The sequence below is a fragment of the Cottoperca gobio genome, chromosome 8, assembly GCF_900634415.1.
Source record: "Cottoperca gobio chromosome 8, fCotGob3.1, whole genome shotgun sequence".
Classification (NCBI taxonomy): domain Eukaryota; kingdom Metazoa; phylum Chordata; class Actinopteri; order Perciformes; family Bovichtidae; genus Cottoperca; species Cottoperca gobio.
This window is the reverse complement of record NC_041362.1, coordinates 19,860,551-19,932,639: the sequence shown is the minus strand read 5'-3', so window position 1 is coordinate 19,932,639 and position 72,089 is coordinate 19,860,551. Positions and strand designations below refer to the sequence as shown.

Below are 72,089 nucleotides of genomic sequence, written 5' to 3'. Positions count from 1 at the left end.
ACTTCTATCACTATGAGTCAACTCCTTCACAGTACACACAGTCATTAGGCCCATTGTTAAGATAAACATATTGATAAGGGAAGCTTTAAAAATATGCATATTACTTGAACCAGATGTTGTCAAAGTCTGGTCTAACACAACTAACACAACAGACAGCATCCACTGTGGATGACCTACAGTCTGCCAGCCCATAATACTTCTGACCCACCCAGTCTCTATAGCAACGCTACACATGTGACTCCTCTCTCTATAAGCTTCTAATTTGTCTAAAGGACACACCACCATTATACTATTTTTACCTCTCTCTCTCTCTCTCTCTCTCTCTCTCTCTCTCTCTCTCTCTCCTGGCTTTTTTTAGAGTGTTTTGCAGGGCTGATGTCATAGTGCCTATTTTCTTTTAGCAGCGCAGAATGAACACGACAAGGGGAGAGAGAGAGAGAGAGAGAGAAGAGAAAAGAGGAATATTGGTTTCCAGAAATACCTCCCAGCCGCCGCAGCAGGAGCAGCTATGTGAAATGGGAGCGACAGAAACTGAGAAATAGGGAGACAAAGAGTGAAAAGTCGTCCAAACTAGACATCTCTGTCTTCATTCTATCTTTATGAACCATGCCTTTTTCTATAATCAGCACTTAGTGTAGCATCTTTGTTTCTTTATTAGCTGATGGTTATAGATGGTAAATGTCATCAGAGGAAACAGACAGGATCAAAGTAAAGACTTAAGTTAAAGTCAGGCTCTAGGAGGCACGACTAACCTCTGCGAAAAACATCAGGCGTTAGACCAATTTTTGTTAGACATTGTAAAAGGTACAGTTCAACCAAAAAAAAAAAAGATTACCCTCTTACGCTATTTATCAATCTACATTGTTTTGGTGTGAGTTGCAGAGTGTGAGCTCAGCTGGTTGATGAGGTCATTGGAGAGAAGGCCGACATCTCTTGGATTGAAGTACAGAATTTGTGCATTCCAGTGGTTCAGTTATTTTATTTTTTATTAAGTGTCTCGCCACTGGAAGATGCACACGTAACTGAAACTGGACATCAGAGCTGCAACGATGAGTCAACCGTTTAGTTGTTCTTGGGAAAATTAGTATTTGACTATTTTGATGATCGACTTATCGTTTTTCAAGCAAATATTTCTGGTTCTCAAATGTGAGAATTAGCTTTTCTTGGTCTTAGACAATAGTAAATTGAATAGTTTGTGGTTTTGGACTGTACGTCTGATACAACAATGTAGTTGTTGCAGTCACCGTGGGCTTTAGGACAATGTTATGAGCATCCTGCGATTTACGATCTTCATTATCAGTTATTCTGGTTATTATTTTTGTAGATTAATTTGAGAGTTTGTTGTATTAAATGTAAGAATATATCGAAAAATGCCTGTCACAATATGTCAGGGTTTTGATTTGATAGATTTGATTTGCTTGTTTGGTCCTTCTAGCAGAGATTCAGTGTCCTATGATAGACAAACATTCAATATTCACGTTTGAGATGTTGGAACCAGAGAGTTTTATGGCATTTTTGCTTGAAGAATTACTTGAACCATAATTCAAATTATTGACAATCATTTATCTGACAATAAACTCATCGATATTGTTCATTATTTGATTAGATATTTTGTAATATAAAAGGGTTAGACTGTATTTTATTTAGTTCTTGTTTGGCTGCTGGTGTTTAAATGAAATGAAATGACGTTAAAAATGAATACTGGTACATTTGAATTGAGTTAGGCTTGTTTTGGTGTCCCAGACTGAAATATAATAAATCTAAACTTTTTTTTTAAAAAGCTTTTTTAGTTGAATAAATTAACTAAATATTTCCCTTATTAAACAGTTCCCACTCACTCTTTGGAGGCAGACTATTAAATAGGCAAAACAAAATGACAAAAAACGCTCAGAAATCTGCCAAAAAAAACCCACCAGCGATGTAATTAATATATTCTTCCAGTCACCGCACCCTACAATCCACCTAGATCTGCCCAGTACAAACATGGAACCTAAATCTGTGATTCATTCATCATCTTTAAATAATCAGTTTTAGCCAACTATGTGAAAAGCTTTATGATTTGAAGTTCTTGATGTGTGATGCTTGCAGTCAAATTAGCACCAAGGAATAATCACCCGTCTGTGTTCGTTTCTACCGGGATTCACTGTCTGCACAAACTGGATGCACAGTCTGTCTTTCATTCTTTTTACTGCATCCGTCCTGGTGCTTAAATTACTGTGTGTAACTGCAGCAAGCTGTAGACAGTTAGAGACTGACATGATTAACTGAAACGTTGCTTCTTTGTCAGACTGTACGTTTGTGTGAGTGTGTGTGTTTCTGTCCGTGTGTGTGTGTTTCTGTGTGTGTGTGTGTGTGTGTGTGTGTGTGTGTGTGTGTGTGTGTGTGTGTGTGTGTGTGTGTGTGTTTGTGTGTGTTTACCAGACTATAAATGTCTTCAGTTTGACGTCAGAAGCTGGCTGCTGTGGAATGCTGCTCTCTTGCCAAACGGACTGTTGTACACATACTCACAGACCAGTCTCTCACACACACACACACACACACACACACACACACACACACACACACACACACACACACACACACACACACACACACACACAGGGACAGTGTGTGTGTTCTAGTGGAAGGGGAGACACGTGCGTCACACTGAAATGCCAGAATATTTGTTTAGGTAATTTAGATGTGAGTAGCTACACACACAGACACACACACACAGACACAACACACACACACACACACACACACACACACACACACACACACACACACACACACACACACACACACACACACAGCCTTATTTATCCCCAGCTCTCAGTTTTAGGCTTTTTTTTAAGCGTCCACAGTGACTGACAAACCTGGAACTCCTTCTTTGCATGTGTGTGTGTAAGGGAAACACAGTCTGTTCATTCTACAAGATTTAGCCAGAAATAAGATTGGAACTTGCACTGAGCTATAACAACGGATTTCAATGAGAAAGGCAATCAATTCAAAAGTGAAGATTAAAATAAATATTTCGTGCTCCAGTCTCAATCCTGCCGAACAGGGCTAATAAGTCTTGCTAATTGTGGATGTTGGAGTTTGATTAGCTTAGAACCCATGTGGGACGCAAAAGCAGAAAGGGTGTGCCAAAGAAAAGGAGGTGACCAATCAGAACACCTTTGTATAGAAAGGTCAGAGGTCAGACTACACCGTTGGTAATTCCTAATTGAATTTCCTCCTAGGCCAGTAGACAGGTAATATCCTGACATCACAACACTGATCCAATAACAAGGGTCAGCTGAGGCCAGGGCAGCGTCGTCACTACAAGCTTCTGGCAGGTCAAGGTCACTGCCCTGCTCAAGGGCACATCAATAAGTGCTGAAAGTCACGGGATGCTGAGACCTCCACCCCCACTCACACACACAATTCCCCCTCTCCCTACCCCATCCGTCTATCAGTGTGTTCACCTGTTGCAGATAGTCTGAATGGGAGTGCTGCTGAGTCTTAGCGTTGCAGCTTATACATGAATACTGTACAAACCCAAATAACCTCACACAGAAAGTGTGTTTCTATCCACCTGTATTTATATGTATCTTTTATTTTGCATAAAAAGAAGAATAAATTAGAAAAGAAGTTGCAAATGTTTAAGCTAAATCATGATGTACATATAGCATGTGATTTTAAATGTGCATTGAAGATACAAAAACATGTGTGTGTGGAGCGATGTGGAGACTGTTGTCTCTATAAACAGATATCTGCATATGAATGCAGAATCTCAACGAGACAATGTTCTGGTTGCCGTTTGTAGTGTGAGTAGTATTAACCAATCACGATTGAGCCGGCTGCTGGTGAACAGTCAGTGTGGAGATTATTAGCCAAAATGCAATCTCAGAAGCCATGAGCTATCGTCTGACAAAGTATTAGCATTTTATTAGCTAACTGTTAGCTGTAAACTGGCTACTTGTGAAATAATCCAGTCGTAGTACACTAAGTACAGGGACAGTCTCCCTGGAGCAACTCAGGGTTAAGTACCTTGCTCAGGAGTACAATGGTGGCAAACCTGGTGTTGAACTTCCGACCTTCTAGTGTTTTGTTTGAAAGGCGTACCACTAGACCAAGTAGGCCATCACCACCCCAACTCCAACTCCAACTCTATTCTCACACCTCAAGTTGCGAATTGTTGAAACAATGAGTGGAAGTCTTTGGCGACACCAGAACCCCTGAAATATTGTTCCGAGATTTTAATTCCGTAGACATGTTGCGCCCTCCTCTTCTGCAATTGTTTAATGGGACTGGAGAATTAGCGACTCCAACTGTGTGCTATACGCCCAACTCCTAATATTCGCAATATTTTGTATACATGCAACAACGGTGCATGTATACAAATGAAGACAACTGTCCTGAGAATCCAGTAAAGTACATGACACAAAGTGTAGTGAAAGATGCAAACATTCTTCAACAATAGTTACTATTCAAGTTCCAAAACATAATGTATTCTTAGGTCACCATCTACCAAACATACACACTTTACCTCCAGGTGACCTCACAAAACCAGCCAATTACAGCAGAAGCTTCCCCAAACGCTGCACTTTATAGGTTGACGCTTTAAAGTGACAGAAATGATCATGATATATTGCCTCGAAAAGTTCCCATATATATTATATCATAAGCTCAAAAGTCAGCTAATGGCACTCTGGTGCCTGAAGCAGGATATCAGTATTAATCTGTCAAACTGATTATTATACCAAGTGGCAGCCACAAATCCAGATCAGTACAAGGTGGTGCATTTGTCAATGATTGACATGTTTACAGTATAACGCTTCTTATTTCACTCATTTCTGTAATGCAACACTGCCTCCTCATGCAATCCTCTCTTTCCTTTTTTTTTTCTTTCTTTCCGCCATACTGCCGTAACTTCCATCAGGCTTCTCTGATCAATTGTAATATGTATGACACATATGTTAACATATTCTGCAGTGTCCTTTAGCCTAGCCACGCTGAATATAGACTAGGCTAAGGCCTAGTGTTGCTAATGGTAACACTAGGGTCATTCTAAGTCACTGCTGTCCAATGCTAGGTTAATGCTAGGCTTACGGGTATTTTTAGGTGGCAGGACGCTGTGTTCTTACGACACCATCACAACCCCTCGGAATGAAATGTGAATTTTCTCTGTGTGTGTATGCGTGTAATGATGTACAACATTTTTCAGATAAATCAATGGCTCTTCTCTCTATTTGTCTGTCCTGCAGTAGTGGAGGTGAAGAGCAGCCTGCCGTCAGGCATGCAGAGCCCAGTAGGAACAGCAAGTGAGCAGAGAGGAGGAGTTGGAGAAGGTGGTGAGTAGGGCGTCCTTGAAGAGTACTTGGGGGGGGGTTCCATGTCTATTAAGGGGGTTTGATTTAGTGGGTCGATTGCTTCCTAAAAGTGGATAAGTAGTCTAAGAGGTTTTAGCAGATTTTAAGGGTCTGCCTAGGTACAAGATAATTACATATAGGGATACTCCACCAATACAACAATGCAATGTACAGTTATAAAAGTAAAACAAATAGATTAAAAAGATTCAGATACTTTTCATTTGTTCGATCATTTTGGCTGTGTTAATGCGTATGGCGTAAATGTTGGCAACGGTGAGTTTATTTTTACCCTTAAGGACAAAAATGTCTCCATTGAAACTCATAAAAACCAACATTTTTGATTTAACATAAAACCATGCATTCCATTATATCAGGCTTTACATGTAGAGCCCTGGCTTCAAATGTACTATTTTCCACCTGACTGAGCTATTTTCTCATGTTTGCCCTTTGGAGCAAATACATGCTTTCTTTCCTGAGTTACACTGCCAGCATTGCAGCTGTATTATGTGTTTGAGCCAATGCAACAAAATCATGTAGTTGCTAATTAAAAATGTATGCTTTTTTCCCCATAAAACACAACAGTGGCATTATGTAAACACACTTCTGTTTAAAGGGTTAACTTTCTGAAAAGGACTTAATATTTGGTAGTGATGATCAGGACTGAAGTTGATTGAAAGATTTAACTCAGTGAAAGTTGAAAATAATATCAATATATTATTTTATAGCATTTTTGTCCTGTCCAACTTTTTAAAGAAAAAACTAACAGAACACAATCAGCAATGTAATCAGGATGAGTAAAGTCGACCTCTTGTTCATTGCTGCTTTTCCAGGTGGGGTTCCAGGAGAAGGCCCAGGAGGAGGAGGAGGAGGAGGAGGAGGCCCGGTGGATCTGCGGACAGAGCCCAGGGTGGGGTCTCTGTCTGGGGGAGCAGTGGGGGTGGACACAGCCATGAGAGAGCAGCAGCTCCAGCAGGAACTTGTGCTACTCAAACAGCAGCAGGAACTCCAGAAACAACTGCTGTTTGCAGAGTTCCAGAAAAAACATGAAGTGCTCACAAGACAACATGAGGTCCAGCTGCAGGAACACCTAAAGGTATGTAGTCAGGTCAGATATTCACGCATGAACCTGGCTGTAAACTGGCTAATCCAACTGACAGAAACCTCCTATACAGTTTACCGATACATCTCAGTAAAACGAGTGTGTGTGTGTCTGTGTATGTGTGTGTGTGTAAGCAACAACAGGAGCTGTTGGCAGCAAAGCGACAGCAGGAGTTGGAGCAGAAGAGGAAACTGGAGCAACAGAGACACGAAGAGCAGGAGAAACATCGACTTGAGCAACAACTGCTGCTGCTGAGGAACAAGGAGAAGGGCAAAGAGAGTAGGTTATAATGCTACTACTGCCATCACTACCGTGCTATGCACACATTGCCTCTGCGTCTACAAGACATCAGTATAAAGAAGTGATGTGTCCTGATTGCTGTCCTCACTCTTTTACGTGTTCTGGAAGGTGCCATTGCCAGTACAGAGGTGAAGCTCAAGCTGCAGGAGTTCCTTCTCAATAAGAAAGAGCCTGGCATCGGTGGACTGAACCATTCCTTCTCCTCAAAGTGCTGGTGAGTGGTTAACTCAGGACTAAAAACACTCCACATTAGATTATTCATGTGTCCTACACTGCCTTTAGCAAGCAGGAGAGAGGGTGTCGCTGTTTTATGACCTGTTGTAGTCTTTTACAGTTGTAGTTCTCTGACCGTTGTGGTTTAAAATATAACACAGTAGCACTTAGCACTTTGACTTTGTAACTTTTATCACACATTTACATATCAGACTCTTATGTTTAAATGACAAAGATCCATCCCTTTAACAGACGAATGTTCGGGCTTTAGATGACATGATGACATGTCCAGTTCATTCCAACAGTCCCAACAGACACTGGAAATGTTTCACTGATCTAAAACATCACAAGAAAGTGTCAGGTTTCAGTGTCAGTCCTTGCAAAGCTCTTTCCTAAATAATTTTTGCACCAACGTTCAGCTATAATATATCAATCAAATAAGAGGCACAGAGAAACTATTTCCACAGGAAATGGCAGAAAAAGGCATCCGAGGAAATGCAGGGAAATGACTTAGACTAGCAGGTTGTCAGAAAATGACTTCACTTAGTATTCTGAAACTGTTTTGACAACTCGCTTTCTCTTTGTGTGTGTGTGTGTGTGTGTGTGTTTCTGTGTGTGTGTGTGTGTGTGTGTGTGTGCATGTCTGCAGGGGAGCTCAGCACATCTCCCTGGAGCAGGGCTCTCTGCAGAGTAACACCCCAGGAACTCCTCACTCCTACAAACTGCCCCCACTGCTGGGCAACTACGAGGGCAGAGACGACTTCCCGCTCCGCAAGACAGGTAGGAGAGACGAAAGCAGACAGAAGGAGGATGTTTGTGTGCGTGATTTGTCACTTGCCATGTAAAAGTAGTTTGACGAAGGATTATGCGGAGGTGGAGTGTGGTGTTTGTATATGTGTGAGGACTTGTGAGTCTGACTCACCAGGGAAGAGGTAGCCCAAGAGATGAGACACACACACACACACACACACACACACACATAGCATGTGAAAGCATTTTCTCTGATGTCCCTGTAAGGTCAGGGTGTGAAACTGTTTCTGTCCCTACAGGAACATTAACTGACTGTTCAGTAAGTGCGATCCTCCTGAGTTACAATTGCTGTCTGACAAGCGTTCTGTACCCACATTGGCACATTACAATGTGAACCGTGGCAAATTTCTCATTGAAATGCAATCCATCTACCTGCTTTTATCACAGGAAATATGGAAGGAGTTTGTCCAATTCACAATTACACGCATTACAGTAGTTCAAGTTTGTTGTCATATATATTTTGTTCTCATTCCTATTTCTTTTCTTTTTTTACGTCTCAAGTAAACAGATTGTTGCATCATTGAAGGAGCCTGGGACTTAAAAATGACACTGTAGCTGTTGTGCATATGACAATAAAGCCTTTGAATCTCGAATCTTTAAATATACAAAAGTACCATTGTACATTCAAATGCAATGAAATGCCTCTGCCTTGGTTCTCTAATCCTTTAAAACTTTGTATAAGAATAAATAAGAGGCACTAATAGGAAATTCTATAATGCCAAAATATTACAAAGTATATTACCAATATAAAACCAAATTATTTAAAGTGCTTGAGCGTTATTTTGAAGAGCACAGTAGTGCATTCATTCGCATTTTTGGATAAAATGTGTTCTAAACTTAGATGGAAACTTGACTTTCCTTGATATCCTACAGAATTAGAAAAAAGTGGGCTTCTCTTTACTAGCATTTTAGTGGAAATGACAACTGTTGCTGGCAGACTTTATTAGCTGTAGCTAGCGAGCATATTAAGCTAATGTTAGCTCCACGAGTTGTTTAAAATATTGTTTCCAGCTGACTTTTTAATCTGTTAACCCTTCTTCCATGTGAAAGGGTCTTAAATTAGCAATTGATGGCTACATACAATATGTTGTGCTAAAAGACCGTTAGCTGCACTCATGTTAATCACTACAGGCTTGTTTACATCAGTAGTTTGGTAGTTTTAGCAATTTCGGCTAAAATTGAAAGATTGAGGTGTAATGCTAATTAAATATCCTCCAATGTGTCCTGGGATACTGTGTCCACACCCCTGCAGCTCTACACATGGTAATGAAAATGGATTTATACTATAGAATTGATTTAAACCACTTGTGCAAAATCCCTTCATGCCCATGATCAAGTCTCACTCGGTCAGATCTGTCATTGGCTGCCGTGATCCCACATAGTCAAAGGGCCAACAATGACAAAACATCCAGGTTTAGGCAGCTTGAACCAATACAACCTGGATCTTTTTTTCTCTTCATCTTCCTGCTCCTTGTCCTTAATCTTGACTTTTAGGCCAAAGCTACCCTAAAATACACCTGCTGTGGTTGCTCATCCAGCAAGCAAACTAGCCAGCCAAAATGGGCAGCCGTCCAAAATGTAATGTAGGATTACCAGACAGCCTGTGTTGCTGTAGCCGACCTGATAGTCTCCTGTTGGCAAAACACCAGGCACCTTAAAATACCTTCATGAAATACTCTTACTAACAAAACACTGCCCTTCAACATGAAGCAAATAACACAAAAAAAACTACATTGACATAACATGTATTTTCCTCTTTCGCCTATATTCCAAGCAGACTGTGATACAACACAGCAGTTGCTGTGGATCAGTGTTAGTGATCATTGATTTTTTTTGGCACCAAGCTGAGCCGTTTTCCTTCTCTCTCTCTCTCTCCCCGTCCGCAGTCTCAGAGCCCAACCTGAAGGTGCGCTCGCGATTGAAGCAGAAGGTGGCAGAGAGGCGGAGCTCTCCACTCCTTCGCAGGAAGGATGGAACCGTTATCAGCACCTTTAAGAAGAGAGCCATAGAGATATCAGGTGATCTCTCTCTCTCTCACACACACACACACACACAAACACACACACACACACACACACACACACACACACACACACACACACACACACACACACACACACACACACACACGCTGTACATGACATGACAATATTTGTCCTTTTTTGAAAGAAGCGCAAGGTTGAAAATAGACAGGAAAGTCAGCGTACATAAATCATTCTAATAATATATTAGACATTTTATGAATGAACTTGAAGGTTAATTCCTCTCTTTATTGCTCTGTGTGTCTGTGTCTCTCCACCAGTCTCCTCTCTCTGTAACAGCGCTCCAGGTTCAGGTCCCAGCAGTCCCAACAGTTCCAACTCGGCTATCGCCAATGGCAACACGGGGTCCGTCCCCAACATACAGACTGAGGTACACACACGTGAACACTTCATCTTATCATTTAAAGTTACACCCACCGACTCATGTGGTACACGGGTTGGTTTAATTTTCACCATTGATTTCTTCATACTTGACACAAAGCTCGAGCTCGCCACCTACAGTTCACTGCGGTTCAAGGAAATTCAAGTTGTATGTGCACTTCTACAAAACAAGTGTTGACCAAAGAGTTTTACAGAGAAATTAAAAATACATCAAAACAGAACATAAATAAGTAAATAGCTGCAACAGACTAAATGAAAGCAAGTTATATTAATATTAAAGGGGACCATTTTAAAAAGGTGGGTCTTAAGATGGAATTTAAAGGTGGTGATAAATGTGACCGTCCTGACAGTAAGGAGGAAACTGTTCCACAGTCTGCAACGTGCATGTGTCAGCATAGCAATCAGTATTCATTTAATTAAAACAACTATGAATAAATATGTTTTCACAACCTTTCCATGACTAAGATGAGACGATGACCATACAGCACCGACGTCATTAAACACTGACTGTGACGATATGAACATGCCATTATGTTGACGAACATCGAAAGTCGAGACTAAAATGTAGTTTATAAAATAAACGCGTAACCAAAATCTCTCTTCGCTGCACGTGTCATATCAGCAGGACTACACCGGCCGCTCACAATGTTAACTTTCACTTACCGTACTTAAATTAACAGCACGGCAAGAAACAAGGTGATATTTTGTCTAGACTAGATTGACTAAAATATTTAATATAATCTGATGACTAAAAACAGTGTTCATGAATTTAAACAATACTAAAATATTTAATATAATCTGATGACTAAAAACAGTGTTCATGAATTTAAACAATACTAAAATATTTCCTTTTTTCTTGTGACTAACATAAGAATGAAAAGCCCATTTTATTCAACTAAAACTCAAATGATACCACAAGAGACAACAGAAAATAAAAAAATACATAACTATGTACTTGTGACGTGTTTATTATGAACTGTATCAAATACTTCCTAAGAACATTTCAATTCCAGATTATTTCAAGTGAGCAAGTAGTGGCTTCACAGCTCGTCGTAGTGTCGCTGCACAGACATATCAATATTTTTGGAGATCTGCCTGTATTAACAGGGATAATGAGGCGTGTAAATGCCGGCTCACAAGCCTATTCACCCCAATATGTGCAGGTTAGATATGTGCATTGAAGTCGTGGATTATAAAAATGCTGGAAAATTCAGATCAGTGGCAGATGTGATATTAGCTAGTTATTGAATATGTATGTAAGCAGCCACTCCCCAAGGATTACAGCTCTAGAAAGAGGATTCATAGAGTGAAATGACTTGATTTAAAAGAGATACTGTTAGTCGATGCTTACAGTATATGTTAAAAACAATGGTTACCATGGCAACTTGGATGAATCTACAGCATATGACCACCATCTGAACTTCCGCCCATGTGTCTGTCTGCAGCTGAGATCTCTCCATCAGACGCTGGGGGCTGATGGGACATTGAGTCCTCTGAATCTCTACACATCGCCCTCCTTGCCAAATATCTCCTTGGGCCTTCCTGCCAACGCGCATATCACGGTGGGTGAACACAACACACATACACACATTTACCTACACAAAAACATATAGGCGCACACAAACGCATACTGTACATATCCAACATTAGGTTGAATAGAAAACAATAGGACGATTAGTAATGTTTTCTTAACAGTAGATAAAGTGGAGTTACTGTTTTTCTTTTTTCCTGGGGCTTAGTGGGCAGGACTAAGCCTTGCACCTCTTCTCACTGTTGCATATTCAGTTTACAGGGACAAAGGGGGCAGATTTACCACTCAAAATGTGCAAAACGTTTAACCTCTCCTGGAATTGATATAACCTCCTGTTCATCAAAATACATATTTGGAAGTATTTCCCCTTAAAAGAACCCTTAATACCGTACCGTTTGACCAACATGTGGTCTCATACTCGCTGTATCACCACGATTAATTAATCTTTGTTGCAAAACCAATCTGTTTTTGGGTACATTTCATAAAACGCTGCTCTGGAAAACATCTACTGCAAACCTGGGCTTTCCTTGGAAGTTTGGCTGGGATGATTTTTCTGCTCCTTTGATACTCATCATTTTGCCGTAGCGTTACGCTAATGATATGGAAACCTGAAATGCTCAGCCATGTCGCTAATTGCTTATATTTCTCATGATATGTCTTGTAGAATTTAAAAGACACCATATGGACAAGTTAACAATGATAAAAAGTTTAAGTTTAAGTTCTCATTCTCATTTTCTATTTGTCGGCTGAAATGATCACTGACCCCCACCCCTCCTACAGCCCTCCCAGGCGTTGTCTGCCCAACAAGAGGCAGAGCGTCAAGCCATCCAATCACTGCGAGGGGGCGGAGCTCTTACAGGGAAGTTTCTCTCCACGTCCTCCCTACCTGCAGGTAAGTTTTACCTTATGAGCTCTTACCTTAATAGCTTATAATTTAATTATTTATGCTTTAATTATTATAATAAAGTAGTATGTATACATTATGTGTGCTGTATATAAATATGGAAATAGTAGTGCGATATATATATATATATCAATATAATTTATGTATATAGATCGTGTGCATGTGACGTTACACTTATTTCCCAACCCGTAAGTCAGCCATGTTGGTTGGAATACACAACCAAGACGCCGCCCGTTCACGTGGGAGTTGCTGCAACGCTTCGTAATTTTCTTTGTATTTAAACGTCTAAGATTGAAAGAAAATGCCAATCGTGTGCGCAGTGTATAATTGTGGTCATAACGCTACTCGTGACCCAGAGAAACGATTCTTTAGATTTCCTACAATCATCACAAACAACGATCCACAAAAGAGGGATGAACTGCTGTCTACCGAACGCCGTAAGCTGGTTTAGCAACATAACTCGTGAGGATTTAACAGAAGAAAAAGCACAATTCACCCGTGTGTGTGGCGTCCACTTTATATCTGGTAAGAGCTCATGCTAAAGCTATGTTTACAATGTTTACGTTAAACATTTGTGTTTATGATATACCCGAACACTGTAAGACCTTACTTCTCCATATCGCTAACTGGTAAATAAGGCACTATCTTTACATGTGATGGCAGCCATTTGCTCTTTTCTTCTGTGCATGTTTTTGTTTGGCTTATTCTTGAGACTACTTCACTTGCGAAAAGCAAAGCACCAATGTGAGAACATGCTTCGCTTAATCCAGCCATACAATCACAGTGTGCGAGGATAACATCGCCGCTCTTCTCACTCACAAACCACGGCTTGAGCGATGTATCTCGAGCCCTTTGAGAGTGATTTACACGGGCATGGACGAGCACCCTGTCATCTTTCAGTGGTTTGGTAAGAAGACTACCAACCCAGCCAGAAACAAAGACATTATAAGCATCTAAGCTCTTGTATGCCTTCATTTGTGCGTTGGTTGCCAACGACGTTTGTAGCACAAGGTAGTTCACAATATCCGGATATTCAATCGGCGGTAATGAATCTAAATCCTCAATATAATCCGACGGCTTTAGCGTGTACGGGTCACGGCTGCAAATTTGGACTTTTCCTCTGAATCTTGCCTTTGCAGAGGACTCCAGAGAGTCGGAATACTTTGAAGAAGTCGGAGTTGTTGTTGTTGTTCGCTTTAGACGCCATTGTTGATTTGTTTTCCAACCAACATGGCGTCGCACGCATACGTCACACAGTTTTGTCACGTGTTTGCACACTACCTATATGGAAAATATTGAATTAGTTTTGAAATTGTTGAATTGATTGTATTATTTGGAACTAGTAACGATTTGATAATGTTTCTTTTCAGGGGTGGTGCATGAGATAGAGACACCGCCCCCCAGCTCTCATTCTGCCCATTCCTCGTTACTGCAACATGTACTGCTGCTGGAGCAGGCCAGACAACAGACTGCTATGCTAGCTGGTACCTACACGCACACGCACACACACACACACACACACACACACACACACACACACACACACACACACACACACACACACATTATTATTATTATAGACAGCTTTTTTAAATAAATAAATTCAGAGCAGGATTAGAATTTATTTACATGTTAAATATAACTAAATATTGTTTCTATAGCAGCAACAGTAATGTTTACAACAGCAAAGTCACTATATAAAGTACCTAATAATATCTCACTGGAAACAAATCTAAAATGTAAATGACATTAGTCAGTCCCAGTCCTTCTTCCTGTCCTCTGTCTTCCTCCCTCTAGTGACGGGATTCACCGCTGCTTTGTCTCAGCCTGCAGCTAAGTGCGTGTTAAGGAGCTCAGCTCGGACACAGATAGCAGGAGAGAGGCTGCCGCGGGATAATAACTTACACCAAATGTTAAAAAGTAACAATAAAATAAAATGTAACGTCGGAGCTTATCAATGCTTTTGTTTAAAAAATAAATGTAGCCCCGGGGCATGTTTAATACCAGGTATTGGTACCCATCCCTATACTATGCACAATCACTCAAACCAGCAACTTTCTCCATCGCGTGTTGGAAATAAAAATAAATTCTACCAGCCAAAGTGGAGGTGGTCTCCATAAATTACAAAGACCAAATTTACTCTCATTTGGCAACTGGCGAGTGGCCCTGACAAGTACATGCTAACATCCACGGTACACCCAAAGTATTCAACTCATTATTGTTCTTCTCTGTCCCTCTACCCACTTAGTGCCCATGTATAGCCAGTCGCCGCTGGTTACGGCAGAGAGGGGCGTGTCCAGCGGCATGCGGGCAGTCAACAAGTTGCCTCGCCATCGACCATTGGCTCGGACCCAGAGTGCACCTTTGCCCCAGTCCCCCCAGGCCCTGCAGCAGCTGGTGGTCCAGCAGCAACACCAACACTTCCTGGAGAAACACTACAAGGTACACACGTTCACACGCACACACACAGCATACATGCACACGGTCACACACTAACATTATCCTGTGTGTGTAGATGTTATCAAAGGGGGCGGAGCTTCCCAGGCCGCCGCCCACCCACCCAGAGGAGACAGAAGAGGAGCTAACAGAGACCAATGACATGCAGGAGGACGATGAAGGGGCAAGCTTTCACAGGTGGGTCTTTTCTGATATCAATGACTGTGATTAATGTTGTTGATCTATCCTGTATGTTATTGTCTTACATGTTATTCTGACCGATCAGGCTTCAGAAGGAGGGGTCAGACGACAGCACACCCTCTTCTGAGCGACTCGGTGTGTACGTGAAGGGCGAGGAGGAGCATGGGATCATGCACATGAAAGGGGAGAGTACAGAGAGCGAGCTGGATGAAGAGGAAGAGGAGGAAGACATCATCCAGCTGAGAGAGGGCGACGAAGAGGAGAGGGGGAGCTACACGCAGGTTTGTGTGTGTGCTTCTCTCTGTAGACACTGACTGTGCTGCTATCTGTCGTTTTAAACGTCACCTTAGCTGCTCCACACTCTCCCCACATCCTCTGATATTCTAACATAGGTATTCCCAACTAGGGTGTACGTGATTGTAGCTCAACTTATAAAAACAGAAATAGCATCAAGTGAAAAGTAATTTAATAACAACTTCAGTTCATTTAATGACTGACATTTAATGAGCAGGAAAGAATTGTAAATAAATGATGTATATTATGTACTGTCTGTGCGCTGTGGCGTCAGCTGGTTGCTGTAGTCTTTGCAGTGTGTTTAAATACAGCATTTAACATTAAGTTACCTTTAGTGATGTCACTTGAGTCAGCGTTGGTTGGGGATACAGACTAAAAGTTTGAAAATGAAAAGCATCTGGAGGTGTAGCGTTAGACAGTAGTGAGCTTACCAGACCTCTGTAGACCCGCTCCTCATCATTAGCTACTAACATAACACACTCGAATCTGTATAGCCAAGTGAATCGGGTTTAGTTGCATTGTGGGTAATGTAAGCAATAAGGAAGAAGAATGCACCGAATATAAAAGACAATATCTCAGAGTTCTGCTGCATGGAATTTTATCCTTTTTCTTTTTTCTTTAAGCTGTCCATCATGAGATGAACAATGTTATTGGAGTGCACTGCTATGAGGAGAACTCTTTTAAACATCAGCAGGGGGGGTCACATGATGTTTTCCAAACCTAAGCTGCACACTTCAATGCTTTTGATCCTATTTCTCCTGCCTCTTCACAACCAAATAGACACCTCTGACCCATGTTCACTGTTGGTGGTGGTGTTTGTGCTTGAGGATGAATGGATCATATCAAAATGTATGATCATGCTTAACTGCATACATATTTTTTTTATGAGCACACAAGTACAGGATGAGTCACCAGAAGAAAGCTTTGACATTTTACATTAACAGTAAAGGGTGGGATTGTTATGCCATCCCAGCATGTAAACACCAGAGCCTCGCTGCTGGGTGTCCAGTCAAACATGAGCCGAGACTGACTGTCACACACACACACACACACACATAACTGCTGACGTTGCAGTGACATCACCAGCTGGTGACTCAACCACTGGACTCATTGCTGTGTGTCTTCCTGTACGTCTGTATATCTTGAAGTGTGTATGTGTGTGTGTGTGTTTTAGTGTCCACCCACACATGATGAGTCACCCAGTTCGCAGCAGGGAGCACAGCAACACTCCCTATATATAGACACTACAGAATATGTGTGTGCGTCTGCAGTGCTCAGACAAACCTTAAAATCCCTCGGTGAAGGTTGGTAATCAGTGAACTTTCAAGACGGACAAGTTTCATGAAAACACAAATGTAATAATTGTTCATCATCATAAAAAGTGTTGTAGCAGTCATTTTTATCAATCAAATGACCCGTCCATTAAATCAGTCAGTATGTCAATCCTGAGTTTTAGCATGTTTTTATACACTGATTATGAAATTATAATATATTTAGAATTCTTGTGTGTGTGTGTGTGTGTGTGTGTGTGTGTGTGTGTGTGTGTGTGTGTGTGTGTGTGTGTGTGTGGTGTTGGTGTTAAACATGCTGTCCTGTTTTCTACACACTCTCCTCCAGTATTTCAGTGAATGAACTGATCTCTGATTCATCCTTCTGCTATGAATCATAACTTTCTCTCTTCGCCTTCCCATCAGGCCTTGCAGCATCTGGGTGTGTTCCAGTCCTTGTTGCCCCACAGACCTCTGGGAAGAGCGCAGTCCTCCCCTGCAGCCACTGTCAACCCCATCAAACACCTCTTCACCACCGGTCAGTTTTCTGTGTGCACATCTGGTTTGTTATTGAATGACAGTTTGACATCAGCTGTGTCAGTCCGCCTACTGTAATCCACCATGTTTGTTGCCTAGCAACGGGGAACTAACTCTCTGTTGGCTGACCAAGTGAACTGACTGAAATACAATACATTCTTAAGTAGCGTTTTGTCTATTGTAGCTCATTTATATTTGAGTATATTTGTACACGTTTAAGTGTGAAATGCTTTGCTTCAGTTCTGATGCATTAATTTGCTGTTTGCTGTCAGAACAAATTCATTATTTCTTTCTTTAATTTAACATTAAAAGACATCCAGGAGCTCAGGGGACAAAACCCTTAAAAAAGTTTCATCATTTATGATTATTCATCTTCATTTGTTTTTGGGTTTAAAGTAGTTTGGGGTGGGGGGCAGTTTATGCCTTTATTAGAGAGTCGACAGTAGAGAGCTTACAGGAGACGGACATGAAACAAAGGTCCCTGACCGACTTGAAACTGTGACGCTGCGATAACGTAGACAGCCCCGTAAAAATTGGAGGTCACTTGGGTCGTATTCACAAAACATCCTGAGGCTAAAAGTAGCTTTGTCTTAACTTTAGGACTTTTAAGTCTTTGTTCTTTTTAGTAATTCATAAAGCCTTTAGCGCTAACACTAGCCCCTAAGAGTCAGAGGCAGTCCAGAGGACCTCTGAGTCATTAAGACCTACTCACAGTCAGCTGCAACAGGTAATCGCCTTGTCATTTAGAGAAAAAAAATTACATTTTGATGACGCCGATTTAATAAAGATCCAATCAGCAAACAATCCAACAATACAAGAGATAACGAGTAAGTAACACAGACCCGTCACCTGTCAATCACTGAGTTCATTCAAAAAACAGGATGCCATCTATTGCCATAGAGACAACCACGCCCTTTCTCTTAGCTTCAATCAAAATGTGTGTTTAGCTGCGACAGGTAGCCCAGCATCTCAAATGATGAGTCATGTATACTCGTAATGTAAATAGTGGATCCAGATGAGGCATTTAAAATGTGTCACATATCCCAGGTTCTTACTCGAGCGTCTACTTCGTATTACATTACAGGTCATTTAGCAGACGCTCTTATCCAGAGCGACTTACATTGAACTAAGGACAGTCTCCCTGGAGCAACTCAGGGTTAAGTACCTTGCTCAGGGGTACAATGGTGGCAGCCTGGTATTGAACTCCTGACCTTCTAGTGTTTTGTTTGGAAGGCGTACCACTAGAGCAGTGGTTCCCAAATGGTGTGCCGCGACACACTGGTGTGCCGTGAGACAAATCCCGGTGTGCCATGGGATTTTGAAACAATTAGGCCTATTGCATTTAACTGTACACAAGGTTATGAATGATTATTTATTTACTTCAGTGTTTCCCCTAGGTTTACTGCTCTGCGGGGTGCTGCCTGGGCTGGATCAGGTCCGTGCGTGGCGCAGATTTTTTAAGTTCTCTCCTTACTTTTTCTCTGGTCGGTCTCTGGCTGTAAGTGTTTACGCTCGCGCGCATTTGTGTTTGGGTTTGGAAGCGGAGCTCCGCCCTTCACGAAGCAGAACAGAGGAGAGCAGAGAATGTAAATACGCAAAGCAACTGAAACGTGCACATAAATGAGATAAATGACATAAGCGTTTAGTTATTTAATAAAAGAGCACCTGTTCAATGTGAAAAGTGAGTTGTGAATATATAATAACAAACACAAAAAAACGTCTTGAATTTCAGGGGGGGAGGTGGGGGGCGCAGCGCAGGGAAACACTGTACTTTATCGATACTTTGTCCTTACACACTTATTTCACAATATAGAAACAATAGGTCTTATGTGATTTGGCCTAAATATAAATAAAACAATAATAATAATTAAAAAAAAAAGAATCTGTCAAAGTGAACCCGTTTTAGCCATTTGCGCATGGTGGGAAATATTAGAGTGTGACACATCAAAGGCTCTCTGCTAGTGTGAAGGAGAATAGCTTCTTACAAGGACTAGGCTAAATAAATGTTCACAGAGTGATAACAGTGACACGATGTGTTATAGAGGGGATTTTTCCCGGATATGAACTCAGGTGTGCCTTGAGATTTTGGCTTGGTCTTTGGTGTGCCTTGGCCTCAGAAAGTTTGGGAACCCCTGCAATAGACCACAAGGCCATCACCACCCTGTCTCACACTTAGTTCACTTGTAGCTACTGACATCTTGTGGTGCTTATTTGTTACTACAAAATACATTGTGGACCATTAAACCACATTTGTTGTACTGGGGAAATTGCTTCAATTTTTTACCCAGCATCCATCTTGTCCCAGCTTTTATTGGAGTATTGGCTTTTATCTTTCATTTGACAATATATGATATTGACACATTTACATATATACATATTTACTCTCTCTCCAGGGCTTGTGTATGACAGTCTGATGTTGAAGCATCAGTGTGTGTGCGGCAATGCTCACATCCACCCAGAGCATGCTGGGAGAGTGCAAAGCATCTGGTCCCGACTGCAGGAGACGGGCCTGCTGGGACGCTGTGAGGTAAACACACACACACACACACACACACACACACACACACACACACACACACACACACACACACACAGAGCTACTCCCACAATACTGTAATGTCATGGTCGGTGCCCACACTGCAGGCTCTCCCAGCATGCTCTACAATACACTTCCAACATTCTCCTCCCAGAGAAAGTTAGTGAACCTAAAGCCTTCCTGGCAGTTAGCACCTCGGATCTTGTTTCACATCATCATTTACTGTAAATATCTGTTTCCATCACACTTAAACACATATTCTATGTATCTGTAGACCACAGTTTCATTTCCCAAGTTATTTTAGTTTTACAATAGTAAGTTGATTCTAGCTATTGCCAAATATCCCTTCTATTTGTTTTCCTTATGTGCCAATTAAAAATGTGCAAACTCCTTACGCAGTCTCTCTGTGTGTGTGTGTGTGTGTGTGTGTGTGAGCAGAGGATTCGGGGGCGTAAAGCGTCTCTGGATGAGATCCAGTCTGTCCATTCAGAGTTCCACACTCTGCTGTATGGAACCAGTCCGCTGAATCGACACAAACTGGACCACAAGAAGCTGCTGGGTAACCTATATCCTTATGTAGTATATAGTTGTGATAAATATATACATTATTCATAATACAAATCCTTTCTACGTGGTTTAACCCCCCTAGCCGAAAGAGTCCTGATGTGACCTAATATTTAGCTTGAAATCCTAAATTAAAGGATAAATCTTTAATTCTGCTTCTCGCTAACTGTGAGCTGTACTCTGATTGGTTGTTTCAGGTCCAATCAGCCAGAAGATGTATGCTGTTCTTCCCTGTGGCGGAATAGGGGTGAGGCTAATCTCTACTTGCATCTCTCAATCGATGGCTGCAGTTGGAAAGTAAAACAAAATATGGTGTCTTTTCCTGACCACTTTCAAGGAAAGATCTGAAGGAGGCTGCAACCTGTTGGGTTATTTCTCTGTTAGGAGCCTTCCTAAGCAACTGCAGCCCATTCGGTCTATTTGTCTGTATATCAGTGTTTGATGTCCGTACACCCCATCCCAGGTTGACAGTGACACCGTGTGGAATGAGATGCACTCGTCAGCGGCGGTCCGCATGGCGGTCGGCTCGGTCATCGAGCTGGCCTTCAGAGTGGCAGCAGCGGAGCTGAAGGTAAAACACAGAGAAATACTCACAAGTGTACGGAGTGGAAATAAACGTCACACATTGTCTGACCTCTCCATCACTCTGTGTTTGTACCAGAATGGCTTCGCAGTGGTGCGTCCACCAGGTCACCATGCTGAGGAATCCACTGCCATGTCAGTACACACACAAGATTAATGTTAGCCAGATACACTACATCACATGTTGGTGCTGACTAACAGTTTGTACCACTCTTTGTGTGTGTGTGTGTGTGTGTGTGTGTGTGTGTGTGTGTGTGTGTGTGTGTGTGTGTGTGTGAGAACAGGGGTTTTTGTTTCTTTAATTCAGTAGCCATCACTGCCAAGCTGCTGCAACAGAAACTAGGAGTGGGCAAGATCCTCATTGTAGACTGGGTGAGTGGTACTGACACACACACACACACACACATACGATCCGTCAGCATTGTCACCTGCATTTAAATTTTAATTGACTTCTTTTAAGGCCTAAAAGTGTTAATTATTCATGATAAAAGGTTAATTATTTATATAAAATGACATTTCTTTTTTATTACAATGTTGTTATAAATTGATGATGAATTTTGTGACGTGCTGCTGAGATCCACAATCTTTTAAAAAAAAAATATGTAACTGTAAACTACATTTTAATGTCCATATTAACTTAAAACAGTAACTAATTATTCATATCATAAGAGGCAAAATGCATTAACAGCACCAGAGGCTCCTGCTGTTTTGCTGTAAAGAAATACACCTGCAGATATTTCACTACAACATATAGATACAGTTTCAGTCAAACCTGCCTTAGCTGTACTGTAATGTGTCAATGTAGTGTAAAATGAGCTAATATGCAAAACAGTTTCAGGTGAAATCATGGAGAGAAAAATATCACATTATATTATTTCCAGCTATACACTAACTATGCATGCACACACATACAGAGTAATCAGATTAAGACAATAGGTTGATTTAACTACTGAATGATGTTAAAACAAAACTGCAATCTTCAAATAATATTCCCTCAAAATATTTCACTTTTCACGATTTTCAGAGAAATTAAAGTTAGCATGTGCTCGTTATTATCACTTTAGACAACCTCATTTTCACAAGATGATAAATTATCCTATTAATTATTCTTATATTTGGATTCTTTTTGACTAGATTTCTCTCTCTTTATGTGTAAAAAGAAACTCTGCTGTTGCAATACTGCACTTCATGTTAACAGCCATGATTCTGACAGTGTGTTCAGAGTGTCTGTATCATAACAACTCATTGACCTTTGACCTTCTCTCTGATGCCACTGACCCGTCACTGCAGGACATTCACCATGGCAATGGCACCCAGCAGGCCTTCTACAGTGACCCCAACGTCCTCTACATCTCCCTCCATCGCTACGACGACGGAAACTTCTTTCCTGGCAGTGGAGCTCCCGAGGAGGTACGCACACACACCACACACACCCTTTGGGTATCAATAAACTCTTATCGTAGCAGACATGAGAACATGATCAACTTGGATCTTGTTTCACTTATTTATCTTTTTAAAATGTCGTCTTCTTCCGTGTGCACGTTCACTGACTGTGTGTTAGTACAAGAAGAGATACAAACAACCCGGAGACATCAACACGGCTCCGTGGTGATCAAACACTCGGCTCGGTACAAGTGAGGGCTGGTGAATATTTGCCTTGGTGGGGCTACGAGCACTGAGGGCTTCTGCTAACACTCGACCAGTGTTGTTGTCGAGCTTGGTGCACTAAGTTTGACTCTTTCTGAATCAGAAAAAAGCAAACACACTCCATCCAACAGCTCAGTTTAATACTTACTTACTCTGTTTTACCAAGCAGAAAGATCATCTAGAAAACAAACATTAAACGTTAGACTTAGAATACAACGTGACCTTATTGTCAATACACATAGGCAGGATGTACAGCTCCTGAATGCCCTCAGGCTCTAGTTCATGCCTAACTAATTTATGCCTAACCTTGACGTTGTTGAACATCCTTCCCAACAAGCTAGCATGACATGGTTGGTACCAATGGACAGTAAAGTCGGCCGGCCTGCTGGCTGGCCATTGGAACTTCAAGAGGTTAAACAACCAGTAGAACCAAATGGATTCATTAGTCTATCTATCTAATCTAAAAACATTGGGGGCTCTTTGGTGTTTGTTCCATATTCTTTATATTTCCATGACCAACTTGCACACATACTGTATTATACAATATTAACAACTTTCTCTCTCTCTCCCTCTCTGCAGGTGGGATCAGGTGCAGGTGTTGGTTTTAATGTGAACATAGCGTGGACTGGAGGAGTAGAGCCACCTATGGGTGACGTGGAGTACCTGACTGCATTTAGGTAATCATTATTAAGACAGTCTTGTCTTTTAAATAGATTTTTTTTAAATGGTCTTGAACTGTCACACTCCACTCCCACAGTCTAGGTACTGACTGCTAATGTACGCTGGTTGCATTGGTAATGCTGTCAAATGATGTGAATGCCTTTAGGAAGTAACATCAGAGACGGTTTAGAAAGGAGAGTCAGTTTCCTGTATGTGTGTCACGTATGTTTGGCCCCTGCCCCTCGCCTTTAGGAGACTAGCAGCAGGTCTGAGTCCATTAACTCCAATAGGAGTGAACGTGAGCACCAAAGTAAATACTGGACCCATTTATCACAAGCTAACATCAACTAAAGTTTGTAAACTCCATAGCTAATAAATTTTTTGTAATGCTATACATGTTTGTTAGCTGTGTAAATATTTAATGTTAGTTCAATAAAATATAAATACATTAGGAGACAGGAAGTGTCTATTGGTGCTGCTTCTACTGCGTCATCCTTAATCATAGAGCATCGTGTGTGTGTGTGTGTGTGTGTGTGTGTGTGTGTGTGTGTGCGTGTAGGAGCGTAGTGATGCCCGTCGCCCAGCAGTTCAGTCCAGATGTGGTTCTGGTGTCTGCAGGCTTCGACGCAGTGGAGGGTCATCAGTCTCCTCTGGGAGGATACAACGTCTCTGCCAAGTGTGAGTAACACGCTGGTTTCAGTGGTGACCCAACCATGATTGTCAAATACCTTTAGCTAGCAGCTAGCAGTCCATTTAGTGTTTGTTAACTGTGATTGGTGTGTGTCGGCAGGTTTTGGTCAGCTGACGCAGCTGTTGATGGGTCTGGCGGGTGGGCGCGTTGTTATGGCGCTGGAGGGCGGTCATGACCTCACAGCCATCTGTGACGCATCAGAGGCCTGTGTCTCTGCGCTCCTGGGAGACCCGGTGAGAGACACCGTCAGAATATCATCGATAATTATTCCTGTTTACTTTCAAACAATATGGAAATACGTCTCAGCCTTTAGTATGCTGTGTGTTCAGTACAGAGCTGGAGTCTGCACTTGGTTTGCATATCTTAGCATAAAGACTAGAAACAGCTAGCCTGGTTCTGTCCAAAGTGGAACAATACACCTACCAACACCTCTAACGCTCACTAGTTAACACGATGTGTAACTCGTACATGGATGCATTAGAGGTAGTCACAAGCTGGAATTATTTTGGACATAGAAATACAGAAGTTGATTTCATGCATTTCTGTTAACACACTCTCTTTCTCTCTCAGTGTGACTCTGTGTTTCAGTGGCCTCAGGAGAAGCCATGTCCAAAAGCTTTGGCCTCACTAGAGAGAGTAATAGAGATCCAGAGTAAGAAACACACACACACACACACACACACACACACACACACACACACACACACACACACACACACACACGATGAAAAGCTACCACATGTCCTGACCCTCTTTCTCTCTGTCCAGGTAAACACTGGTCTTGTCTCCAGAGTTTGTCTCAGACTAGTGGCCACTCGCTATTGGATGGACCCTTGGGGGCTCAGGGTCAATCGGAGAAGGACGAGGCAGAAACAGTGAGCGCCATGGCGTCCCTTAGTGTTGATGTTGAGCCAGGCTCGGACCCTGACAACACAGAAACCAGCAGGTCAGCAGTGCACTGGGACAGCTTCACATCGGGAACGTTTATTCTTATTGTGCCATAAAAAGAACACACAGTAACGAGCACAAAGACATAAAGTTTAGCCTGATGCTCTTCAGTTTTTATTCACTGACATACATTGTGTTTAATTAGGGTTAACATAAATGATATGATATAGAAGGGTATTTTTGGCAGAAGGATTTTCATGATGGTTTGCTAAAATAATGAAAAACACTCAAGGTAATTATTAATTGCTACAACTGTAGGGTGGGTGATATGTTAAAATGTTCTTACATGCCATTGCCGATATATTCCCGCAGGTGTGTGTGCGGTGTCCCCCCCCCCCGTAGTTTCAGCTGGGTGACGTGTTCCTGGGAACTCAGTATCAAAAAAATAATTATTATTGCACCTATTCTCCTTATTAAACAGACAAATGCACACTTCATTCAGTGCTTAAGATAAATATTCTAATTTAGCACAATTCATATATACATATGAATATATATATATGTGTATACATAAAATATTTGCTGTATACTGTATAAGTGCTCTTATATGTGACATTGTTTCATTTTGAACTGCCCTCAGGTCCACAGAGGAGCCAATGGAAGAAGAGCCAGTTTTGTAGAAAGAGCTAAAAGAGAACCACACGAAAACTCCAACTTCACCACCTTCTGGCACCTCCTCTTCCTCTTCCTTTTCCTCTTCCTCCGCAGTGTGTGTGTGTGTGTGTGTACGCACACCACCAGAACAGCCATACAATGTATGAATGGCACAGTGGAATTGTGTCATTGTGGCGGATTCCGATTGGCTGAGGAGAACATTATGGAGGCGGGGACTGTGAGAAACATGGACACATCTCTTATCTACCGGTTGTTCAGCCCGAGGAGGAGCAGACGACTTGGCATCTCCATGGAAACCAGAGGAGAGGGTCAGCAAGGAGACACGTCTTGTAACCTGCATACTTTACCACCTGTACACAGCACCACTGAATTTTTCCCTTCCACCCCCCCAATCATTCTTCTGTCTTTCTATTTTGTCCCTACTCCTCTGTTTCCACAGCGGGACGATGACTGTGGAAAACCTGAATTTGAATACCGTCAAAAATGTCAGACACCAAGTGGACGACTTGTCTTCTTGTCTGTCTGTCAGAGAGACATGCCGAGCGAAATGGCTGGCTGGCGGCAGGGGAGTAAACCGTTTAAAAATGAACAGAGGAAGAGGAGGAACTAGGTGCCTTTTAAAACAAGAAAAGAAAAAAAAAAGAAAAAAAAACGTCCAATCAGAAACCACAAAACACCACCGGCCGCAGCACCTCAACAAACCAACCAGCCAATCAGGACTGAAGAAACACACTGATGCACACACTCACACTGTTGTTGTTTCACTCGGTCAGTTCATTTTTCAGTCTTTGTTTCTTCATCTGGATGCCTTAATTTGTTCTTATCTCACTATTTATCAACCTTGAGAGAGAGAATCACAAGAGTTGATATAAATATATATTCAGAAATGTATTGAAACTGCTAAGAATTGTTTTTTCTTTAAAATCTGAAAATATTCATGCCAGGTACTCCAAACAGACTTTCATTTTTCTTTGGGAAGAAAAGCCTCTTAAGCCATCTTTACACACTAGAAATCCCCAGTAAAAGTCTCCAATGAGTATTAAGTAACATTGATGATAATATTCAATCCGACTTTTATGGGATCTGATGTGAGTGTCTCAGGTTCAGACCTGTTTCAGCAGTGTTCATCGGTTGACATATGTAAACATGTCACTCTGTCTCTCTCTCTCTCAGTCATTTTGGTTGAGAGTCATGTGACTTGAGCCCCGTCCCTTCTTCTCTAAAGGGGATGTGGGATGACCACCATGTCCCTCTTTTTCTTTTTTTTATATTTCCTCTTTGATGTAAATACTGTCTCCTGTCCTGTTGCCCACAGTTATGTCACAGCAGACTCAGTGTGGTCACTTTTCTAAATCTGTACATACATATATGTATAAAAACACAAAATACTTTCTCTTTTTGTATAAAAGACAAAATAATATTCTATATCTATATATATCTATATCTATATATCTATATATATCTATATCTATATATATATATATATAATAGAGATATATAATATATATATATATATATATTCAATATATATATATATATATATATAGATAGATATATATATATATATATATATATATATATATATATATACTATATATATATATATGTATATGATATATATATATATATATATGTATATGTATATGTATATATATATGTATATTATATATATATATATGTATATATATATGTATATATATATATATATATATACACACATATATATATATATATGTGTGTGTGTGTAAACAGTGTTTTATCCAATGAGATTGGATTTATCAATATATTCTATTTGGAGATTTGATGTTTTAAAGGTTTGGCTGTTTGACAGAAAGTAAGCACACGGTCTGATGTTATCAGACCGCCACCTGTTTGTTTGTTTGTTGTTTACAGATGTTGAGGATGGCTGGATAATGGTGGTTGTTGTTGGAGGTGAACAGCGAGCTTCAGTTCCTCTGGCAGGACGAGGCAGCAGGGTTTGCCCTCCGCAGGCAAACAGCAGCAACTACAGGAAGGGAGAGATTAAGGTCAAAGGTCATGTTGGTAAATAGGTTGGTCCAGTGATGATGCAGTTTTGTAGTCCAACAGGAAGTGAGTTTGCCCCTTCAAGTCTAGTGATGTTAATAGTTGCAGCAACATTGTTGACAATACAAACTCAACAGATTGCCTGCAAGTTTCACTGTTTGGTGAAAATATAATCACTGACTGAAATGGCGATGCAGGAGTGCTCAATTGTTTTGTTATATGAAACAATTTTCACAAGTCAGGTCAAAGGGTTAATCCATTTTAGTCACAAGCGAACAATAAGCTAACCTTGGAAACATTTACTTCAGGTGTTATTGCTCTCAGGTCATTTACTTAAACCCGACTTCTTTAGCGTCACACTTATGTTGCATCAACCAAGTAAAGGGGACACATGAGAACCTCACTTTTGCAGTGTGTGTGCACATATGTGTGTATCGAGTGCCTACCAACCCACTCAAATAAGAAACCCAGTCAGTTTTTTTGTCGGCTGCCTCGTTCAGAAAACATGGGATTTAACAAGCCATTCAGATGTGGCTCCCCTTCCTGTGTCACATGCAGGCTCATAAGAAGAAACTATTTTAACATCTCCCCCCACAGCTTGAGAACTACCTTTGCAAAGGTGCGGCAAAATAGTTTCTTGCAAGCTATTAGAGCAGACTGGGCTTTTTATGGAGGGGGTCTTAAAGAGACAGGCACTAAAACGGAGCGTTTCAGACCGAGGGGGATTATAGGTATATCCAGACAGACACTGAGAAAAATAATGTGTTTTTTTAAAACATTAAAGCATGAAATATGTTCTAATAGAAACCCAAAATACGTATAATAATAATAAGTATGAACCTAAAAATGAGCATAATGTGTTTCCTTTAAAAAAATAATACTGTTGGTAAATCTATTACACTATCCTTCAGTTCAAGGCAGTGTGCGCGAGAGCTGTCTGTCATGACAAAAGATGCTACAATTCTCCAAAGAACCACTGCAGTTCAACTTTGAGGCAATTTGTTAGCAACTTCCCTGATCAGAACTCATCAAAGCATTATGCTAGCGCTCTCTGCTCACTAAAGAAGCCCAGTGGACGCAGAGCTTCAGAACCGGACCTTTCTATTACCCAACTCTATAGAAACTCAACTCAACACTATCAGCCTCACTAAACTCCATTTCCCCCGGACCCTCTGTGGTGCAGCAAGTGATCAGTTTACACCGCTACCATCTGTTCAAAGCAATACAACACTGATAGGACAGCAGTGACTGGGAAAACTACAACACATTAGCGTTGCCATGGTAACACAGCAGACCGCATCACAGCGTACATCATAGATGGAGCTCCCGCTAGCTTTTAAACACGTGGTTGAGTGCCGTTTCTGTGTATCACCAGTCAGCTAGACTGAAGCGAGTATTGATTGATTTATTGAGCTGTGTTTCCAAGCGGTTCAGTGTCGTCTTTTTGTACTAATGTAAACACTAAGGCCCTTTTGTCCATCTTACCAGTAGTCAGGAACAGCAGCGCCTCAGGTTGGGGGGTAGAGTGGTGGAGTCGGTAACTCAAGGGTGACAGAAATGAGACATTGAACATTGAACATGGTAGGATAGTGTTGATGTCTGAGCTCAAGTGGAGTTCATGCCGGCACAAAGGAACAAAACAGCTGTTGTGGGACAAGCGAGCGCAACTACCACAGAAGCCTGTCAATTAAGCAATTCATACCCCAATTTAAAATGCCTTAGTATTTTCTCAACTACGTTTAAAAATGACCACCAACAACTAGTTAATTCAAATAGTTTGTTGAGTAATTTGGTATTTTCCCTGTCACTAGGGCAGCATCTAGTGGCCATTAGTGGAACTGCATCTTAAAATATATTGAAGGTTAATTCAGGTTTACCACAACTTGGGCCTCATTTGTTTTGTAGTTTTCGCCATCATTCCCATAAAGTAATAAGAAAACTGTACTCACCAAGTTAATCTGGAAACGCAATAATTTAATATAACAAAGTTTGATGGGGAAAGAAACACAAGCAGGAATAAACAAACCCACACTGTACTTGCCATAGCTGTGCACCAACAGTGTTCCTGTACAGTGAGGGATAAAGCTGACACTTCGTGCTCGGTCTCAGTGGTTTAGAGGAGCTTTAGTCAACGCAAACAGAAGCAATGTCTACTTAGGACCTTTAGTAGATTGAATATGTGAATTAGTTCAGCCAAAGAGTTTTTTAGAGGTCTGAAACAAGTCTGAAGCAAGTTAGAGAAAATTAAGATTTTTATTTTTTCTTACCTGCCTATCATCTCGCGAGCGCTCAGATTAATTTGGGGATTACGTTTGTTGCCCCGTTTTCTTTGCAGTGGTTAATGGGACCATTTTCTAATATTCACATAAGAGTAGTGGATGGAGAGGCGCTTTAATAAGCATTTTCTGTTGCAGAATTTACAGAATCTTGTAAAACATTTAGGTGGGAATTTGGCTATTGACAGCAGTCTCTTTACCCGGCCTGGGAACAGGTGTATCATGTCAGAAGAAGAGGGCGCAACAGCATGGCGTAATTAAATAAGCGCTGGTCGAACCTCGAACGTGAAAAACAATATAGAAAACGTCTGTCGCTATTTGTCGTCAATAAAGAAGCAGAAGCTCCAGTGGACGTTGAAGTCACCTGCTTCATGTACTTCATCGTTCTGTTTCCAAAGCACTTTGTCGTGATACACTTTTCCACCTCAGTCAAGCATAAAACGTTATTGCGATATTTATTTTCCAATTTCTTGCCGTTTCCATTCAGGTTTTATTTTTATTCTCAAAATTGAAAACATGCCGATCAAAACCAATTCATTTCCAACATACCCCGGCCTTTTGTTGCTGTATTGCTACATATCAGCAATTACTTTTGTGAGTTCAGCGTTACCGTAATCTACAGAAATGGCAAAACTACAAAAATCCGACCCAGATTGTAACAAACAGAATTATCCTCCACGTTGAGTTGCTGCTTGTTCTTGCATTGCTGCCAGAGGGCACACATGAGCACAGACTGAAGCTTCACTCACCGGAGTTTTATTAAAGAACCATCCGCACCAGCTGTTTAAAACTAACAATACAATATCTATAGTGCCGACAGAGTCTGATGGTGGGTGATGAATCTTGGAGTCTCCTCCCCAGTCCAGAGGCCACACAGCGTTACTGTTGCTAACCCCCCCCCCCCCCCCTCTCACACACACACACACACACACACTAAGGAGAAACGCACACTTTCACAAACACACACAGACTATTTTGCTACATGAGTTAATGCTGTATATTTCTTGATATGTTTGATACTGTGGTGTAAATGTAGTGTCCTGCTATGATGGGGAGCGTGAGGGGGGGGGGGGGGTATTTTGGGACAGAGGAGGTTCAGTGTCAGTGCGACTGTCCCCTTCTCTCTCCCGCTCTTTTACCTCCGTCTCTTTTTGAGGGGAGATGTTCTCTGTTACCTTTCTCTCGTCCGGCTCGTGACTGAAACATTGGAAAACGCCGTTTTGTTGGAACTGATCACAAGCACATTCCTGACTATTCTCTGTCTGTGCTGTCGTTTTATCCAAATTCTTTCCTGTTGCGACAATACAACATGTGTCTAGTTCTTGCTGACTCACATGTATATAAAGTGCATATATGTGTACACATGTGCAATACACGCTATTCGAGCAATCTATTACTGTGACTATTATTGATGATGATACTTGTCCCTTTTTCGAAGTTTCAGCCCGTTTTTTTCTTCTCGTCCTGATTTCCTGTTGATGAATTGTGTTGCAGGAGCTTAAAAAGGGAAGAAGGTGACTCTTGTGATTCTTCCCACTCGGTTTCATTTCAGGGGTTTGTGGACATTTTAAAGAAGCCCTTTTTTATTACTCTCACTGTAATGTTGTGTAACGTTGATCCTAATTATGTTTCTTTGTGTTTTTTTTAAGTGGGCCTGTTGTTAAACTTGTCTGGAAACTCAATAAAGCAATTCACCGACTGTCTGTTGCATTTCCCGATACTCCTAGAGCCTGTCCACAGGGATCGATATCTGCCTCCCAGCTCCTCTGAAGCCACGCTAGCTTCTTCCTCGTGTCCTCGCTGTATGCAGAGCTGCTGTAGTGGTATCAGTCTGCTCAAAGGAAGAAAAAGAATAAACCTAAAATGTCAAATTATTCCTTCATGTACAATGTTGAGGCGACAATATGTCTTTTGCCTCATCAGTTTTATGTCATTATCCTATTTATCCGTTGTGATATTATCTTTCAACATGTTTGCAAAGTCAAAAAACAGGAGCAGGATGTAAACTGACACGCTTAACTTCATTAAGCTTTAAAATGAATGCTCGTCTCCGCTACTGTAGCATCAGAAAAGACCGAAAGAGGACATTGCCGCTGGTGTTGCCACGCCTTTTTACATCTACAAACTCGAAATTTAGGCTTAAAAGACATATGGCGTTACACATTGTACAGTCTTATGGCCAGGGGGACAAAAGAGATCTTGAGCCTGTCTGTGGAGCAGGACAGGGACAGCAGTCTGCCGCTGAACACGTTCCTCTGCCTGGTGAATGTGCTGTGCAGAAGGTGGTGGGTGTTGTTTATCCAAGGTCCTTCTCTCTGCTACTGTCACCAGGGAGTCCAGCTCTGTGCCCACTACAGAGCCAGCCCTCCTCACCAGTCTGTCCAGCCGCTCAGCGTCCCTCTTCTTCTTGCTGCTTCCTCCCGAACCCACCACAGCACAGAAGAGAGCACTGGCCACCACAGACTGGTAGAACATCAACAGTAGTTTTTTTGCAGATGTTGAAGGGCCCCAGCCTTCTCAGGAAGTACAGACGACTCTGCCCTTTCTTGTGAAGAGTGTTCATGTTTGCAGTCCAGTCCAGCGTGTCGTCCAGCTGCAGGCCCAGATATTTGTAGGTCCTGACCACCTTCACGTCGACCCCCTCGATGGACATTGGTTGCAGGTGTGGCCTGATCCTTCGGAAGTCCTTCACCAGGCTCCTGTACTCCCCCTCTTGTCTTGTCACCCTCATCTCTGTCAAAAATCAAAGAACATAATTCCCACTGCGCCACTCCCCTTGTCCAGATGAGAGTAAGCCCTGTGTAACAGATAGAGGATGGAGTCATCCACGCCCACCTTTGCCTGGTATGTGAACTGCAGAGGATATTGTGCATTGTGGACCTGGGGTCAAGGTGATGGAGCAACAGCTGTGTGATGTCAGTGCAACTGGCCGGATGTCATCTGGCTCCCTAGTCTTTTTGGGGACAGGGATGAGACGTGAAGTCTTCCAGAGCACAGGGACCCCCCCCAGCCGCAAGCTCAGGTTGAACATACACTGAAGGGGCTACCCGAGTTCAGCAGAACAGGTCTTTAGCATCCTTGGACACACTCTGTCTGGGCCAGCCGCTTTCCTGGGACGCAGTCTCTTTAGCTCTCTGCTCACCTGATCTTTGGAGATGATGGGGGAGGGAGGTTGCATAGTCCCTGGAGGCAACCTGGGTGGCGGGGTTTGCAGAGGTGAGGGCAGTGGTGGGGGTGTGTAGGGAGGTGCTGGGTGGGCAGCTCCTGGCTGCAACAGCTGGAGTTGTGATGGTTTTCATGCCATCCCAGACCTCCCTCATGTTGTTGTCCTGCAGCTTCTGCTCTAATGAGAAATCCAATCAAAGGATGCCCCCATGTCCCTGTTGCCACAACACAGCATCCTTCATCACGAACTGTGTTAAACTACGCGGGCCAAAAATACTCTTGTGATCAGCTGCTCAGAACCCTTGTGACTTAGTCTCAACGGACTACGATCACAGTATTGCTACATTGTGACAGGACAGGGGAAGGAGCATGCACTTGCACTTCCTACCCTACTTATGTTAACATATTGTTAATGTTAATTCTGTATAATTCTTCTTCACGCTATCTTCTATCACTATGTGTTGGGGCTGATGACCCATGCTACTACTCCGAAACAACTGGAAGTAGTTGTTTGTGCTACCATGCAGTGGTAAAAATGTTTAAAACATTTTTAAAACCTTCTGAGAGCAGCCGTGCAGCCAGTAATTGATGACTCAGATATTATTGAGGAAGGTCTTGTGAAAGTAATCCTTTGTATTGTAAAATTACATATTTAGTTCCTGAGTGTTGAGTCTATGTGGACAGTTGTCCCAAGTCTGAAGAAATTCCATCAATGCGTTTCCTGAGATATTGCCTGGATGATACGGCAGTGACCTTGACCTTTGACCCCCATATACAGTTCATCCTTGAGTGCATGGAATTGGACGGATGGACAGACAACCTGAAAACTAGCATGCACTTGCTACAAATGCCACAGACGATGACATCCCCGCACTAAAGGGGAAATCTCACACACACACACACACACACACACACACACACACACACACACACACACACACACACACACACACACACACACACACACACACACACACTTAGTTGCAACAATTTATTTATTTTATAAGTAAATTAGTCCAAGTTAAATATCCTCAGTCAAATACTGGAATCAGTCTTTAAAACATTAATCCGTCCGGTTACAGTTCGTCAAATACAGAGGGAACCGACATCCCACCACTGGCTGATGAACAGAGACTGTACAGTTACAAAAAAAGAAATGTCTTCTTAATACCACCGAGGAAACCATTTCAGAATTAATTCATAAATATTAAATATGACGTAAGCTCAGAAAACATTCCAGCATCACATAAATCAGCTGGTATCACTGAATAATGTATCAGACACTATTTCATACATAAACATCAAAGTGTTTATCCCAATGATTACAGTTTTGTTTAAAACACACGGCTCCTAAACATCCCGCTGCAGAGGGAAACTAGCCAACTCATCACCTACTGACGAGATCTTTTTAAAAATCAAGGACACTTCCTTCCTTTCTTTTCTTTCTTTCTGGAAGAGTTTGTCGTCAGATAGTAAACTTGTATATGTGGTCAACTGATGAGGTCTAGCTCTCCGGTGAGTAGATCTTGATGAGGTGTTGCGGCTCCGTGGGATAGCCTGTGACCGGGCAGCGGCGGTTGGATTTCACGTACATGTAGATGCAGCGGTAACAGAAGACGAAGCCGGAGGTGGACAGCACCGTGGCGTTTGTGCGGAGCCTCCGGCACAGCGGGCAGCTCCTGTAGACCGAGCCGGGCTCAGTTTCTTTGCCGTGATTGGCTGCAGAGTCCTGTCCGCTCTGCTCCTGCTGCAGGTGGAGGGGAGGCGGAGGAGCAGGCAGGGAGGTGAGGCTTTTCACAGTGCTCTGGTTGTCTGAGGAGTACCACCACTCTAGGAACTGTAGGAAAAAGACGCCCAGCGACAACGAGGTGGAGAGGGACACGGCCACGCCCTGCGCACCTTGTGACATCAACCACCACACTCTCTGCACCAGGCTGCAAACACAAGAACAATGCATTGTGGGTGGTGGATTAAAGATCTTTGTCTGTCATTGAGGACTCATGCAAGAACACTTATCACGCCTGTTCCTAACCTAAACTCTTCTTACGAGTGTTTCAAGCAGTTGATCACTGAACAGTTTAACAGTGTCAGTGGTTGTATAACATTAGAATACAGCTGCTGCCTGTGAGCCTTGAAGAAGGGCAAAACAAAAAGATTGTTCTACATTTGGATTGGTGCACAGAAATGTTACACTCCTGACTCCTGACCGGAAAACATACACACAAACACACACCCCCACACCAACACACACAGATATGTACCTCCCCTCAGCTGGATTGCCAGTTTTGCTGCCCTTCAGCTCCATGTCTCTGATATCTTGAACATTAAGTCGTGCCAGTCTGACCCTGGCCAGCCACAGCAAGGGATTATGGGTCCTGGCCGCTCCAAAGACAAAGAGCAGCTGCTGGCAGAAGACGCAGGCCTGCCAGGCCGAGCTGACGTACGGGTACGCTGCCACGGCCGCCCTGTACAGCCTCTGACTCCTGGTCTGTGCCAGCCGGATAGAGAAGTCCTCCTCGTCCCTCTGCCGCGCCAGTGTCGCCTCCAGCTTGGCCCGCAGGTACGGTACCAAGCAGAGAACAAGAAGAGAGCACCAGTGCGACTTCCTGTGCAGCCCCAGGCGAACGGGAAGTCCTCGCCCTCCCGAAACTCTCTTCAGGCCGTAAAAGTTCTCAGAGAAGGAGGCACTGCAGCGAGACAGGAAGTGGTTCTGGAGGAGGAGGTCCAGCAGCAGGTAGAGCTCATCATAGCATCGCCACAGGAAGCCAAAACGGGATGGGTTGGACTCTGCCAGAACCTGAGAAGGTCACCAACAATGGGGCAGTTAGAACTGAGGTTGAAGTTGATCTGTAGAGCACAATTTAGGGCTGAACAATTCATCACAACACGACTATTTGACAGCAACTCTGCAGTGTTTGATCCACTGCATCAAACTAACACTGTGCATCGAGTGTCTGTTACTCCATGTGACAAACTGTGCACAAAGTGAGGGACGAGGGAGATCAAACACAACTCCATTTCTTCCCGCAGCATGTTGTGCTACCTGCTCAAACTTTACACAAACGTTAGCGAGGCAGAAGTCTGAAAGACATATTTCCGAAGATGAAACATATTTTATCATGAACAGACTGAGCCCACATCCTGAGTAGGCTACAAAAGACTTTGTTCATATTCAAGTACAGATGCTGACAGCTGTTGACTTATATGCAGACACTTCTATTTTTTGAAGTGTTCAAATGAGTATCCTTGGAATTAGCATTTAATGAAGTTGCATAGAGCTGCGCCCATTACCAGTAGATAATGATCATGTTGTTTGTATGTCTCCATGAAGAAATTACAGAATTTTAATAAAATCAATTTTCCAAAGTAGGAAAAAAAACATGATGATTCTCATTTATAACCAGCATCATTTCTTCAGTTAAAAGTGCTTGACACAATGAAAAAACACTATCAAACAGACACATCGATTAGCAGTTTCTCCCAGGCACCCCCTCACCTTGACAGCGTGTCTCAGTGCCGGTCTGACCGCCTCCATCAGAGACTCCTGTGCCAGCACCTCAAAGATGGACGGCTGCTCATTCACAGCGGTGGAGGTCAGGTGTGCTCCGGCCTCAGCCATGGCTGCTGCAGAAACACAATACAAACACTTTTGACTTTGCAGCACAAGTGGACAAATAGAGGAAGACCCTGGATGAATGGCATACAGTTTTGTGTCCAATATACCAGTGATCACAGCCAAACACAAGTAGAATGTAAAAAAAGCAAATTGCTTTAAAATGTAACAAAATTACAAATCTTCAATAATTGTTGTGTAGAATTCTACTGATCATTTTTGTGCAAAGTTATGAAGCTATCATATAGTTATTATAATATCCTTATTGGAAGAGTGTAGGTTCCAATGACCCATGTATAAGGGGTAAAGTTCACTAAAACTTTATGCAACTCCATGTCAGCATTGAACAAAGCAGGTGCCTTCTTTATCAAAGCGTTATGGGCAATTCTAAATGTGAATTTCTTGTAAATAAAGCCTGTAAGATATCGTTACCCCTGAAGGTTCAGATTAAGCAAATATATAGAGGCCTACAAATTTTAGAAAGGAACAGTTAGTAGACAGTAGTCGTTAAACCCAATTAACTGTTAACGTTACAGATAAAACCAAGAACAAAAGAGCACCGCTGGTTCCAAAGAGATTTTAGTCTAAGTCAAATATATAATAACGAAGGCAGACGGGGTTGTTTTGGCTTATATATGCAGCCATGTGGTCAAACTTGGACAGACATAACGGTAACTTACCTTTCTGTGCTAACTGTTAGCGTTAGCTTGAAGTTATGTTCGCTGATGTTTCCGGGCTTCGTCAACATCACACGGTCATTTAAAAACAACAAAGAAACTGCTAATTTGCCATAGTTCTTCTGTTATTGGCCATTCGCCATGCACAGTGCACTGCGCACTGCCCACAACAACCACCACTTCCGCACTCTGACGTTTTCATAAATTTCAGTAACGTCATGACGCAGATGCACGTAATTTCAGGATGCAATCATGCAATGTGTGGAAATGAAAGTAGCCTGGTTCATATTGTGATTTTAGCGTTATATTAAATACGTTAGACATTGTGTACTGACGTGATATGAGATTTTGGAGAGCGTTATAAGGAAATGTGCTTCAGTGATGCATATTCCCCAAATTTCAAGAAACAAAACAGTTGATATGGCGTAAACTGGTGCATTCAGGGACTTTGGAGTTGTGGGACCCCAGGGGAAAGTGTCTGCTGCTCCTGGTTCTAAATGTATCAGACGATCATTGATGCTCAAAATGTATTTTTTGTCCTGAGATCAAAATGTTACTTAAGTTAAAGTACAGTTGCATTATCAGCAACATGTACTTAAAGTATATATACGGTATATATACGGTATATATATATATATATATATATATATATATATACGGTATATATATATATATATATATATATATATATATATATATATATATATATATATATATATATATATATATATATATCTATAGATGTATATATACACACTTTATATATACCTATATCATATAAACACATCATGTTGTTTATGTAAAAAGTAACTAGTAACTACAAGTGTCAAATAGTCCAGTAAAAACTACAATATTTCCCTCTGAGATGTAGTGGAGTAGAAGTACCTCAAAATGGTACTTAAGTACAGTACTTGAGTAAATGTACTTAATAAATTCCAACACTGGAACTAAAAGCTGTTTTGTTTATTTCTCTGTCTCACCCTCTGAACAATGTAACTCTTCTCAAGACGTTAATAGTCTTTATATAATATACAAGTCAGTGAAACAGACGGATGGAGGGATGCCAAGGCTGCCTGGTGGTATTAACAGGGAACGAGAGGGCGGGGGACAGAGACATGATGAAAACATCAGATGAGCTGCCAGAGCCAAACATTTTGTGATTGGACAGGAATTAGAGGATTACTGACACAGCTGAATGCACTCCATCAGCATCATCACTCTGTCTTTGTTTCTCTCTCTGTCCATCATCTTCCTGTACTGTCATCCAGTGAAGTAACAAGACATAGAAGCTGATGATCCAGTGAGGAGATGTCTGGGTTCTCCATCAGCAGAGGAGGTGAGTTGGGAGAGGAAGGCTTAGACCTCGAATACGACATCTGCGCCATTTGGATGTTAATTTTACTCTGTATTTTTCTGTGATTTTAATTGTAGTATTTTTGTCTTTAAAACTACACTTAATAGTTGTCAATGACTGTTTTGCTTTCCTCCACTTTTATGAGTGTGAAAAATGTATTATCAATCAGGGGAAGAAAATGATGTAATGTTTGTTAAAAATACTGTACATTATAAAGATATATGTATTAGTAGGGAAAAAACTCTGAAGGAAAACAGAGAGGTCTTTATGTAGCTGCTTTCCATTAAATAAGAAATAAATGGTGAATACCAGTATGTATGTATTTCAGACAGGCTTGCTGAATGTAATCCTTTCTGCTGCTCTGCTCTTAATGTCTGTGATTATGTATACATATGGATGGGAGAGGGAGGATAACCTGTGTTAAAAGGTTGAAACAAACAGTTATGAGAAAGATTTAAAACATGTCAGTTATGTAATGATACACATTTGCTGACTTTTATTTTATTTTAATGCTAGCATTTAATTTGATTGTGTGCTATTATTGGGCTATTCTAGAGGTGTGTAAAGAGGTAAACAATATAGTTTTAAGAAACTTGGGAAATGGTTTTGGTGTCAAAGGTATTGTTGGGCATATTTAGTAGTTTGGTTAAGGTTTAGCATGTTAAATAACATTAAAATAAGAAAAGATAGTCAATGAATATCTCCTTTCCAGAAGTTGGGAATTGTCACCAGGTCACCAGATTTGAAGGTACATGTCTCCACCACTTGAATGTGCAGTAGAAAACTCTGTGCTCTGCTTTTTTTGTTTCCAGGCTGACTGCGAGGTTCGGCAAAGCTTTGACAGCAGAATTAAACGACCAACCTTCATTCAACTTTCCTCACTACTCCTCTGAACAACCTGCCCTCCCTGCTCTTGCTGCCCGGGGAAATATGTGTCTCCTCTTTCTGGCCCTTCTCTTCTTCCTTCTTGCTTTTTTCCCCCCGCCATCCCTTTTTCCATCCGTCGAGTGCTCACAGTTGTGTCCACACCGTTGCATTTGTTACGAGCACTCTGACCTGGTGGACTGCCGCGGCGTTGGGTTTGAGCATGTTCCCAGGGGCCTCCCGCACGGCACATGGCTACTGGAGCTGGGAGGAAACAATCTAAGCGAGATCGGCACCAGAGCCTTCATTGGACTGTGGTCTCTGAGGGTGCTGGTGCTGACCAACAGTCAGATACAAGAAATCCAACCACAGGTAAGGGTTTGAGCAACTTTAAAAGCAACGTTTTCACAGGAAAATTCCTGAAAAATGCACCTGAAAGATTTGAAACTTTAGAAAGAATGTAAATGCTTGGGATAAGTTGTATGAGAGTTGCAGTTGAAGCAATTAAGAAGTTGATATGTCATAAGTACTGAAAGGATTGGAAGTGGCAGTCAACGTGTAATCACTTAAAGCAGTTGAAGTAAAAAATGAAAAGCAGCTGAACTGAAAGAGTAAGAGATAAAAGTAAATGTTAGTTGACTTATAAGCCTTGAAAACCATTGTACCATCATAGTTTACACCATCAAGTGTAAACTATGAAAGCAGTTGAAATGCCACGCAGAAGGTTAGCGCATGCTTACCGTTGTGAAACGTAGGTTTACGCAACAGAACTACTTGGTTAGAAAAAAGATTGAAAGCAGTTGAACTGAAGGAATGGAAAGTAAAAGGGAGAAAGACGGAAGAAAAGAGTGACGATAGAGGAGTTTGAAATGCAATTATAAAGGATTAAAGTGGGAAGGAAGAAGAAGAGGAGGGTAGGAATGCTAAAAAGAAGGCCTGGGGTCCATCTGTGTCACAGTGGGAGGGAGGGGGAATGGAAATAAGGAAGGATTATGTTTGTAAGAAAAATAATTTAGTTAAATGTCTCTCTGTCTTTCTTTCATTATCTTCTCAGGCGTTTTTCTCTTTGTCCTTCCTGGAGAAGCTGGATCTCAGTTGGAACCAGTTAACATCTCTACCAGTTGACTTCTCAACCAGTCTATCTGCTCTCAGAGAGCTGCGACTGGAGCACAACGACTTACATCATATATCTGGATACAGGTACCTGTCTGTCTAGTGGCCCTCAAAGTTCAACGGAAGTCCATCTTTCTTCCAACATCATGCACCATATTCCTATCAGCCTCTTCCAGCTCCTCAGAGCAGGGGCTGATGGGAGGCACAGTTGCTCATGGTTATCACGTTAACTGTGATTGGCACAGCTGTTTTAGAGCTATGAGAGCAGTGGTGTGACTAGCAGAGGGAATATTTAACAATCACCACACCAGCTGTATCCACCTTCACCCAGCCCTTTGCACGTTGCTGCGCATACATAAACCAAAATAGTAGGTGCACGTTGAGATGTGGACGTGGTCTGTGCGCCTTAACACATCGCACCTGGCATTTATTTTTCAAATTCCAAAATATTAAAGTCACCTAATTTCCTTTTTTACTCCTTTCATAATTACTATGGCCACTAGAGGCAGCCCTACACACCCAAAACTGATGCTAGACAGGTATGTGGAGCGGAATAGTTTGACACGTAGAGCCACTAACCAAGCTGCCATATTTGTAGTTGGGAGTAAAAACCACCAAACCAAAGAATTCTAAAAACCAAATGTACAGTCCAGCACCAAACGACAAAGTTAGAGAATAGCTAATGAAAGAACCAGATGCTTTTCTCAGGAGTTGGAAGGGACCAAAATAAAGCTAAAAAAAAGTGACTTACCTTCATCAGGTGGAAAGAAACACGACTAAATTTGCTAACAAGTTGGCCATATCAACACTTTTTGTCCAACTCCTCATTCCACACCAGTTTACCAGGGTGTTTCAGGGCCAAGTGGCCACACAAACCTCTCAGAATCGAGTTACAGATGAAGCTACAGTCTCGTCTCTGTGTCTCACCCTGTAACTGCCTCACCCTCCTTCTGTCAGCTTGGAGTATCTGGACAACATGGAGAAGCTGGACCTCAGTCATAACCAGCTGGAGTTGGTTGGCCCTGGCGTGTTCAGGGGCCTCTCCAGGCTCAGACAGCTCTACCTGCACAACAACAGACTGACTGTGGTGCAGCAGGGGAGCCTGGATATGCTGCCTGCATTAGAGGTGCATAAATGACTGTTGCGGCCGCTTTTGTACCAAGTTGTCCGTATGCCTGTCTGTCTGATTACCTGTCTGTCTGTTCTAGGTGCTCCAGCTGAGTAACAACAACATCTCTCAGATAGAGAATGATGCTCTGGCCCCTCTCTACAGCCTGGCAGTCCTCGCTCTGGAGGGAAACAACCTGCATCACCTCAAGTTTAAGACCGTCATCAGCCTTCATACAACAGCTACACACATCCAACTGTCAGGTATCTAATGTGTATACTACTGTTATACCTACCTCTGCTGTTGACCAAGGGAAGAGACTCACAATACGAATGTGCATATTCACTCTTAATAGGAATAGGAAGTTGACATAGTAGCAACAAATATAATGTGATAAAAAAATGTAACAACTAGAAAGGCACTCGGAGAGCGCAGACCTCCGCCAGGGCCGTGCCCTAGCTTGGGTCTAATTTGAGTACCCGCCCCTTTTTGGGGATCTTGAAAATGAAATTCATGAAAGTCGGGTCAGGAGTTCTTCCGTAATCCTGCCGACAAACAGACAATCAAACCAGCAAACAAACTAATTAACGTATTATTGCCACCGTCGCTCAATTTCTAATTTTACTCACTTTTCATGTCATAAGAATATAGATTTCAGGTAATTAAGACATACTTTCTTGTCATTATTAAATACCAAAATTAACAACTTTTCCTTGACATATCACTTCATCTTGTTATATGATGAAATAAATCACGTATTTCATTAAAATAAGAAGCATGTCTCTGATTAACATGATATGTTGTTGTTCACACATGTTGTTAAACCGAGCAAAGGTTCTAGTCTGAGCCTGAAGAGACTGATCAATCATATAACATGTTGATGTAGACACGTGGCAGACTGTTCTCATGTAGTTTGGCTGCAAGCTGCTTGCATATTGTTTTGTGGTACGTGCAGTGTTGGCTAACCCCCCTGCCAGCGAGAGCAATATGCATGAGGCCAGATGGCATTAGGAATGATGGTGCACTTAATAAATTCAGTTCATGGCCTCTCTCTCTCTCTCTCTCATCAGTATAAAAGCCAGAAATCCAGCCTCAGTCCGACCTGACTACCATTAAAGTGTTAAATTGCAGCATGCAACATAATACATGATCATGTAATACATAAAAAAACTAGGGCACTCAGCCCTTCGCCAAGGTCAATGGTTCACATGCTTTGTCGTTTTTCCGGTTTTCTATGTGTTCATTAGCTTTAAGTTGTAAAGTGGAAACAACATGAACACTACAAAGAAGATGTGATGTATTTTATTGCTCAGAGCGTTTAAACACGTTGTTGTTCTGACTTGACGGGACGTTCACATGAAATGTTCTCATTCGGGAATGCATGTTTTCAATTATTCCGTCGTTAACAAAAGAGAAATATAATTTGTGTATCCGCCCTGTAATTTGGATCTGATCCAAGTTCCTCCTCGGCCCATGCTACACCTCTCCACCAAGTTTCATGAACATCGGGCCAGTAGTTCCGTAATCCTGCTGACAAACAGACAAACCGAGCCGAAAACATAACCTCCTTGGCGGAGGTAACAGAGCAACTCCAAGTGTGTCGAAGGATTTGAAACTAATTATAAATGCTTTAGATATACAAATGTTCAGTTGACTTAAAAAGTAAAATGTGAAAATTTCAAACAGTTAAACGAATTTTCTCTTTTGTGTGTCTGGCCATAATCTTTGAGGGGTCTTGGACTTTGCGCCTATATCATCTTTTTAATTGATCTCTTCATTTGCCTTTGTTGTTGCTCCACCAGGCAACCCGTGGAGCTGTGACTGCGACCTGCATCGTGTCTTCAGTAAGATCTTGTACGTTCGCCACCTCCACATTGACGACTACCGCAACGTGACGTGCCAGGAGCCGCCGCAGCTGGCCGGGGCTTCGCTGGCCTGGGTGGACAGCAAGCTCTGCGTCGCAGAGACCGCCACTGTACTCGTCATCACTATCACTGTGCTGGTCACCGTGGTGGCGGCTTTGATGATGGCGGAGAGGAACAGGAAGAGGAACAGTGGGAAGAACTGGGACACTGAGTCACAGAATCAAACTTCGAGCCCTTCGACTTGAGTCCGCAGAACAAACAGCGAGAGGAGGAAGAAACCTAAAGATACGGAGACCCTGAGAGTTCCTCTAGTGACCATGAGGCACGCAGCATACAAGATACAAGATCACATCTCTGCAGTTTATTACTATGTGGTACTTTTAGGGACTATACAAAAATAATTTGGTTGGGGAAGGGAGCTGAACAGTATAACCAACCTAATTAACCTTTACTGTGGTAATATATTGTGGATGGCTTGAAGCAGCTATGGGTTCGGGGAAAGGTTGAGTAGTTGTGTACATAGCCAAATTGTTGACTCTTGTACCAGTTTTTCGGTATGTAGAATATCGGTTAATCTTTACATCCTTAAAGACAAGGGAAGTCCCTACCCTATAAAATAAGAAAACAATTCTAATGATATTTGTACAGTCCCCTGCTATGTGGCTGGGTTAGAAAGAGAACATTGCAGCACTCCAGTTTTGCTTGTCAAACTGTCAAACTATTTATTCAGCCAATAATAATACTTTTCATATGACGCTGATAACATAAAATAAAAATAAATTGCAGAAAAGAACCAACTTGTAATTTCCAAATACATTTTAGGCTTTTATCTTCACAGCCCGACCAACAGTCAGCGCTACACAGAGTTCTCTATGAGGACCATAAGCCTCTGAGCCTGATACAGAGGATTACTGCTGGATTGATGGATGAAAAGAAAACGAGAGAAACAGTCCTATTGAGGTCATCGGCCAGATGTTAAGCTGATTACGGCTAAACTTGCTACATTTATTCAACGTGTGTGTGTTGGGGCATATTAAAGAGGCAGAGACAGAGGTCAGACAGGCCTAACAGCAGACCACACTGCCATTACTCCAAAGAGATTAGATTCTTTTTGAAACGTCAGAATTCCATCAGAGGAAACCAACACAAATCATTAAAGAAGTATTAAGACAAGTCTTGGGCAAATTAGTGGAATTTTCTTTTCATTTACACATTACTCAGTCACAAAGTAATTGCATTTCTTAATTAAAAGTAAAGTAGAATCAAAAGTAATGTATGCCTACAACTCAAATCCTCCACACACTCCTCTGTGTTTAACTTGTGTAGAAGTAGAAAACGTTGTAGTTTAGCATACGTTTGAGGGATTTAGTGATAACTCAAGTCATTTCCAAGGTTGACACACCGTCCAACTCTTAACAAAACTAAAGCTTCTCAAAGTCAAGGAAGGATGGCTGAATTTCAAGGATGCTAAGTCATCGAATCCAGCAGAAGGACTGTTCCGATGTCTATGTCGATGTTCAAATTCTACCGAGGACCGAGTCCTTTGTTCAAGGACGCCTGTGTGGATTCTCCCCTCTCTTTAAACACCCACAATCATGTGTGCATGATGAATGGAACAGTGAAAAACACTAACCAGGGCGATTTTCGATGAGCTTTGTTATGTTTCTGTCAAGAAGGAATGAAGGAAGTGTGTTTACAATGAGGAAGGCAGTGCCCACGAGGTGAACTGGCTCCTCTCAAGCTACCAGTCCACACTCGGTACTTGGTCCGTTTGGGAACTTGAACTTCCCGAGCCAAGCTACTGCCGCCCCCAATTTCTTTTTTAAAAAGCAAACAGGAGAGCATATTGTACTGTTTTGTATGTTAATAAATTATAATCATTTTCCAAACTCTGTTGATTTTTTTTTAATATGCTTACATTTTCCATTTCCAGCAAGTAAAACATCTCAGCCACCGTCTGAAAAAGCCAAATACAAAGTGTCCGTTGTTGCACTGAAGTTTGAAGGCCCAACTCAATTTTATTTTAGCCCCACAGACTCTAAAGGAAATATTTAACATTTTGGGAAATATAAATTCTATACTACTTGCTTTCTTGTTGACAGTAAATAATTAGATTAATACCACTCATGACTGTGCGCTAGGTATTGACATGGAGAAAGTAGGCTAGGTGATTAGCTTAGCTTAGCATAAAGATTGGAAGCTAGGGCAAACAGCTGGTTTAGCTGTGTCCAATTTGAAAAGTTTTTTAGTACCATGGAAAAGGTTTTTTTTAAAGAAATTATGAGCTAGTCCCCAATTTGTTTATCTTGTGTCTGGATGCACATTTCTGCCAGTAGTTTAGCATTACCATTAAAGATGTCATTTTAGTCAGTGTTGTTACAACACGCTACTATCATAAATTGCAGTTGTGGGTAATGTTTTGACACGGAAGAATAATTTATGGAATAAAAAAGACAATATCTCTGCTGCATTGATGAGTGACTCTAACAATGTTATAGGAGAGCAATGCTAAATCAGTGAGGTACTCTCTTAGGGTGAATAGTGGGCAATGTGTTTAAGGGGAGATCAATTTGATGCTAATCTTTCACCATATTTTGTCCTCCCTCATCTGAACTTCTGTAGCAGCACAAAACCCCAGGATGAAACAGTGTGAGGCTCATCGAACTGGTTCACAGGGCTATGACAAACAGTGTTTGTTTAATCAGACCTGAGGTCAAATTCCAAATTCTGATCAACAGAGTCAATGCACTCAATGGCTCTTTTAAGGACAAGACCACACTGGCTGCACCGTGCTGTTTTTGAAGGTGCAGGAGAAGCTTTTGTTTGTGCTTCTCATGTAGTCTACTGTAATCATTCATTACATTACATTACAGTTCATTTAGCTGACGCTTTTGTCCAAAGTGACATAAAAAATGTGCAAAGAATCATGAGGATACAACTCCGAACAGCAAGAATCTTGCAAGTACATTAACTTCAAGTAGGTGAAATCATTTAAGTGCAGAACAATAGCTTTAAATAAACCAAACCAAGTACAACATAAAAAAAACAATAGAATAGAATATATATATATACTATTAGCTACAAAATTAGCATTCATACATTTTAAACATTGGCATCAATGATAAGCTACATTTAAGTCACATTAAGACACATCACGTTCAGTAGGCACAGAATATACACACGCAGACTCCACCGTGCGTTTTTTTATTTATTCACAGAAACCTTGCACACCGAGTAAGATGCGTTTTGTTTTCAATTTGTTTAGAAATTTGCGTTACGAGACAAAACTGAATGAATAAAGTGGGTGCAATGAATGAATAAATGACATTAGCAAGAAGCTATCATTTAGCTGCCCAGAGCACAATCACTACTGTCTAATCTTCTCAGCTGTTCTGCAATCCACCCGTCTATGTATCTTTATATTCCACATCTCTGTATTCTTTACTTTGTTTGTTTGTTTGTTTGTCGTAAGTGCTTTGTGCTGGGCGCATGGATGTATAAAAAGCTTATCAGATGCCATTTTGGATGATGACGTTGTATGGTGGCTTAGGGAGGTCAAACAACTTTTGTAAAGACTTTTGCAAGAAAAAAATACCTGTTCTGAAAACTTTAATGACGTGTGAAAGTTGGTGTGTAAACGTGATTGACACAACGTGAGGTATTTATTTTTAAATGTGCAACAATATCTGACCAAAAATACAGAATTGGCTTTCTGTATTGTAGGGTAGTAGCGCTCAGAAACCTTATTTGTTCTTATTATTCATCTTATTATATTATTGTTCTTTTGGTTGCCTTAAATTGTTTTGAGGACTAAGATGTTACAGCATTTCCTTGCGCTCTATTACTGTGACAAATCTTCCCATTACTATGACAACCATCAACCGTGAGCTGTAGTGTTTTGTAGTATCATGTATTTCTTTCTTTCTTGCATTTACATACATTTGAAGATATTAAATAAAAATGTACCTAATGTAATGTTATTTTTGTGTGTGGCGTTTTTGCCTTTATTTGACAGTAGTCTAGGACCTGGCTTAGACATGTATGCACAATTTAGGAGAGGATAACTCAACTGTTATAGACTAATATGACCCCAAGGAACAACTTGGGATGTGTGCCAAATTCACTATACAGGGCGAACAGCCCGAAAATGACCACACCCTTTTTAAAATGACCACGCCTCTTTTTCATCGTAAGTGCTGCTTCCGATATAGCTGTATCTTCTAAACCAGGGGTGTCAAACTCATTTTAGTTCAGGGGCCACAAACAGCCCAATTTGATCTCAAGTGGGCCTGACGAGTACAATCATATCATAATAACCTATAAATAACGAGATCTCAAAATGTTTCCCTTTGTTTTAGTGCAAAAAAGTAAAAGTACATTCTGAAAATGTGCACATTTAATGAACTATCTTTTTACAAAACATTATGAACAACCTAAAGGTGCAATTTCAACAATATTATGCCTCAGTTTATCATTTAGTTGCATTACAACTTACAGATCAGTGCATCAGGCACAAAACATTTAGTCACAGGTATCTGGAACAATATAGTATTTTACTTTATGATCAAAACAACTTGTCAAGATATAGAAAATTAAAAATAAAATTACATTCATTTCCACATCTGTGTAGTAATCCTGACACACCACACACATACAAATATAAACTAAAGTGGCAACTAAAACCTCTTAACGTATGCGGGCCCGCCGACGGGCCCAGCAGGAGTTTTTATCCTTTTTATCTGAAATTGGGTGGTGAACTTGATAACACTTGGTTCTATGTTTCTATTGTGTATTTCAACTACCAGCTATACCCATCTTCAGACATCTTTTTCAACAAAGAAATTCTGGCGGAGTGTATTTTCTTCAAATTCAGTATATTCAGACCACTATTACTCAGTGCCAGAAGCACTTGGAGTGATTATTCACTGTTTTGCAAGAACAATAAGATAGTTATCTTTTGAATGAGACCAAAATCATGCAGTTGGTGCAAATGGTTGAAGAGCAGCTTTCAATTTACTTTAGGTATGTCGTTTGTAGGTGTTTTCGGGTAAATTTGCCCACCTTCTAAGAGGTTTTAAGGAAGAAGGTGAAGTTCTCCCCCTGCCTTGTAAATGTATAAAATGTATACATGAAAAATACATAAAGGTTGTGTCTCTTTGTACTGCAGCTGCTAACTGACATTATATTTCACACTGTTCAATGTCTTTAAATATTTTCACAGTAAGTATTCATTTTCACAGAAATATATTCTTACAGAAATATATAACGTGAAGAAGTGTCTGAAGCAGCATTTTACATTAAAAAGGCTTACTCAGTTTAGTTTGCTCCTAAAATTTGGCATCTTTCAGCGTCACAAGTGCATCAATATCAGGCGTCAAATCCTGAGTAGCAGCCAATTTCAGGATGTCATTTCAGTGTGAGCCTTGAGCGCAGCTTTGTTTTATTGATGCTCATTACAGAGAAAAGTTGTTCACAAAGGTAGGTAGTCCCAAACATGCACAAAACCTTTGCCGCGAGGGCTGTCAATGTGGGGTACCCTGGCAAGAGATGCTGATAAAAAGGTGTCCAAGCCCGCCGAGGCAAATTTGTCCACAGCTTTCCCACTCACCTCTGTGAATAAATGGGAAACGGTCCATTTTTGTGGCTATTCTGAACATTTTGAGCACCTTAGAAAATCTGTAGCTCCTACGGTTTAGAAGATACAGCTATGTCAGAAGCAGCACTTCCGATGAAAAAGAGGCGTGGTCATTTAAAAAAGGGTGTGGTCATTTACGGGCTGTTCGCCCTGTATAGTGAATTTGACCCAAGTTGTTCCTTGGGGTCATATTAGTCTATAACAGTTGAGTTATCCTCTCCTAAATTGTGCATACATGTCTAAGCCAGGTCCTAGACTAGAGGACAGTGCAGAAATGTGCTTGAGAAAGAGATGGGTATTACATGAAACAAAAGTCCCATGGCCTGAATTGAACCCGGGACAATGTGGTTATATGGCATGCACCGTAACAACTAAGCTACCAAGATGCTTGTGGTAAAACATTATTAAAATGATCAACAAGTCCATACTGTACAGTAAATAAATACCTATTGTGGCATCCTTATGGCATCCCATCCACTTTGAAAACACGACTTCTGCTCTAGTTTTCCTGAAAATATTGTTTGTTAGGTGCGTTTGTGTGTGTGTGTGTGTGTGTGTGTGTGTGTGTGTGTGTGTGTGTGTGTGTGTGTGTATGGTGGGCATGAGTTATGCAAACAGATTTTGTAACAGAGCAGCAGCATGTGGACTTGAACTTGAATCGAAACTTGGCACAGTGTGTCAGTGCTGTACAGCTCTCAGCAGGAAGATGAGCTGCAACAAGGTAACTGTCTCCCTGCCCTATCTGGTGCTTATTTTATCAGATGCTTTTTGTTTACAATTTTTACTTTCTTATTGTTACAGATATGTTCCGTTTTTGTGACGGTGTTCTGTGTAACCAGCTTGGTTGTAGCAAACCCAGTAGAATTGGTGAGTGAACTGACCGTTAAACCTTGACCGTTAACTTTCAAACTCAGCTTTTATACTGGCTCAACAGAACAAACTCTCTCCACAGATCCCCCGTCAGATAGCAGCCAGACAACAGGGTAGGTAGTGTGTGTGTGTGTGTGTGTGTGTGTGTGTGTGTGTGTGTGTGTGTGTGTGTGTGTGTGTGTGTGTGTGTGTATAAATCATAGACTGTATGCCGGCGGGCCCAGCAGGTGTTTTATCGTGGTTTTTTTGGAATTTTGGAAAGCTTAGAATCTCGTCTATTTTAATATGGAGATGAAAATCACAACAGCGGTACAATCAGTTCTTCAAAGTAGCAAGTACACTCAAAATCAAAATCATAACTTTGAGCTAACTTACCTATAAAGCCTCATAAATATCCTCTTTTCAGCAATATTTTGAAAAAGACGCTCCTAAGGCATTGCCAGAGGTCCACACGTTCGTTTCCGGGAAAAAGATGTCCACTGTGAACATCGTCACATCGATAAAAGTCCATGAACAGGTGTTGCAATCTGTGAAATCAGCTGATCAATTTTTACATTGTGTGATCATAAACATCTTAATATCTCGTGCGCTCATCACGGTTCAGACACGTCTTGGTTTTAGCGCGGGCTCTCAGCATTAGATTGACACTTCATTTGAGCCAATCGGAGCTTCGATGGGTCTTTTACAACCTTCATGAGCCAATGAGTGTCAACTTGATAAGAAAGTGCCCACCCACTTCTTTTGTTACAAACTGACCCTGGAACAGCTCAGCGTCCTGGTGGCGCGTGCATCGTAAAGGAAATGTGCGCCTCTTTCGTTAGATACGTCACTTCCCATGGTTTGCTTTTTCAAAATATATCCATCCATCCATCCATCGTCTACCGCTTATCCGGAATCGGGTCGCAGGGGCAGCAGCTCCAGTAAGGAACCCCAATCTTCCCTTCTCCGGGCCACATCCTCCAGCTCCGACTGGGGGATCCTGAGGCGTTCCCAGGCCAGTGAGGAGATATAATCTCTCCACCGAGTCCTGGGTCTTCCCCGGGGTCTCCTCCCAGCTGGACGTGCCTGGAACACCTCCCTAGGGAGGCGCCCAGGTGGCATCCTTACTAGATGCCCGAACCACCTCAACTGGCTCCTTTCTACGTAAAGGAGCAGCGGCTCTACTCCGAGTCTCTCACGGATGGCTGAGCTTCTCACCCTATCTCTAAGGGAGACGCCAGCCACCCGTCTGAGAAAACCCATTTCGGCCGCTTGTACCCGTGATCTCGTTCTTTCGGTCATGACCCAGCCTTCATGACCATAGGTGAGGGTAGGAACGAAGATCGACCGGTAGATTGAGAGCTTTGCCTTCTGGCTCAGCTCTCTTTTCGTCACAACGGTGCGGTAAAGTGACTGTAATACCGCCCCCGCTGCGCCGATTCTCCGGCCAATCTCTCGCTCCATTGTCCCCTCACTCGCGAACAAGACCCCGAGGTACTTGAACTCCTTCACTTGGGGTAATGGCTCATTCCCTACCCGGAGTAGGCAATCCACCGGTTTCCTGCTGAGAGCCATGGCCTCAGATTTGGAGGTGCTGATCCTCATCCCAACCGCTTCACACTCGGCTGTGAACCGATCCAGTGACTGTTGAAGGTCACAGACCGATGATGCCATAAGGACCACATCATCTGCAAAGAGCAGCGATGAGATCCTCAGGTCACCGAACTGCAACCCCTCTCCTCCACGACTACGCCTCGATATCCTATCCATGAAAATCACGAACAGGATTGGTGATAAAGCGCAGCCCTGGCGGAGGCCAACATTCTCACGGGAAACGAGTCCGACTTACTGCCGAGTATCCGGACACAACTCTCGCTTTGGGCGTACAGGGATTGGATGGCCCTCAAAAGTGACCCCCTCACCCCATACTCCCACAGCACCTCCCACAGTATCACCCGGGGGACCCGGTCATACGCCTTCTCCAGATCCACAAAACACATGTAGACCGGATGGGCGTACTCCCAGGCCCCCTCCAGGATCCTTGTGAGAGTGAAGAGTTGGTCCGTTGTTCCACGACCAGGATGGAATCCGCATTGTTCCTCTTCAATCAGAGGTTCGACTACCGGCCGAACCCTCCTTTCCAGTACCTTGGAGTAGACTTTACCAGGGAGGCTGAGAAGTGTGATACCCCTGTAGTTGGCACACACTCTCTGGTCCCCCTTTTTAAATAGGGGAACCACCACCCCGGTCTGCCAACCCCTAGGCACTTTCCCAGACTTCCACGCAATGTTGACGAGGCGTGTCAACCAAGACAGCCCCTCAACACCCAAAGCCTTCAGCATTTCTGGACGGATCTCATCAACCCCTGCGGCTTTGCCACTGTGGAGTTGTTTGACTACCTCAGTGACTTCCATCAGGGAAATTGACGATGATCCCCCATCAGCTTCCAGCTCTGCCTCAACCATAGAGGGCGTGTTAGTCGGATTCAGGAGTTCCTCAAAGTGCTCCTTCCACCGGCCGATAACCTTCTCAGTTGAAGTCAGCAGGGTCCCACCCTTGCTGTACACAGCTTGGATGGTTCCTCGCTTCCCCCTCCTGAGGTGCCGGATGGTTTTCCAGAAGCACCTTGGTGCCGACCGAAAGTCCTTCTCCATAGCTTCTCCGAACTTCTCCCACACCCGCTGCTTTGCCTCTGACACGGCAGAAGCTGCCGCCCTTCTAGTCCTTCGATACCCTGCAACTGTTTCCGGAGTCCTCCCGGATAACATAACCCGGAAGGACTCCTTCTTCAGTCGGACGGCTTCCCTGACCACCGGGGTCCACCACGGTGTTCAAGGGTTACCGTCCCTTGAGGCACCTAAGACCTTGAGACCACAGCTCATCACCGCAGCTTCAGCAATAGAGGTTTTGAACATCGCCCACTCAGGTTCAATGCCCCCAACCTCCACAGGGATGGCTGAAAAGCTCCGCCGGAGGTGTGAGTTAAAGATCCCCAGGACAGGGGCTTCCTCCAGACGTTCCCAGTTCACCCGCACTACCCGTTTGGGTTTACCAGGTCTGTCCAGTCTTCCCCCACCCCTTGATCCAACTCACCACCAGATGGTGATCAGTCGACAGCTCCGCCCCTCTCTTCACCCGAGTGTCCAAAACATGCGGCCTCAGGTCAGATGATACGATTACGAAATCGATCATTGACCTTTGGCCTAGGGTGCTCTGGTACCACGTGCACTTATGAGCATCCTTATGTTCGAACATGGTGTTTGTTATGGCCATTCCATGGCTAGCACAGAAGTCCAACAACAAACGACCGTTCGGGTTTAGATCAGGGAGGCCCTTCCTCCCAATCACGCCTCTCCAGGTGTCTCCATCGTTTCCCACGTGTGCGTTGAAGTCTCCCAGCAAGACTACGGAGTCCCCTACTGGAGCCCCCTGCAGGGCTCCATTCAGGGTCTCCAAGAAGGCCGAATACTCAGAACTGCGGTTTGGGGCATAGGCACAAACAACAGTCAGAGTTTTCCCCCCCATAACCCGAAGGCGTAGGGAGGCGACCCTCTCGTCCACCAGGATAAACTCCAACGTAGCGGCGCTCAGCCGGGGGCTAGTGAGTATCCCCACCCCGGCCCGACGCCTCACACCTTGGGCAACTCCGGAGAAGAATAGAGTCCAACCCCTATCCAGGAGTACGGTTCCAGAGCCAAGACTGTGCGTGGAGGTAAGCCCCACCAGATCCAACTGGTAGCGATCCACCTCCCGCACTAGTTCCGGCTCCTTCCCCCACAGAGAGGTGACGTTCCACGTCCCCAGAGCCAGCCTCTGCTGCCCGGGTCTGGTCCGTCGAGGTTCCTGACCATCACTGCCACCCATGTGACAGCGCACCCGACCCCAGCGGTTTTTCCCATGAGTGGTGGGCCCACAGGATGGATGGATGGGAGGCACCACGTAGCTTCTTCGGGCTGTGCCCGACCGGGCTCCGTGGCAAACCCGGCCACCAGGCGCTCGCTGTCGGGCCCTCCCTCTGGGCCTGGCTCCAGACGGGGGCCCCGGGCTTCCTCCGGGCAGGGTCTCTCCTTTCCTTTTCCTTTCTTTCATGAAGTCGTTTTTGAACCATTCTTAGTCTGGCCCCTCACCTGAGACCAATTTGCCTTGGGAGACCCTACCAGGAGCATATTGCACAGTTGGTGTACGCCTGGTGTTACTCTTGGACAAACCTGTCTAATACATTTTTTATCCCTTTTTATCTGAAATTGGGTGGTGAACTTGATAACACTTGGTTCTATGTTTCTATTGTGTATTTCAACTACCAGCTATACCCATCTTCAGACATCTTTTTCAACAAAGAAATTCTGGCGGAGTGTATTTTCTTCAAATTCAGTATATTCAGACCACTATTACTCAGTGCCAGAAGCACTTGGAGTGATTATTCACTGTTTTGCAAGAACAATAAGATAGTTATCTTTTGAATGAGACCAAAATCATGCAGTTGGTGCAAATGGTTGAAGAGCAGCTTTCAATTTACTTTAGGTATGTCGTTTGTAGGTGTTTTCGGGTAAATTTGCCCACCTTCTAAGAGGTTTTAAGGAAGAAGGTGAAGTTCTCCCCCTGCCTTGTAAATGTATAAAATGTATACATGAAAAATACATAAAGGTTGTGTCTCTTTGTACTGCAGCTGCTAACTGACATTATATTTCACACTGTTCAATGTCTTTAAATATTTTCACAGTAAGTATTCATTTTCACAGAAATATATTCTTACAGAAATATATAACGTGAAGAAGTGTCTGAAGCAGCATTTTACATTAAAAAGGCTTACTCAGTTTAGTTTGCTCCTAAAATTTGGCATCTTTCAGCGTCACAAGTGCATCAATATCAGGCGTCAAATCCTGAGTAGCAGCCAATTTCAGGATGTCATTTCAGTGTGAGCCTTGAGCGCAGCTTTGTTTTATTGATGCTCATTACAGAGAAAAGTTGTTCACAAAGGTAGGTAGTCCCAAACATGCACAAAACCTTTGCCGCGAGGGCTGTCAATGTGGGGTACCCTGGCAAGAGATGCTGATAAAAAGGTGTCCAAGCCCGCCGAGGCAAATTTGTCCACAGCTTTCCCACTCACCTCTGTGAATAAATGGGAAACGGTCCATTTTTGTGGCTATTCTGAACATTTTGAGCACCTTAGAAAATCTGTAGCTCCTACGGTTTAGAAGATACAGCTATGTCAGAAGCAGCACTTCCGATGAAAAAGAGGCGTGGTCATTTAAAAAAGGGTGTGGTCATTTACGGGCTGTTCGCCCTGTATAGTGAATTTGACCCAAGTTGTTCCTTGGGGTCATATTAGTCTATAACAGTTGAGTTATCCTCTCCTAAATTGTGCATACATGTCTAAGCCAGGTCCTAGACTAGAGGACAGTGCAGAAATGTGCTTGAGAAAGAGATGGGTATTACATGAAACAAAAGTCCCATGGCCTGAATTGAACCCGGGACAATGTGGTTATATGGCATGCACCGTAACAACTCAGCTACCAAGATGCTTGTGGTAAAACATTATTAAAATGATCAACAAGTCCATACTGTACAGTAAATAAATACCTATTGTGGCATCCTTATGGCATCCCATCCACTTTGAAAACACGACTTCTGCTCTAGTTTTCCTGAAAATATTGTTTGTTAGGTCTTGTCAAGATATAGAAAATTAAAAATAAAATGACATTCATTTCCACATCTGTGTAGTAATCCTGACACACCACACACATACAAATATAAACTAAAGTGGCAACTAAAACCTCTTAACGTATGCGGGCCCGCCGACGGGCCCAGCAGGAGTTTTTATCCTTTTTATCTGAAATTGGGTGGTGAACTTGATAACACTTGGTTCTATGTTTCTATTGTGTATTTCAACTACCAGCTATACCCATTTTCAGACATCTTTTTCAACAACAAACTTCAGACGGAGTGTATTTTCTTCAAATTCAGTATATTCAGACCACTATTACTCAGTGCCAGAAGCACTTGGAGTGATTTTTCACTGTTTTGCAAGAACAATAAGAGAGTTATCTTTTGAATGAGACCAAAATCATGCAGCTGGTGCAAATGATGGAAGAGCAGCTTTCAATTTACTTTGGGTATGTCGTTTGTAGGTATTTTCGAAATAATTCCTAAGAGGTTTGGATGCTCATTTTAGCTAGCGAAAAACATACTTAAAACTAAATGAACTTCTGGGTCCTTGGAGTGTCTTTTAGTATAAGTGAACACTGAATGACACTGTGGGAGTGACACCGTTGCCCTTAGGCATAGCCTGCTTTTTCGTCTATTTTACTCTAATTTACAAAATAAACATCATAGTGTTTTGAAAAAGATTTGAAATTAGAGATTGAGACCATGAATTCAAAAGGAGAATATTTATTAAGGTAATAAATTCAGTGAGAAATGAAAACAAAGTTATCCCCTGCTGGATATTAGAAAGAGTGCTGGTTTAATGCACTTCATTTTTCAGCAAGAGAGAGAGAGAGAGAGAGAGAGAAAGAGGGAGAGAGCATATATATATAGCTGTGTTACTTTGAATTTACTTGTTGGCAAAGTGATGCAGTCTTTTATCCTTTGATTGAGACATAGATCTGTTGCCCAGGGGGTGCTGTTCTTTTTTATGTTGCTTTCCAGGGCCTTCTGAGAGATATTCCGTTCGACCCAATCATCTTCAAAGAGGTGATAGTGAACCAGGGCTCGGCCTACAACAATGACACAGGTTTGTTCACCGCACCGGTCGCTGGCATCTACCAGTTTGTGTTTGCTGCCCAGCTCTGCCGCGGAGACCAGAACAACGTATGGAACTTCATGGTCAACGGGGTCCAGAAGATGGCCTGCCATGCTCAGGTACCCAAGACTAAACTAGACGACAAAAAAAGAAACTTAGGGACTAGACTTAACTAAATTAAACAAGAAAAGACAAGAAAAGACATGACTAAATTATTCTGGTAGTCAAAAGGGCGTTCTGCTATGTATTGGTAGGCAATACTACACTGTAACACTACGGTATATTACACCTGATCACTTTAGTTTACAGTAAACCTAACAAATTAAACTAAACCAGAGAAGTATACAATTAACTGAATTTAAATTTCTTTGAGTTTTCAGTGTTTTGTAGACCTCAGTGTCACTATTTTTGTATCAATGTGACTGCTTTCACAATAAGTTTGTCACATGATATAGAGAGATAATTACAGAATTTAAAAATGCCACTTTAAGTGTTAAGTTCAAAGTAGGCCAGACTCAACAATAGACTAAACAAATATATATCATACTAGACTAAACAACAAACTAAACAAGAGCAGAAAACTAAAATGAAATAGATCACACTGGTCAAAACTAGTTTAAACTAGTTCTAGTATGCTAGACTAAACTAAAGGAGGACATGCTTAGGTCATGTAATTACACATGAGCCATCTCCATGACAGCAGAGCAAATTCAATTTACTGATGAAGACCGTGCGATGTGGTTGAAAGCTCCAGCAAAAAAAAAGTTTGCTTGACAACTAGACAATAAAAATTAGCTAAACTATATTACACATCCTGGTCATCTGAAACAAAAGTGTCTGCGTCAGGTTTTGGAGAATGAAAACAAAGAAAATGAAAACAAAACAAACTAGTTTGCCATTTAGTTTGTAAAGGCCCTGAGGATCTATTGAAAAGACTTGAGTGATTTTGATATTCAATAGGCAAGAGGAGTATCAGAACAATGCCATGCTCCACTCCTGTCCCCCAGGTGTCTGGTCAGGAAACAACCCTCAACACCTGCTACTGCATGAAGAAACTGAAAGAAGGTGACCAGGTGTGGATAAAGCAGCATGCGGGGAGCTGTGCCTGGGCAAGCACTATCTCCAAAACCATCACCTTCTCCGGCGTCCTGTTGGCAAGTGAGGGTGTGTCCACCCTGGGACGGAAGTATGGCTCCGGCAGCTCCTGTCCACTGCCCAGCCTGGGCCTCCACAGGGACATGGTGTCCAGCTCTGTAGGCCAGAGGGTCTCTTTGTCAAGTGTGGCCATCACTCTGCTGCTCTGCTGTCTCCTCTGGGATTAATCATGATGAAGTTAATGACACATATATTATATACGTTTTTACTTTATTCTATTTTATATTGTAAAGGGTTCTAGCTTGATTTGCTGGGACCTGATGTTTTTCTTCCATAGTTGTGTATTCCAAATGTTCCCAACAATGATTTTATTCAAGGGTAAGGTGCGTTTCAATCCTTTTTTTGCACACCAATAGAGACATATTTTATTGATATGATATTCAATATGCTACTATGAAAATGCCAATGTGTACAATAACGTCATAACTTTTCAACATTGCCTAACAGGCTTATAAAGTTATTGTTAGTATGATTGTTTGCCCACAAATAACAGAGCTGGTCTACCCAACGATTGATCTGCCACATAACATTAGCTACAGCAGCTGTATGGGTATGCTACATAAACATACTTTGGGCTATTTCAATATAATGCAGCAGTTGTTTAACAATGAAGACAACATCTCCCATGATCCCTCTCTACTTCACGACATCATGAAAGTCTGTCTTTTGTTACTGAGAGACCCCCAGTGGCAGAACTTACATAGCCTACTATGCGTTTAGGTTAAAGTAGCAATTAGTAAGTCTTGCATGCAAAACTTCTCTTAATTAAAAGTACAAATTATTAGCATCAAAATACACCAAAAGCAAATACTATGCAGTGTGGCCCATTTCTGAATAATGTGTTGTTTTATATTGTTGTATGGATGCGTTAATGTGTTCATTACTTTAGTTTTGCAACTGGTAAAGGTGGAGATAATTGCAATTACTTTATACAGTATATTGCTGAATAGCTAGTGAGTTTCCCCTGGTGTATTCCTTCTCATCTTAACCTATAATAGTAAATAATTGTTGGTTGATTATATTTTGTATAACTCCGCAAAGTAACTAGTAACTACAGTTATTACAGTAAATTCATGTAGTGGAATAAAAAGTATAATTGCCACTGAAATGTAGTGGATTAGTATAAAATCTTGGTTTTCTATTTCCTGTTTTATTTTTGAAATGTTAACTTCCCCTTGTGTCATGTCTTGTTTTACTTCCTGTCTTTTTGTTTTTCCCTCCCTTTGTGATTGTTAATTTGATCCTCCTGTGTCCATTCACACGGCCCTTATTTCTTTGCCTTTTTCTTCCAGCTGTGTCTCGTTCCCTTGATTGGTGTCTGTGTGTATATGTTCCTGTCTGTCCCAATTCTTCCTTGGCTGTTCGTCATCGATGTTACCTGGTGTGTTTTGTCCTACGGCTCCTCGTGCTCCCTCATGCTACCTTGTGTCTTTCCTGGTTTGTTCTTTCAGTTTTACTTTTTACTTTGTTTTGTATTTTTAATATTTTATTAATAAAGCTCTCTTTTTGTTAACCTTCACGTCTGGCATTCTGCATTTGGATCCTCCCCTGTACATCATCGTAACAAAAGATCTTTGTACAGTAAATGTTGACTAAAATATTGCTGATATTCTTAATTATTTGGCTTTGAGAGGATGTCGCTCTGGAGTCATTCATCTGAACATGACGTAAAATCTTAATTTCAGCATCCTACAGCCTACCTGACATAATCAAATACTAATAACTTCATAAATGTAACTTGGTGAACTGCATTTAATTATTTTTGGGCACAAGCGGGCAGAGGAACTCCAAAACAAGCTGACAGACTCATAGCTCACTGATGTTGGCTTTGAATGTGTCATAGCTCACGTGTGTATTTGCGTGCACATCCAGCAGAGAAAAAGCTACATTATCAGTCATTTGGAGTCCAATATTCACTCTACTTTTAAATCAGTTTCAGTTTCCAACTCCTTAGAAGAATATCAGACTCGTCATCTCCCGTTTGACTTCCTTCACTAGCTATTTAGCAACTAGCTGGTGAAGCTAGTTAGTGACTAGCTGGTGAAGCTAATTGAGAATGAAACTGACAATATCAATCTTATGTTTGTGTGTTAAACCTATTTGAATTGCTTTTTGGCCACTTTTGCAAGCACAATGTTTTCGCCAACTTCTGGGAATCATCAGTGAGGTTCGTGGCTGGTGAGGCACTCACGCTTTCAGAGTCAGATTTACAAATCTATGAAGCCAACTGAGTAGCTTATTTGCCATTGTCTTAGCAGCATTAACATTGACTACTGGTTATTTTTCATATCTCATATCAGCATTCTTTATACACACACAGGTACATATTTGGGAAAAAAAGAAGCTACATTTATAACGGCTCACATGTATTTGCTCTGCACCCTCCATGTGATCTGAATTTGCCACCGCAATTCTACAATTCATACTCCTTCAACACAAATTAAAGTATAAAGTATAGAGTGGTGTGCCAAAAAAGGATTTCAATTTTCAACATTAATCGAAATATTCAGTTATTTTTAAACGCTTTTTTACTCTGATACATTGATTAATTGTAATACAAACTATTCAACAAAAGGATAACCAAAAAAAACTAAATGTTTTATTTAAGGTCAACATTTAGTTTTTAATTTAAATATTGGATTGTTTTCTCAGTCGGATCCCATTTTCAATAAAATTGTGGTCTTACCTTTAACTTGTAAAATCTTCCATTTTGGCCGTCAAACTAAACTAAACGGTGCTACAGTGCACTTGACACTGATTTTAGCTAGCAGTAGCTTGTTGGCGCTAGAACAGCAGCAACAAGAAGCTGTGTGCTCATGTGCGCAGAGTACTGTCTGCCTCACCTGGTGTCTTTTCACTGTGGTTTTATGTCACAGCGAGACTATGCAAAATCAGGATGCGTAATAAAAGTGTAAACATTATATTGGCGACATACAGAGAGATAGCAACAGGCACGCGACAAATGCATGCGCTCAACCTAGTTTGCGAGGGATTGCGCAAACCGAGGTGAGGCTCAGTTTGTCGCTGCTGCAGCTTGCAACAGAAAATACGCACATTCAGCGATTTTGACTATAAAAATGATCGAAATTATTGGAATCATACAAAAAATTATTATAGCACATACCAGTGGACAAATATTTTTTTAATATTTTATTTTCATGATGAAATGTAAGGCTCCGCCTATTTATCAATTCAGATTTAACATTTGGGTTTAAAAGCACCCTGATGTTTGTGGCTTCCTATTTAATTAAGTTGCTGTGTTGTTCAAATCTTAGATGAAAATCAAATGTGTATTTCATTGACTTGTTTGTTGTGGGGTTAGGGTGGATTTTTAGTGGCGAGTGAAGTGTCCAGCTGTGCACTGGCTGGTGGGGAATAGGAGTCAGTGGTGTAACTCTCCTCACTGTCCGGCAGATGGAGACACCTAACTGATAATGTCCATGCATCTTGAGGTGGGATGTGCTGAATGCATGCTCTCAGGATAATATAACAGTATAATTCTATTAAGACATGTCGACGTGATGTTCATTATGATATGTTTATGTTCATAATCATAATTTTGGGATTGACAACTTGGCAACTTTTTTTGCTAATGGGCAACACTGGGCTGTTTTTGTTTTAGGTCGGATAACTTCAAAATCTGCCATACTCTTGCTAACTTCTCAAGATGACCAACCCTAGCTTTAAGACCAACTTCTGATTCTTCAAAAATGTCCGACGACCACCCTTCCAAATGAATGAGAAAAAAACAGGCATGGCAAAAAAAAGGATAAAAAAGTGTCATGCCACTGTAAACTGTAGTGAACAAAATACATATTCTGCTTATCCTCACCCATCACTGCCTGCTTTTATGAATCTAAATGGAATATTATGAATCCAAAGTGAATGTATTCAACGTATTGAATTCATTTTCTGTCTCTGCCTCTGAGGGAACAGTAGCTAGCTAACAGTGAAAAAACATGTTTAATGAAGTGACTTGATTGGCGCAGTGATATTCAAATGTAACTGGTTATTGAGATTATGCATTTTAATGTGACCATTTTTATTCATATGAATTCTTCAGCACATTTAGATATACATTAACTAGCTTTGTAAATTACCCAAAAGTAATTGTTCTTAATTTAATTTAATTATTTGGCAGTGCCTCCGTGACCCACTAGATGGCGCTCTGAGATCGAGGATAGCTGATATGGAGGTCCGTAATGAAACTTTTGTCATTTTTCACTTCCAAACTCAATTTAACTGCATACGGCATTGTGTCACCAAAGTAGGTCAGAAATCTTTAATAATAATAAATTGGGTTGCAAAATAAGCACAATGCTCAAAACAAGAAGTAAGAAGGAGCTTTGTCAGGTACAAAATGGTGACTTAGTATCTTATAATCTTTAACCTGGTAGGTCAAAATGTTCACTTAGTATCTAAAGATTTTAACCAGATGTTCTTCTCAGGCGTTAGGTAGGACACGACCATGACCATGGTGCATTTACTTCCTCTAAGGAAGTATAAACACTCTTAGCATGTGTCCTGCTAGTTTAGTTTTACAGGCCAGACTGAACTCAGTTATGCAAATGAATAACCACCCAAAAGTCTAATAACTTTTCAATAACTGCTCTACTGCTTGGTAGAAATCTCCATTAATGTGACATTACTTAGATAAAAAAAATAATAATTGGAACGTTATTCTATTGTATATTTTGTAAATGTTTACAAAATCGGTGGTTTGATCCCCAGCCCCTTCAGTCAACATGTCCAAGATACTGAACCCCGTTACTGGCCAACGGTGTGTGAGTGTGTGTGAATGGTTATTCCTACTGATGAGCTGATGTGCACCTTGTATGGAGCCACTGACTCTGTATGAATGAGTGTGAATGGGTGAATGCTGACATGTGTTGTAAAGCGATCACAAAGATTGGAAAAGCGCTACATGAAAGCAGTCCATTTACCATTTATAATATATCTATATATATATAGATATATTATGAAAGGACTATTGATAGTTGCCTTAACGCTGCCTTATAGTGTGAATACACTGTTAATAATAACAGCAACAAAGCCCATGCTGTAATATGTTTGCTGCAGCAGATCAGCAGCTGCTGGGTCATAGTGTAGTTTCAGTTGACACAGACACAGCTGTGTGGTGCAGTGCTGTATTGTTGCACACATGCAGGTGCTGCAAAGGTTGTGGTGCGGTGGAGGACTGCATCTCCTTCGTTTCTCAGCACAGAGACGTCGCTCTGTGACCACATCCTCTGCTGTCGCTCTCAAAGCCTCCGCTTCTGTACAGCGGTGAGAACATTGATTTCCTGTTGTTATGAGCTGTGGTCGACTCACATTTACTTCTTTACTAAAAGCCTTCCACTGACAGGACTATAACTTGAATGTTGAATTTCTTTTTTCACAATTTAATTTAATGTTGCTTTTTAAATGCCATCGTAGAAACCTTTATCAAATTTAAGTTGCCAACCAAAATGACCCAGTTTGTAGTGTTGGGTCTCGCTTGAATTCTGAGTAAGCAATTTCCTAAACATACCTCCACTGACTTTGTCATGCCATGTAGGCTGAAATTTGTGGGCAGTGCATCCTGTCTTTATTAATGTGTGGAAATCAACATAACTAGCATGTTAACTGCTGACAGCGAATAATGTGACCGGCATCTGACAGTTGGGAAGACTGTGCTGTGTCGGCGTTGACTCTTGGCAGGCAGCATTGGTTTCTTTTCAGACAAAATAAATAATGATACCTCAAAGTAAATATATAAAAACTTTTAATGAGAATAGAATTCAAAGCAGTTCACCAGCACTTACACACAAACAGCTTTGTTAAGAATCAATCAGATGTGAACGCTTTTAGTTGCTCTAATTTGTGCAGATTGTGATTAACTGATGAAACATTCTTTGTCTACAGAAATGAGGAGAATCAGCTGGTTTGTGCAGCTCGGCTCTCAGTCCTTCTGTTTTCCAGTTGACCCCTGAGCAGCAGAGAGAGGAGGACATATTTTCAGTGATTTATTAAAAAAATGATTACTATTATTATATTAATTAATTCCAACACCTACTTCACTTAAGTCCCTTTCAGACAGGCACCTTGGTAAAGTAAAGTGATGACAAAGTCCTCAAGTCACCTTTACATAAACGTGAGTAACATTTCTGTTCATACAGCACAAGTCTGCATTGAATGCAAACACAGAGAGAGAGAGAGAGAGAGAGAAAGATTACACAAAGGTCTTGTTCTTTAAATCACTAACTGATTACTTACTTATCATCTCTTGTGCACAAAGAAATGTTTAATAAACTACAGAACATTGTAAATCGGCTAATATTAAGTTGCTGAGGAGCAACACCGCAGGTACTTCTGTTTGCTGCTGCCTTTTATTAAATCAAATTATTATTATTTCTTACACTGCACTGTAACTTTATTTTGTATTCTCTTGGCTCTTTAATGACTGTTTTTAATTGTTTTAATGACTTTTTTATAATGTTTCCTCTTGCCTTGTTGCTGTAATGTGCTATATAAATTCACTTGCCTTGCCTTATGACTCTTACTGTAGCAGTCTTGTCATATCTGCATATTGCCATAACTAACTTTTACATAACGGACACTTTTATCCGACAAAAAGCCATCATTTTAACAGATAGGTGAAGCCAGCAATGTTGCATACTGCGTGTCTTACAGGCAGCTTTAATTGAACATTTACTACAATACTTCCACTGGGGTTTCTTTGTTACAGGGTCACCATGACGACTCATGTTGAACGAACCTGAAGCCTCCACACCAGAAACACCACGAAGACTCCGAAGATGCTGCTCTTGACGATCAAAAGAATGTAGAACAGCTTGGCATTGTGTGTGATCCTCAAATATTTCTCTAAAAAATTTAAAACAAAAAGCATTTTAGTAAGTTACATGCTTCTGCTGTGTAGGTTCACGCACAACTTTATTTACCTCTTATCGCTCCGGGCTCCTGGTCCTGACAGAAAAAAAGAAAATACAGTTTTCAGTGCAATCGTAGACTTTAGAGTTTCACGTCATTAAAAACATGAGTTTTGAGTTGCAAATGAATGTACCTTCAACTCCTTCGACCCAACTTGACCGGTGCACAGTGTCGTTCCCAGTGAAGAAGCTGACTGTGCAGGTGAACTTCCTGCCAGGTGTAAACCACTCACTGAGCGGGACCCTCAGCCGGCTGCTGATGCTGTAATGTTCCCCCTCCCACAGGGCAGCGTTGTCGGTCGCCACACCACTCGTGATGTTAACCTCATCGATCTGCCAGGACACACTCACGTGGTCCGGGTAGAAACGAGAGGCCACACACACCAAGGTCTTCTTGTTTTTCTTGTCTTTGTTGTTTTGACACTCCTTTTGTGAAGGTTGAAGCACTTTCACTGTTGGCAGGGTCATAGTAGGATTTGAATCTGCAGGAACAAAGAAGAGAAATCATTAGAATGGTTCAACATTTTTGGGAAATGCCAGGAGTTAGATGAAAAGACTGATGCCACTCTACGATAAATATGTAATTATAGAGCCAGCAGCCGGTTAGCTTAGCTTAGCATAAAGAATGCAAACAGCTAGCCTGAGTCTTTCTGATAATAACAAATTGCATTGATTTAGCACTTTTTCCAAATCTTTGCGATCACTCAAAGCGCTTTACAACACATGTACACTCACATCGTTGGCCATGCCATCGATAGCAATTTGGGGCTACATGTTTACTGCAGGGGCTGGGGATCAAACCACCACTGACCCTACTATGGAAGCCCATAGGGGACTTATTTAAAAGGACAACGTAAACTTGAAAATGAAAATGTAATTCCATAATAGTGAATATGTGAAATTTTAGTAAAAATAGACAAAATGAAAAAATCAGGTTACATTATTTGTAATGCATTTTAATTTGAACATTTTGAATTAAGATTTGAATATGTGGGGTACGAAAAAATAAATAAAATAGTAACAGCTTTTCCATTTTTATTTGAATATGTTCGCCTACTCAAATATCAATACACCAGCACCTTTAAAGTTACCTAATTAACTTGTTATTTCTCATTTGTTTAAGATGTACACCAATTGAAGTGTATAAACAGTAACAACAAAAACAACAATCTTCACAGGGGTTATTTGACGGACTATTTATTGGCAGGAACCAGTTAGAAATGCCACCAGCAGTGACAGCATTTCAGTTGTTATACAAATTAAACGAACGATTAACTATATAACATTTTAATGACGTGCTTGTAGGTGGATATTATTAACTTTGGACAGAGCCAGACTAGCTAATGTTCTTTTTATTATTTGAGAGAAAGAAAAAAGAAACATTCTCGAAATTCCCAGCATTGGATTTTACACTGTTTGAGGTCCATCGAACTAAAAAGTTACACAGCAACACAGCTCAAATCTATTACTTGCAAAGACATTTAAATTATATATTTTCTGCTATTCCGTAAAAAATTGTAAAGTAAAAGAAGCAACTTCAGAGATGAATCATTGCGTGTAATGTTATTGTCTTACCTAAGATTATCAAATTGGTGCCATTTATAAAAGTAGCTGCTAACATTGACACACGACTACAGTAAAAACTGTTTGAACGCACCGCACTAAAATATATTTGAAATGCCTCCAATTTCAGACTATGAAAAACTATGAAAAATATGGGTGATATTAAAGAACAGGATGAAAAACTTCAAACCACACCTTGTAATTATTAACCATTTTACTTAAAATGATCGATTATGGAATATGACATAATCTTTAATAATAATGATAATTCTTTATATATTTATGTCTTTTTTTAATTATTTTTTTTACCTTACCTAAGACAAAGTTAAGCCTCTGGACAAAGAGACAGTTCTCTTTGTTAGTGCAGGAGTTGGCTGGAAAACAGGTTATGACTGAAACAAAACTAATTTGTGCCATAACTGCTTTTACCGTTTGAAGGGGGAATACTACATTTGTAAATAAAATCACCTAAAAGCCACATATTGCCCCTTATTTAATGTAAACAAGCTGTGAAAGACACTCAGGTTGAATTGGTGTTGCAGATTTTCTTACCAAAGACGGTCAATTTAGTTCCAGCTCCAAAGAAAGCCCGGGCGTAGGAACACAGAGCGCTCAGACTTTGACAAAAACGTATCGTATTGCTTTTGTCTCCATGCTCCTCTTTGCAATTCATCCAACTTTTTTCACACTTTCACATGGGGAGACTCCACATGTAATGTACTATAGTGGATAATCAATCAAGTCACTCGCATATCAGAAACACCAACATATGATATTGAGGCATTTTCAGGACAATTGTCATTGTGACAGCAGTGAGTCAATGTAATCTGAACAAAACCAAAGTGATGCACTATTTTGATGAACTTAATGTTTCCTACCAAAAACAATTAGTATGGTTCCTCTACCGAACTGAGCCTCATAACCACCAGCAGCACAGTCCACTGAGACAATTAGTCCAAGATGTGTTTTATGCATTTTGCCTTAAATACTTTCAGTATATTACTTGAATGCTTTCCTTTAATTCCTCAAAGCAACACCACTGTACTACAGTCTGTTTATTAAGTTGGAAGACAAATGTGAGGATCACATACAGTATAGTTTGATTTCACAGGTGGCTTTATAAGTAGAACATCTGATATCTTACTTACTAAGAACAGTAAGTTTTGTGCCTGGGCTGAAATAAGCTTTGTAATTGGCACAGATAATACAATAAAATCATCGGACAGTTATAGTTAGGCAGACTGTTTTTTCTTCAGTGTCAAACTATTTAAAACATTTTCGGGATGAATTGAATTTGTGCGCTAACTAACCCAGAACAGTGAGTTTAATTCCAGATCCAAAGAAAGCTTCAGCTCCAGTGTCACTCTGACTGCATCCTCTACCAAAAAGTCACTGCCTATAACTGAACATTTGAACAATACATGATATTACTGAAGTTTCAGCAAAAGAAATATCCAACATCCAAGTTCGCTGTGTTTCCCCCAAAATGTTTTCCTCCAAATTCTGCTTTTCTTAAAAAAAATTCCAAACAAGTTTCCCAATTGAAATAATTGTTTTGTAAAATGTCAGAAAAGCAAGGCATCCTTCATGTTTTCAGAGTATTGATGTTTCAATCTGTGACAGGTAGCCAAGGTAACTTGCAGTGCTCCACACTAAGCGTGTTAAATGGAGGAGGTTTTTGTACAGCGGCTCTATAGCATTGTATCACCGTGCTTCCTGTCCCCACGGTGGAAAAGCATCACACAAAAACCTGATTTCTCTTTGCTAGCCTTGTCTTTCCTTTCCCCACCCGGCTCTTCCATATCTCAGCCTCCATCTTTGTGTGTCTGTCTGTGAGAGCAGCTGTGAAGCTCGCTCTGACAGCTGAGGGGAGCTCCATGCAGCATGACTGCTGCTATTTCTGTGACAGCTAAGAAAAGAAGCAAGCAGGAAAATAAAACTGTGTGTTTCTATGTACAGTAGCAGCACAGAGGAAGTGACATCTTTACTGGTCACACCTCTTTATCCCACCCAGTTTAAAAAAGAACACTACCTTCTTACAGTAACAAGAGTAAATGTTATTTGATACTTCCACCTAATAAGTTCTAATGAGTCCATCGACACGTTTTCAATGATGATTGGAGCTAAATCATGCAGACTGCATCACAATGAAAGAGCTTTAACAATATTCTATGGTTTAGGTCTACCAGCATCGTAAAATGATATAGTTTACATCAAAACCAAATTACACAAATGATCCAAGACTGAATAGCTGCACTCATTTTTGGATTACTGTACAAACTTTGCTGAAAGCTCGACAATCAAAAATACAATCTATATATGGTAACATTTCCAACAAAGCATTCTGGGAGGCTGAAAGCAACGGCATGAAAAATAACAGACTGTAGAATGCCTTAATTGACCAATCAGAATCAAGTATTCAACAGAGCTGTGTAATTATAATATTTATGTTGAACTCCATCCATCCATTATCTGTAACCGCTTATCCTAAGAGAATATGTTACCAGCAGCATTTCCCCATTGCCTACATGGCTGTACCGACACGTAAACCAATATTCTTCATCATCTTGTACACACTGCAGATGTGTCTGATGGAGGCTGATGTATTTTATTACAGCTGGATAAACCTGGAGAATAAAGAAGTCAATGATATTGATATTATATAAAGATCAAATAACATCTGTAGTATTTAGCTGTATGTGTTCATTTTCTCTAATTAAAAAACCCAGAAGAAATATTGAAAAATATACAATAAGAGGATGTGGAAATATAGTTCATAATTAATTATATTAATAATTAATTAATGATTTAATTAATTAATAATTAAATCAATGTAATGCAATTAAGGCACACAAATGACATTGACAATTAATATTAGATTAGAAAATACAATATTAGCCTGATTTAATGTGACTTCCTGTATAGACCATGGCTCCAAATTCAGATCATTTTGTTGGTTGAACAGATACAGATTATGAAGTCGTTGTGCACCACTACTGTAGAGGTAGGCTAAGCCTGTTCATGTTGCTCATGTGGCCAGTTATGATCATTCTCACACATCCAAAATATACATTTATTTGAGCACGAGACAGCTTATATGTCACACTCTTGGCTTGATCTTTGGAAAAAGAGACATTGTCATATGCTGCTCTGTGAAGAAAACATGGTTTTGCTCTGAGTGAATAAGCACATATATTTTCATATTGGGGAGGTGCTAATTCATCACCTGATGCATCTGAAAGATCTTCTGTACCATGTGCTCTACCTCTACTTGCTCATTTTAATTTTGGGTTGAGTTAGTAAATTATTATAAGTCCATGCCATATGATATATATGAGTATACACTTTCTCATTCTATGATCCAACATTTATTTGAAATCTATATTTTACAATTGGGCTGCATTCAAATAAAATATATAATGTATATATCAACAAAGTCATGTGTGACCTCGGATGACCCCGGTCATGTATAAATTCCGGTGTCATCGACGAGATCAGTCCTTAATTTCTTCTCACTAAGATGCAGGCTCACTGAGCATTAGCTTGAGCTACATAAAAAAATATTATTTACTCGAAGTTCGTCGCTTGTAGCCTTGTGATTATAACTTGCCCTCCAGAGGCTGCGACGAGTTGTCCCTCTCCATGGAGGACACGGTGTGTTCACTATTCGGAGCTGTAGACTGGCGGACTCTCCGGTCAAGTTCATCAGCGGTGAGATTGTTAACATAAGCTGATAGTGAATACATTGTTTCCTATAGCGTTAATGTGACGGTTACACAGTTAGCGGAGGGCTTTTGCCCGAGCTAATTGATGTTTTGCTAACTAGAGCGTGTCCGCTCAGTGTTGGCTGATATTGACACCATTTTGTATCAGGGCAGAGAGTGTCCACTCCCCTCTCACTGTAGTGTTTTAACAGTTTTCCCTCGTTGGGCTAACGTGTTTGGACGCTAGTAGAAGCTTGCTGATAATTATATGTTGTACATTATTTTCTATAATTTGAATGTTCCATGGTTAGCAGAGTACTCTTGCTCAGGCTAACTTGACAGGACGCTAACAGAAGTAAGCTGCTACATTATACATTATTTGCCATTACTGTTGATTTTCCTGGCAGTTAGTGGAGTGCTCTCGCTCAAACTAACTGATGGACTGCTAGCAGGAGCTAGATGTCATCTAAACTGTAGAATGTACAGTATATGCTATAAGATTTACTGTTTTTATAGTTAGCATAGTATACGCTAACTCACAACTGCACCAGTGACGAAAGTGTCCTCGCTCCCTTCTCACTCTATAATGCTTACTGGCTTATTGCGGCCCTGCTCGCTTTCCCACTGGGCAACCGCGGGCGTTGGGATCTAACAGTCTGATTGTTAGGTGGGCAGTGCCTTGTCTGACAGCCTACGGGCAATGTATCTACCAGGTGAGCGGAACGTGGTTGCTGACTTCCTCTCGTTATAAACCTCAACCAGAAGAGTGAAGGATTCATCCAGAAGTGGTGCACAACGTCTGGGGGCTCTTTGGCATGACTTATACATGATTTATACATGACCGGGGTCAACCGAGGTCACACGTGACTTTGTTGATATAAATACTTGACCTGCGCATGCGCGAGATGGAAGATATTCAGTGTTAAGCACTGACTCTGACGGTCATCCAGTAATCATAGGACTGTAGTTACATCTGTAACTTTTGTTTTATATAGTCATACATGAAGCACTTTTCCGTGTTGACCATGAGCATAGCCTTTTCATTCCAATGATAAAAAGCATCCAATTTTCAAAACTGATGTTGGACAACAAAAATGGCCTCAGAATCACGTCATGATCCGATTCATATAAACTAATGGACATTTTACAATGGATGGATTAAGTAATAATTCTAATGTCTGCCTTTTTGTTTTCTCTTTCAAAATACTTTTTTACTTTACTTTGTAAGAATGCGTTTTACTTCCTGTCTTTGTGTGTATTCCCACCTTTTGTGATTTGCTTGCCCCGCACTGATTTGATCATCCTGTGTCTGATCACCTGCTGCCCTTGTGTCTCTGCCTGCCTCCTCCTGTGTCCTGTTCTTGTGATTAGTTGTCTGTGTGTATACCTGTGTGTCCCGTTGTTCCTTATCAGTTTGTCGTCTATTTCCTGGTGTGGTTGCTCCTACTGTGTTCTCCATCATAGTTTGTCCTATTTCTTACCCTTTGCTTGCTCTCTCAGTTTTGTTTTGTACCAGTGTATTACATTCAGCTTTGTTATTAAAAGTCGCTTTTTGTTTGCAACTGTCAGGTAAATTAATCCTGATTGTATTAATCCACACTGGAAAGACTATCATATGTATTTGTCTACCTCAATCAATATATATTACGACACTACGAATATGTTTCTGCACTATCATGTATTTTCTGCACTATTATGTATTTTCTGCACAATTATGTATTTTCTGCACTGAATGTATTACAAACATAATAGGGGCACTTCCCCTTTAAGAGTAACAGGTCAACAAACCATCACTTCCTGACTGCTGACGGAGGAGTGTGTAGGCGCCAAACTGGGACCAATGAGGAGAAGGTCAAC

The 72,089-nt window shown here is 41.3% G+C and overlaps 3 protein-coding genes and 1 gene segment (V, D, J or C); 2 read left to right on the top strand and 2 right to left on the bottom strand.

The window, feature by feature from the left end:
• Nucleotides 1–26,988, top strand: part of hdac5 (histone deacetylase 5) — a 41,802-nt gene extending 14,814 nt beyond the window's left edge. For 6 of the 8 annotated variants that reach the window (XM_029437492.1, XM_029437490.1, XM_029437486.1 and 3 more), the window contains 27 exons: nt 5,232–5,318; nt 6,167–6,429; nt 6,555–6,714; nt 6,844–6,949; nt 7,598–7,728; nt 9,645–9,776; nt 10,061–10,170; nt 11,627–11,743; nt 12,493–12,604; nt 13,987–14,100; nt 14,865–15,058; nt 15,132–15,250; nt 15,339–15,534; nt 17,242–17,353; nt 19,746–19,879; nt 20,327–20,447; nt 20,650–20,699; nt 20,916–21,023; nt 21,114–21,169; nt 21,319–21,406; nt 22,325–22,444; nt 23,261–23,358; nt 23,901–24,019; nt 24,132–24,265; nt 24,603–24,684; nt 24,801–24,978; nt 25,561–26,988. In XM_029437492.1, the coding sequence (XP_029293352.1) occupies nt 5,232–5,318; nt 6,167–6,429; nt 6,555–6,714; nt 6,844–6,949; nt 7,598–7,728; nt 9,645–9,776; nt 10,061–10,170; nt 11,627–11,743; nt 12,493–12,604; nt 13,987–14,100; nt 14,865–15,058; nt 15,132–15,250; nt 15,339–15,534; nt 17,242–17,353; nt 19,746–19,879; nt 20,327–20,447; nt 20,650–20,699; nt 20,916–21,023; nt 21,114–21,169; nt 21,319–21,406; nt 22,325–22,444; nt 23,261–23,358; nt 23,901–24,019; nt 24,132–24,265; nt 24,603–24,684; nt 24,801–24,978; nt 25,561–25,600 (3,281 nt within the window). In that variant the 3' untranslated portion in view covers nt 25,601–26,988. Of the gene's footprint in view, nt 1–2,621; nt 2,672–5,231; nt 5,319–6,166; nt 6,430–6,554; nt 6,715–6,843; nt 6,950–7,597; nt 7,729–9,644; nt 9,777–10,060; nt 10,171–11,626; nt 11,744–12,492; nt 12,605–13,986; nt 14,101–14,864; nt 15,059–15,131; nt 15,251–15,338; nt 15,535–17,241; nt 17,354–19,745; nt 19,880–20,326; nt 20,448–20,649; nt 20,700–20,915; nt 21,024–21,113; nt 21,170–21,318; nt 21,407–22,324; nt 22,445–23,260; nt 23,359–23,900; nt 24,020–24,131; nt 24,266–24,602; nt 24,685–24,800; nt 24,979–25,560 lie in introns of those variants that run through there. The other 2 variants (XM_029437493.1, XM_029437491.1) reach the window with 2 other exon arrangements.
• Nucleotides 26,989–34,038: 7,050 nt separating this feature from the next.
• Nucleotides 34,039–37,558, bottom strand: pex12 (peroxisomal biogenesis factor 12). Its single transcript, XM_029438743.1, has 4 exons — nt 37,355–37,558; nt 36,558–36,685; nt 35,323–35,858; nt 34,039–34,995 (listed from the first exon to the last, which is right to left on the bottom strand). Exons 2-4 carry the CDS (start codon nt 36,678–36,680, stop codon nt 34,566–34,568), a joined length of 1,089 nt encoding a protein of 362 aa, XP_029294603.1. The 5' UTR covers nt 36,681–36,685; nt 37,355–37,558; the 3' UTR covers nt 34,039–34,565.
• A 12,419-nt stretch (nt 37,559–49,977) lies between these two features.
• On the top strand, nt 49,978–58,203 carry LOC115011848 (complement C1q-like protein 4). The gene is made up of 5 exons (XM_029437092.1): nt 49,978–50,011; nt 50,092–50,157; nt 50,243–50,273; nt 56,756–57,000; nt 57,889–58,203. Exons 1-5 carry the CDS (start codon nt 49,997–49,999, stop codon nt 58,201–58,203), a joined length of 672 nt encoding a protein of 223 aa, XP_029292952.1. The 5' UTR covers nt 49,978–49,996.
• Nucleotides 58,204–63,875: 5,672 nt separating this feature from the next.
• Nucleotides 63,876–68,433, bottom strand: LOC115012876 (T-cell receptor beta-1 chain C region-like). The segment is given in 4 exon segments: nt 63,876–64,900; nt 64,978–65,002; nt 65,100–65,447; nt 67,839–68,433. Coding segments are annotated over 3 exon segments (639 nt in total).
• Between the last annotated feature and the right edge of the window lie 3,656 nt (nt 68,434–72,089).

Coding starts and splice junctions, on each gene's coding strand:
- pex12 (XM_029438743.1), bottom strand. CDS start 36,680: ATGGCTGAGGCCGGAGCACACCTGACCTCCACCGCTGTGAATGAGCAG. Junction 35,859..36,557: donor CACTGAGACACGCTGTCAAG/GTGAGGGGGTGC, acceptor TGACCTTCTCAG/GTTCTGGCAGAGTCCAACCC. Junction 34,996..35,322: donor GGCAATCCAGCTGAGGGGAG/GTACATATCTGT, acceptor TTGTGTTTGCAG/CCTGGTGCAGAGAGTGTGGT.
- LOC115011848 (XM_029437092.1), top strand. Junction 50,274..56,755: donor GATAGCAGCCAGACAACAGG/GTAGGTAGTGTG, acceptor TCTGTTGCCCAG/GGGGTGCTGTTCTTTTTTAT. Junction 57,001..57,888: donor AGATGGCCTGCCATGCTCAG/GTACCCAAGACT, acceptor CCTGTCCCCCAG/GTGTCTGGTCAGGAAACAAC.